Raw genomic sequence first — 72,089 nt, forward strand, 5'->3', positions numbered from 1 at the left:
CCAAATAATTATGCAAAACACTTCTTTAACTAAAAGGAAGTAAGGTGATGAGCACATACTTATAACTCCTATGGAGTGTGCTCTTCTTACTATGGGTTTCACTTTTGAAGTCCCCTTGAATTTCCAAAAGAATATCACTCAAATTTTTTCTTGGTTCATTTATCATTTCTACTCAAACATATTATCACCCTTTTCTGTGATACAATTAAATGAACAATCATATTATGGCCTATTTTAGTATTATAATTTAATGACAATTATATTGTGACCCATTTTCAAAATACAATTTAATGATCAATCTTATCATCATTTATTTTTTTAAAATAATATAATGACATGCTACTTTTGTATATTTATTATACTCTTAAGTAAATCAATATTCCACATCATTTCTTCTTAATCCATGATTGAAGGTTTAGTAGCTAAAGATTGACAAGCTTCTATTTAATAAATTTATTTTCCTCCACATGATTCATCTAAAATCTAGTACGTATTTAAATTAAATCAACCCTTACATAAAAATATACGTACACAATTTCCCTAAAACATAACAACCATGTTTTAACTTATCATAAATCAATTTACAAATATTATTTCCATAATTTATCAAACACACAGTGTGCATTACATGAAGAAAATACATATACAACCTTCCATAACACATCAATCATGGTTTAACGCTTCACAAATGAATTTGAAAGTCTACATACAATTCATCATCATGCTATAAAATTAACATCAAATCATGCCCTAATTAGAAACCATGGTGGCATGAGTTTTGGGCTCACTAACCAACACCATGGTCAGCCATCCATGGATTTGAGATTCATGGTTACCCTCCACAACACCAAATTGCCTCATAATTATATAATTCCTAGAAAAAAGTCCCTAAGAACTCAATCAAACTAATGTTTTCATCATCGATTAAGACTAACACATAACACTTCCAAAAATTACATCTAAGAGGTATCCATTTCCACTTCGATTTCAATTAATAACAATAATCTCAAATGAAGATAGAGCCTTTTACCATATCTAGACAGTTGGATGGGTCTTTGTGATGAAATTAAGACCAAACCTTTAACAATCTTTTTCTACCAAATAGATAAAACGCTCTTTAACGATCCTAATCTCCCAATTTCTCTCTAATTTCTACTGATTTCATGTCATGTGTGTGATATCATTCAGAGCTAAAACTAGCATTGTGATTATATTTATGAGTCCTGAGAGGAAATCAAAGTTGTAGAGAGTTGAGGAATTAAAACTTCTTCATGGGGCTAAGAGATATTTGATTATTGGTAAGGTTCAAGGACATGGTGAGTGCGACATTACAATGATGATGTCCCATTCAATCACAACCTGACAATGCTTTTTCTCATTACTTAGGTTTCTTTCAAGCTCTTAAATGGACGTTGCATGATCACTTGGAATTTTTTTTTTTTTTGGTACCTTTCGGGGTTTGGCTCCCCTCTATTTCAATAATTTTTTATTTATTTTCTCAAGCTATTGAGTGGATGTGTGATATCTTATTAAAATAAATCCGCTCGTTAATAAAAATCCAATCGTATTAAATATCTTTTGTAATGTTATCTCCAAAAATAAGGAAATTATGCATATGGCATTATTGGAAATTAACTTTTTCAAATCTAGGTTCATTGCTTTTATGGTGGAAATTATATACAAGTGATTGCTAATTTATTAAATAAAAACAAAAAATTCTTTTTTTTATAGATTTTGCATCCATTGGGTTTCTTCTGTGTACACCTTTTAATCGTCTAAAGCTGATTAAAGCTTGAACGTCCAGAGCTAATTAACGCTACGGAGGAGCTAGTCTTTTTTTACTAGTCTTTTAATTTGTAATTCATATGTTCTTGGATGGCCACGCCTCCAACCTTTTTATTCATGAAGTTGTTTTATGAGTGCAGGTGGATAAATAGTACAAACATGTGCCATGGCGAGATTTGTTATTTGGTTAGTTAATGTTGATGTTTGATAAATTTATCTGAGTTATATAAGGATATACGATAAAAATCGCTCCAAATGTTTTAAGAAATTTTAAACTTAAACTTACTCAATTATTAAAAAATTTAATCAATATATTTTTAATTATTGGATGACACTTTTTTATTAAAAAAGAGAAGGCAACATTTGGTATCTACTTCAAACCAACCCCTCGCTAACATGCAATATCTTAAACCTATGTCATGAGACCATAATAATTTTATATAAAGTAAAGTAAAATAAATTAGTAAATTCAATTCTCAATGCAAAAAAACTTTGAAGGAATAAAAATTATAAAATCAATTTAGAAAGAAAACAAAAAAAATACTTAAGTCAACTCAAGAAAACTTATAAACACATGAATCGAATCATAAGAATAGAATTACCTCATAGAAAGGGGGGGATTGAAACAAAGCTCTCAACTAGCTCATTTTTTTTGGCAGAATCATAAAAGAAAAAAAATTAAAAAAATATGAGTCAACCTAAGTTAACTGGCAAACCTGCAACCTTGGTCATAAGACCGAACTAACTTAATAAAAAACAAATTGAAAAAATTACAAAACTCAATTCCTAACCAACTAAACTTATAACCAAAGTTAGGATAATGAAATTACCCTATAGAAAGAAAATTAAAAATAATAATTATGAAGGTAAGCTTTAAACTAACTGTTGTGAGGGGCATCCGAGCAAGCTAAGGGTAAAAATGAAAAATAAATAGGTGTCTTCTAGTTTTATGATAATTAAAAACTCTAACTGGTCTTTGAGTTTTCGAGCAAGTTATGTTAGAGACAAAATTAAAATCATTATAAAATATCTTAACTAAAATAAACTATTTTATATTTTTTTTTTAATGATATAAAGTATCCATCGTGTGTACATTTTATATTAAAAAAAAATAGGTATGAGTATTTTGGTCATTAAAGATGTAAAACTTATAAATCTTAAAGCAATAATTTGGATCAATAACCTAACAACAAAACTCAATTCTTACCTTTTAAGTATTGGTGTTAAATCGAAGATGATGGTTATGGCTTATTAAGCTTTGGCTCAATTTCTTGCATGATGTCCTAAATAAACTTCAAAACCTTGACATACACATAATGGCCTATGTTGAAACATGAGATCTAGGCTAAATTTGTCAACAATACAAACTCATTCACCTACACCACTAGTCTATCCTTTATGCGATATTAGAGGATAATCTTATTATAATTTATAATTTATTACATGCTGATTTTTAAGTTGCAAGGGGAATTCAAACTATACAAATGTTAGAGAATAATATAAATCATATCTTGAGATCCCACCTAACAGCTTAAGCTATTGGGTTGAGATGATTCTTTGACATGGTATCAGAGCCTTAATGACCAAGCAGTCACGAGTTCGAATCTCACCATCTCCATTTATTTAATAAAAAATTACACACAAGGTAATGTGGGTCTGTGCAAGTTTCAAGCCCAAAGGACTTTCACTTGAAGGGGTGTGTTAAAGAATAATATAAATCATATCTTACACTACCAGAAAATCAATAAATACAAACGGAAATACCGAGGGAATATTTCCGTTGGTAAATTTCCGAGGGGTTTTACCGACGGAAATATTCCCTCGATATATACCGAGGGAATTACCGTGGGAAAAAAAATTAAAAAAAAATAAAATGATGACGTGTCATTTTTTACCAACGGAATTACCGACGAAATTTTTCATCGGTATTTTCCAGAGAGCTCCAGAACTGTCCATTTTCCAATTGCACTGTTAATTGTTTTACTTTACGGACAAAATCACCAACGGATTTAAAATTTGTTAGTGTGTTTTGGCAGTTTTCTTAAAAAATTCAATTGATTTAAAATTTTCATTTAAATATTACAGACGGAATCATCGACGGATTGAAAAATCATCGGTAATTTTTTACGGTTTCTGAAAACTTTTTACGAAATTGAAAATTTAAATTAAATATTACCGACGAAATTATTAAACAATATTAATATTCAATTATCCGTCGGTAACGCGTCCCAATAAAAAACCTGAATCCGTGTATTTCACAAGAGACAAACTCATTATTTCTTTTTCTTCTTCTACTACTTCTACTTCTTCTTCTTCTTCTTCTTCTTCTTTACTATATGTAAAAAACATCAATATCTATTTCTTTCTCTTTTTTTCTCTCCTCATCTTCTTCTCTTTTCCTCCATGCTCGGGTATGTCTTCTTCTTCTTTCTTCTTTTATCCTCTTAGTTTTTTTTAATTAATATGCTTTACGAATTTTTTTTTCCTTAGCTTCACTTGCAAGTATATTAAGGTAAGATTTTTCTTTTTTCTTATTTTTTCATGATTTGTTTCACTATATTTTTTTTATTTAATTTTAATTGATTTTGTTCTTAATAATTGTATAAATGTTGTTGTGAGATTTGTTTTTCATATGAGATCAATTTTTAGTTGATTTATTTATAGGATTTTTAAATTTTTAGCAATTGCAACTTCATTTTTTTCATATGAATTTTTTAGTTGAATTAATTTTTTTGCTTTATTTATTTGTTGCAAATTTGTTTGAGTTGATTTTCTTATTCTTTTTTTCCAAACATTTTGAGTATATATTATATAATGTTGATTTATGTTAATTTAATTATTTTATAATTTTATAAAATAATTTTTTTTTTTAATGTTTTTAAATAATTACCGACGGAAATTTCCGTCGGTAAATCCGTTGGTAAATCCTTCAGTAAAAAAATTTATGGCTTCTTATCAATAAGTATTAAATTATATCTATCTCTTAAATATATTTAATTAAAAAATAACATTATAATACTATTGACATTTATTGACTCATATAAGCCTCGCTGAATTTTATTAAATATACAATTCAAGTTTAGAATTCACAATCATGATTTTCGTTGCTCTAAAAAAACACTTTGACACCATTTGTGTATTTTTTTTATGCATAAAAAAGAGAGTTGACCCGATCTAAGTGCTTTTTCTAGTCATTTAATTTGTCGAAGCTTCGTGCTTGCTAGTCAGATTGGAAAAGTACGAGAGAGCATGCTGAAGCAAGAGGTGTTTGGAACTTTCTCTCGATGGTATGCTAAATCAAGATGGTCCATGGTGACATTTCTTTGAAGAACATGTCAACGAATCTTGGAGATCGAATTAATTATTAATTATTAAGTATATATGGCCACCTAATAGAAGACCTTGTGCTCTCGAAGACCCACCACTCACCTATCTTTAAAGTCGATTAGCCATTCAAAATCCTCCATTCGAGCAGGATTTCTATTCTCTGTCCCGATCTCCTTAAATTTCAATATAGCTCAAAATTTGATACTAGCCAGCTCGGTCAAGCTTGAAAGGTTATGTTGCTAGGTTTGACCTCCGTCTGGGGAAGAAAGTCTGGAAATTTAGTAGCCGCGTCAAGCTTAAAAGGTTATGTTGCTAGGTTTGACCTCCGTTTGGGGAAGAAAGTCGGGAAATTTAGTAGCCACGTCAAGCTTGACCTACTCTAGTCATGCTCTTAACTCAACTAGAATTCGTGTCCTATCTTCCTAGTTAAAGACATGAAACTAACTGCTTCTTCTTCTTCTTCTTCTTCTTCTTTTTATTGCTAATTTCTTTCTACTATTATACGATCGGCGTGTTTGTGTGCGCGTATCCACATGTGCGCGTATGCACGTGTACATGTATGAGCATATCTATATATAAATAAACCTACATCACTAAAAAATTTAATTTTTTTATGATCTTTTACTATTCATATGAACAACAAATATATTTTTTAATTATTTTATAATAAATTAAAGTTATTGCTTAGTTGATTAATGTGTGTGGCAACACAGAGGACACGGGATTGAGTTACGAGAGAGGCAAAAAAAAAGGTTTTTGCCTTTTTTTTCTTTGGTTTTTGCCTCTTTTTTTCCTTGGTTTTTTTTCTTATACTTTGAAAAACTTTTACCAGATTTACTTCCTCTTTAGTTTTGACATGGTTCTTAAATATCATTATAAATTTTTATTTGAATTTTTTAATAATAATTTTTTAATTATTATGCATTTGATTTGAAAACAATAATACTAATAATAAATTATTTATGAAAACTCAATTGAAATTGGTTGCTTATTATTAAAATGTTTAAATAGATTTGGAATTGATTTTATAATATTTATGATTATTTAGCTTACAATCACACAAAATATGAAGATACTATTTTGACAATTTTTGTTAACGTACTTTAAAAATCATAATTTAAAAAGAAAACTTAAATAATGCTTTTAGTTAAAAACATAGTGTTGGTTAAAATAAATAAGAAATATGTTGATAGAAAAATTATTTATATTTATGAAAACAATTTTATACGACTATATTTTCAACTTTAATGACAATGCCAAAAAATTTCGTGAGACGTAGAAAAACTTTTTATGTTTAAGAAAATTTTGATCCCCCACAACATAGCATGAAGATACAAACTAGTAACTCTCCACAAAGAGAGGGGGAAAGGGTGGATGATGCGAACCTCGTGGATATAAAAATCCAAAAATCCATACTCAAATTAACCATTCCCAAGAAATCTGAATTTAGGCTTGTAATTAAACTTGACACAATAATAACTTGTAATAAGATACAAAGATTATAGAGACCAAACCCTCACCCACCACCGATGAAGAGATATAAATGAAAAGTATGAAAGACACCACAAAACTTAGTTAATTCTTCAATAAGTTAGAGTAGTTCAATGAAGAACCAAAACAAGAGAATCCTCTCATAAAAACACACACATTATACTATAGTAATGTATTTAACTTCTTAAAAAAAATAATATCTTACAAAATAATATTTATACTTGGAAAGAAAATAGTAGGCTAACTTTAACTCAAATTAAAATAAGGCTCAAACATGGAAAATAATATAAATAATAATTCTAAGAATAATTACTATGTTGTCGCACTCTAGTAATTAATATAAAAAAATATTGAGTAAAATCTTTGCTTTAAAAGGACCCCTGGCCGAATAGACCAAGATGCCTCCCTTTAAGATCTAAAATAAACAAGAAAATAATTATTGGTCTCCTATGTTTCCACACATAATAAGGAATCCTCCAATAACTTGGAATCCATAAAACATATGCAAACAAATAAGCCTATAGATGCCAAAAAATAGATGGATCAGGTCTTTCTTGTACATAAGTTAAATTGACTAAGGTCTAAACATCACTTGTTGAATATGTAGCCTCCTTGAAATATAACTTGACACAAATACTCTGAATATGCAGATTGAATGAATCTTTAAGCTTATTTTCCCTTAACCCTATAATTGTCTCATTTGGAACTTTTAATGGGTCTTTTGATGTAGTTTAGATCACATCATCTATTTTCTCCTTAAAAGGATTTGACCTAGAATCATGACCTACAATAAAAAAAAAATAGAAATTAGAAATTAGAAATATTAAAAGTAGCACTAACACCATACTCAAGTAATAGATTCAATTTATAAGCATTGACATTAATTCTTTCAATGATTTAGAATAGACCATTTTTTTCTCGGCATCAACTTAGATCTTCTACATTTAGGAAACCTCTTCTTACATATATGCACCCAAACTCAATCACCTAGTTCAAAGGTAATCCTTTTTCGACCCTTACTATCTTCAAATGCAAATTACTTTTTTTTCTTGTATTTACCATCTTACACTCTTATGGAGAGCCTTCACTATAACTGTTTTTCTATTGCTATCAAGACTAATCCTTATATCAATAGCAAAATGAATCAAATCCAAATGAGTTAAAGAATTAAAGTAATAAATAATTTTAAAAGGTGAATAATCAGTAGTAGAATGCACACTTTTATTATATATAAATTCAACAAATGACATGCAATCTTCCTAATTCTTCAAATTCTTTTGAATTATAGTTATTAACAAAGTATTTAAAGTCATATTCACCACTTCATTTTTATCATTTGTTTATGGATGACAAGTAGTCAAAAATAACAACTTTATGTCTAACTTACCCCACAAAACCTTCCAAAAATGACTAAGAAATTTAACATCAAGATCAAACACAAAATTTCTATAAAAAAAAATATATAGATATATCAATCAAAGGTTCCTTGGGTACCAGTAAAGGAGTATACAAACCATGAGGTAAAATTTTAGACTTAGATTATCTACACGTTACACACATATCATAAATTCTTTACACAACCCTTTAAACAATTAGGCAAGACATCGAAAGTTCTAGCAACCCCAAAATATCTCATTAAACAAGCAATTCATGCATAGAATAATTAGGCACACACAATCTTTTTTCTTTAAGCAAATAACCATCAAACCTATAAAATTTGTCAAATGCCAAATTATCAAATGCTTTCTAGACTTGGCCAAAATCATCATTATTTTATAAATATTTAACATACTTAAATTCTGATAATTTAACGTTAAAGTTGAAAGAAGAACATACCTTTACAATGGTGCATCAACCACTATATTTTCCTTACATTACTTTTATTTTATCATATATGAGAATATTTCTATGAACTCAACATATTTGGCAATTGATGGTTCAATTTCTCTTAACTCTTTAGATGTTTCAATGATTCATGATATGAATGGATCACGAATTCTTTAGGTTATAAGTAATGTTGTTAAGTCTTTAATGCTCTCACCAAAGCATAAAGCTCCTTATCATAAGTAAGATAATTCAATGTTTAACCATTAAGCTATTTCTACTAAAATAAATTATGGGCTATTTTTTCATCATATTATTTATTGCACAACAATCAACATATATTTTTCAAGTCCTATATATTTTTTTATACCAACAACACTAGAATTTCATATAAACTTACGCTTTTTCTTATGTACCCCTTTAACATCAGCTCCTCCACTTGCCTTTGAAGTTCCTTTGTCTCTTAGTATTACTTTTATAAGCTGGTTGGTTAAATATTGTTGTTATGGGTACAAGATCAATTTGATGTTTAATTCTTTTAATAGGTGGCAATTCACGAAGTATCTTATACGATAAAATATCTTTATAATCTTGCAATAAAGAAACACAAACACTAGTAATACAATGATCAAGTTCATTAATGTTAAAACATGTCTCTTTATATACAAGTAAAATCATAGGCATGTCAGAAAAAAAAAAAAAAAAAAAAGCAATCTTAATTTCACTCCTTTTTGTATAAGAACCAACATGTTTTTTTTTTCACGCTCTATTCTTTTCTCACCCTCTTTTCTTCTCTCCTCCTCTTTTCTTCTCTTATTATCATGCTTCCTCACATCCTCACATGCTTGTCCTGAACTTTTAGCTTCACCTTTTTTTTTAGCTTTAATTGGTCTTCTTAAACATGTTTGGGTGATAATGGTACAAGTATAAATGTTTTTCCATCATTTTCAAGAGAACATATATTGTTAAACCCATCATGCTTGGCCTTCCTATTAAATTTCCAAGGATGCCCAAATAATAAATGAGTAGAAAGCATAGGAACCACATCACACAAAACTTCATCCTAATACTTTTTAATAAAAAAAATATTTAAAACCTATTTAGTAACTATTACTTCTCCACATCCATTTAACCATTGAAATTTATAACGTATCTCACACTTAATAGTGTTTAAATTCAATTTTCTAATAAGTGTAGCCCTAGTAATAATAGCATAACACTCTATATCAATTATTATACTATATACCTTGTTCTTTATGTTGTATCTAGTATGAAAGATCTTCTCTATTTGTCACTCTACATCAATATCCTTAATTTGAACATTAAATGATATCCTAATTACCAAAGCATTTTCATCAACTGGATACTCAATGTCACGATAATCCTCAAGTGGTGGCTTCTCACCATTCTTGGATTTATCATTTTCGAATTCAATCTCCCTATGTTCTCTTATAATCATAACCTTTTTTTGAATATTGTGAAGCTATATATTCATTTCCTGAGCACCAAAAAAACTTAATGTTATGGTTATGATTAGTTATAGTTTTGGTTTTACCTTTTTGTTTAGTGGATAAATCCTTTATGAATGTTTTAAGTTCTTTGACTTTTCTTCTTATTGTATTAGACTTTGATGGGACAACCTCCTCTCTCCTATAATTTAGTCTCTAAGCTAAAAAAGAACTTGAATTATGTCAATGGTGCATAATGCCCATTCTTTTTAATTATTTCTCTATCTTGGTAACCATGTGAACCATATCCTCTAACATAACATAATGTTGTGATTCGACCATATTAGTTATCTATATATTCCAGCCATTCAAAAATCTTATTATTATAGCCTTTGTATCCTATAATATTAGCTCTAATAATGAAAATTTGTATCTTATTTTATAATCCTCCATACTCTTGGACCCTAGAGTCAAACTCTATAATCTCTAAAATAATTCTCTATAATAATATCAAAAAACAAACCTCTTTCTCATGATTACTTTCATCTTATACCAAGTCTTTAAGGATTTATCTTCATTTCTTCTTCGACCTAAAATAATTTTATCCCACCAAATAATAACATAGTTGGTAAACTCAATAATATTAAGTTTTACCTTCTTTTCCTTGAAGTAATGTTGACAATCAAAGATCAACTCTACTTTGTCTTTTCATGCCAAATATGTTTTAGAATCGTTTCTACCCTAAAAAGCCAAAATTTGTTCTCTTATGGACAAAATAATCATGTAGTCAAACCCTCTATGTCTATAGGTCTTATGGTGTCAAAACCTAGAACAATGTTCATGATCAAAATCCCCGGCCTCTTCATTTATATTTTTAGCTATAAACTCCTCTAAAGGTGAAATAGCTCATCTCACAAGTTTTCTACCCTCAAGACCTTTATGAACTACTCATCTCAATCCAACCATCTCATCCATAATCTCTCTCATTAATAGGAATCTTATTGACCACACAATCACGAATTCCAACATCACCATGCTTATTTTCTCTAATTAAAAATTATAATTTCAACACAAAATAAAATGTGTTTATTCAAGATTCAAGCTCAAAAAACTTTTACTTGAAGTGATGTATTAGAGAATTAATATAAAACCATTAATAAGGTTTGATCCAATTGCTTAAAGTTTTTAGTTAAGATAATAATTTGATATGGTATCAGATTTTAAATGATCAAATAGTCATAGGATTAAATTCCATCACTTTTTTTAATTAAAAAAGTATATAATTAAACTTAAGATGGTGATTAACTTGTACAAGTTTCAAATTTAAATGACTTTTACTTGATAGGATATGTTAAAAAATAATTTAAAATTATTATTTGACCTCATCTAATAATTTAAATTTTTAAGCTGAAATAATTTTTAAAATTATGTTTTTTAAAATACATCTATATATTTTTATATAATATTTATTTTTATTTGAATTCTTTGGTATACTTTAATATGTTTTTCTATTAAATTTTCATTCAAATTGATTAAATCATATTTTTTATTTTAAAAATATATTTTGAGTTATATAAAGATAGGATTGCAAAAGTTTATTAAATAGAATAGAAGCACATATACATTATTCATATACGAGTTAGAAGAAGAAGAGAAGCATGACTTTTTCTATAAAAATAAAAAACCAAAAACTTGAAAAGAAAACAATTTTTTATTTATTTATCGCATTTTTTAATACAAGCTTCATAGTGATAGGGACATCTTGAAAATTACTGGGGAAGCGAAATGGACTATAAGGTGGAAAGGGATCGAATGAAAAAGAATAGCTTATCTAGGCTCGAAGACCAATAAGCAATGTCTACAATGAACTCGTGTCGCATTTGTAATTGACATTATTTGTAACTAGTCTACCTTCAAACATCTAAAAAAGGATATTGTGGAAATTAGTTTTATTATTTGTTGTTGTTAACAATTAAGATTACATATGACTAGACTTTGGAGGAAAGCTTTGGATAATTCTAGCCTTGTTTAATCTCATGATTGTCGTTTTTGTGGGTTTTTTTTTTTTTTTAATTTGGTTTGCATTACATAATGATGCTATCATTCTTTATAAACATAATATTTTTGTTTTGGTTTATTTTTTTTTATTAAAGAAACATATTCATTCATAAAAAAAGTTTCATCCTTCTTTCTCATAGCTTAATTTTAAAGGTGTGATTAAAATATGATCGAATCGTGTTTTTAAAAAATGATGCCCACCAAGAGCCCACCTTATCGAAAAACCTAGAGATGAAACAACTTTAATGCAAAGCTCATACCATTGGTGAGTCATGCATACTAATCCTAGGAAATTAGATTATTATTTTTTTCATTTTAAGGTTAAAAGGCACTTATAGTTGTTTGAACTTTGGACTTTTGAATCCCCACAACCATACATTGTTAAAAAAAATTGACATGGCATGAAAAATATAAACTCGGATCATAACATTATAAAATCATAAATAAATTTTTTTAACTAATTATATAAATAATTCCAGCTAATTAGTAAATAACAATATAATATAATTAAAACAAAACTGAAATGAACAATACAAAAGTTTAAACACCTTAAAATACATAGTTCAAATAAAAATTCATACATAGTTGAACTTTAAAATCCCTTACAATACAATTATATCCATAAAATTTCATTAGCTAACACTCAACAAGCTTAAAACAAATAATTTGCAAGTGTGTTATGTAAACTAAAACCTACATTATTACCTTTTTTTTTCCTCGTTATTCCTAAGACATTCATACATTCATTAAGATCATTACCATTTAAAGTATTATTAGTGCTACTACTAGTATGAACATCAATATTCTGAACATTAGTAATATTACCAGTACCAGTACCAATATTATCAACAATACTTAACTCAAAACTCCTTGAATTCTCTAGATTGGCATGAATTTGGATATCTAAATCATGTCCAGTACCATGATTTTCTATTTCAGTATCATTAGAAATTTATTCTTCATCACTTTTATCTTCTTTACCATTTTCTCTTTGTATTGCACTATCAACAACACCAAGCACATTAAATTTTGATGAATTTCTCCCTTAATTATCCAATCATCATCAGAAAAGAGATCATTTACATCTTCATTAAAATTATCAGCATGATTTTTTACTTGGTTTTCATTCAATTTCAAATTGCACATTACAAATTCTAAGTTAGTCATTTTTTTCTACTGCAAACGATTTTTTTATTTTGTTTAAACCTAAACAAGAAATTTAAATTTATAATTTATAAGATTCTTATCAATATAAAAACATCAAAAATAAAAAATAAAAAACTCACCATAACAAATATTGCACTTCTCTTACACTCACATCCATATGAACTACAAGTCAAGCTTAAAACTCGGATTACAAATTAACTTTTGTAATTTCGGACATTCATCCCTAGAAAAATCCCACCATCTAGCTGTAGATTTTTTTTATTCCTTATTGTCTTTATAGCCTTAATGCCAAACAATCTTTTTATATCCTTAAATGAGTCAAGTTGTAAGTCAATTTTGCTTTTTTTTTTTTTCCGTACTCCTCAAGTAAGTTTGTTGTTTAATCAACTTCTTGCTTCAAATACTTATCTCTAATATCATGGTAATATGGAGGCTTGAAACTTGGCCATTATTTTGCAACAAATTCAAATGCCTTGAAAAACTTAGGTTTTTTTTTATAATTTTGATTGATTTTATCAATTTTGCAAGTTTTTGAATTTTTAGTTTGATATCACATAATACATTAATTCATAGAATCATATGATAGTACAAAGAAACCAGCAATTTTGGCAGCATTGTCCACAACCATTTCTTTACTTCTAGATTTGCTTACATTGACATGCCCATACTACAATCATCATGCTCCAATCATCGAGGCTCGGTCTCATAAGGCAAATGACCCTTTCCACGTCTGACATCACTCTCAAGAAAAACTTGACATGTTCAAACATTCGTAACACCACGAAACAAGCCATCTCTCACTTGAAAAAGGCTAGACAAGTTGCCAATCTTTGCTTTTGTCATCTTCCAATGGTATTTAATTAATCCCTTTATTTCCATTGACCTGCTCCCTTTAAATATTTTCCCCCCTGCATTTCCCCTTATAATTTAGAACACAACGATAATGCTTTTATCATCCTCCCCCTCTTCATCGCCGTCATCCCCATCTACTTTTGCTCCTTCTTCTTCAGTACCATTCAAGATTCAGTATGGATTCATCAGACTTCCCTATCAGCAGATCACCAAGAAAAGAATTGCAAGGTCCTAGACCACCAGCTTTGAAAATCCGCAAAGATTCACACAAGATCAAAAAACCCCCAGTAGCCCCAAAACCATCACACCAGAAACCACAGAATCAACAACAAACACAGCCACGCCCTCCTGTGATAATCTACACACTGTCACCAAAGGTGATTCATACAAACCCTAATGACTTCATGAACCTAGTCCAACGTCTTACAGGTTCCTCATCAACTTCCACTTGTCCATCAACATCAACTTCCTCCAATCCCTTTAATGATCATGATTGTGGTGCAATATCGCCAGCGGCAAGGTATGCTACAATAGAGAAGGCCAAGTCACCAAAAGATCAGCAAAAGCAGCAGCTAGGCGGAGATGTGGGTTTTGTTGAAGGGATCATGGAGATCGATCAAGTAATGGAGAGAACAAATTTGGGTCCTGGTATTCTGTCTCCTGGGCCCGCTTCACTTCCTCCAATACCACCAAACTTCTTCTCTCCAGCATCAGCTGATCCAAACTCGGGTAGCTTCTTCCATGATTTGAGTCCTGTTCTTCATGGCAACAGGAATTTTATTGACGGTGGTTTCCTGCCTAGTCCTTCAACCTTCTTTTCACCAAGCACTCCATCTGTTGACCTTTTCAATAATTTCAATACTTACAATAGTTTATTTGACTTTTGATAGTTTCAAGGTAGGGAGAGATACAGAAAAATGGGAAAGGTTTTGGTATTTTTTTCTTAAGCTTAATTCACTTCGCTTCTGATTATAGAAAAATGGGGTTAAAGTGGAAGTCTGATCTTTCATGAGGGATTGTCTTAATGGCTTTATCTATTCACATTTTTAATTCGGTGGGACATTTGATTAGGGCACCTTAGCTAGCCCAGGTATCTTGTTGATCAGATTCATCCCTTTTTGTCATGTACTTTGTGGCATATAATTTAAAACAATAAACACCATTTTATGCGTTCTTTATTCTATATTATACTCTTTCCAATCATGATGTTTGAATATTTGAATGTCACAGTTCGTTGATTTCGCTTCTGTTTGAAGCATTTTGTGGGATATATGGCAATGATTTATTTGTATGTAGCTTGTCAGTGAGACTCAGTGTAGAAGACATTCATGAATCGAGAGATAATATTCTTGTAAGCGACCTCGGCTGGCATGAGGTTGGATCTGGCATGTCAGATACAATAACTTGTAACAAAATCACTGAACCATACAAATCCATTGCAGCATTGGGACCCTTCATATTAAAGAGGCATTAAAACCAGACCTCCACTGGTTATAAATCAAGAGGGTGTCATGACCTCTATATATATCTGAAACGGATCCTCATTAGCTATCATCAAATTACTCTATTTATGAACTTCAAAAAAGAGAAAAGAAAAAAGACTACTCTATTTATGGCCATAACTATTTACTTTCTTCGAGCAGCTGACGCACAGGCAGAGGTAAATATTTCTTATATATTTTTTCCATATATATATAATCACTTTACTTATTCTATCCCCTTTTTTTCTTTTCTTTTTTTCATGACAAGAACACGGGGTTACCGCGAAATGAGAGCGGCAACAATTTTTATTAAAAACAAAACAAGGAAAATGGGGTCGCTTGACCAGATGTTACACTGAAGCAGCTTGAAATAGGGTTGATTCTTAGTTTTTATTACATGAATCAAAGTCAAGTCAAGCTCCTCTACCAAATCCAATTTCATCCTTTTTGACAAATATCATTTTGAACCTAAACTCTTCTCGTAAAGGAAACCCTTCGCCTTGAATGTTTGCCATACTAATTTTTTGTTTAACTTGGCATCACAGTTAAATGAATTGACACTGCCATGACAACGAGACAAAGCGGTGGCGAGTTGCTCACGAGTAAGAGTACATTGCAGTAAAAATATAAGAAAAATATTTTAGTTCCGGTTTTAAAAAATATATTTTAAAATATGTTTTTTTTTTGTTGAAATCGAGAATAGATATAATATAAAAAAGAAAGAATAAACAGTGCGAGCAGGGCAATAGCTTTAGCTACATAGATTGTAGCCTAGGCATCCACCTACATACAATAAATGAATACAAGAAAACCTATAACCCTACTATTAGTCCAAGCAAAAACAAACCCACACTAAATCAGAAATTAAGCAGACCATGCCGAAATGCATTCATGATTCCTGTATAGATCGGCACCAGTATACCAAAAGGAAGAGTTGAGATTCCTGATCCATCCTGTAGCAAAGTAAAACAAAAGCCATAGGATATCTTCCCATATTGGCTTTTGATCCTCAAATATCAAGTTGTTCCTAGCATTCCATATAGTCCAGACAATGTTAAACATAAAGCCCCCCCAAACAGTTCTTTCAAACTTACAGTGATTGCCCTGCAAAAGACCCAGCCATTGACATTGAAGGTCGTCAAGGCCATAAGGCATTACCCAACTCAAACCTCTCCAATCTACAATTTTGTTCCATAGATTCCAAACCACTTGGCAATGCAAGAGGATGTGGGATACAGATTCTGAATGTTGCTCACAAAAAGGACACTTGTCCTCCTGAGGGCTTAGAACATGCCTCTTCACCAGGAACGCTCTTGTGCAAAGGCCTTCATTTAAGGCTAGCCATAAAGTCATTTCTGTTTTTGGAGGGCAAATGGATTTCCATACATTTGTGACATAAGTAGGAGAACCAGCATACCTGATTCTTTCAAGGGCAAGCATACAAGAATTAACAGTATAATCTTCGTCTTTCCCCCATTCCCAAATCAACCTGTCTTCTTTCAATCGATGAATAGCTGCAAGATTAAGATCAGACATTAAGTTTTGAACCATCAGGGTCTCACTAGCTTTGAGGGGCCTTCTCCATTTCAGATTCCAATACCAAGTATCCTCTAACCAGTATCCCATCTGACTAACAAACCCTGATTTGGAGGAGGATAGGTGGAAGAGGGTCGGGTAAGAATTAGCTAAGCAAAAGCCAGTCAACCAAGTATCTAACCAAAATTTAACATGATTACCATTACCCATTTTAAGAGTACAAGCAGCTCGAATAAAAGAGCTATCAAGATCCAAGCTAGTAATAGTAGAGCTGATTCCTCGCCAAATCCCTGAAAGTTTTTTCTTGAACGTGGGCATCCCATTTATAAACTGAGGTCTGTATTTTGCTTTAATAAAATCTGCCCAACTAGCTTTATCATTGCTTCCTAATTTCCAAATCCACTTGAAGAGGAGAGCTTTGTTCTTTGCTGAAATATTCCCAACGCCTAGACCACCCATTTTCTTTTCTTTTGTCACTGTATCCCAAGCAAGCCGATGGATTTTCCTGTTATCAACACTCCCACCCCACAAAAACCGAGCCTGCATGGATGTGATCTTGCGTGCCACTGTCTTTGGAATGCAGAAAATAGACATGTAATAGAGAGGAATGGCAGAGATTACACTTTTAATCAAAATTGTTCTCCCCGCCAGGGATAATAACCGCCCCTTCCAAGAGTTGAGTCGTCCTCTAATTTGAGAGAGAACAGGTTTCCATGTGGAAATCCTTTTGCGATTAGCACCTAGAGGAAGCCCCAAGTATTTGATAGGGAGAGTATCACATCTACACTTGAGAACACCAGAAATCCCTTCAGCATATATCTCATCCACCCCCACCCCCACCAAACTACTCTTATGGAAGTTAACAGTAAGCCCTGAGCATAAGCTAAACCAACGTAACATTCTCTTGGTATTTAGCAAACATTGAAGATCATTTGGAAGGAAGAGAAGAGTGTCATCTGCAAATTGCAGATGATGAATATATGTTGTTCCTGCAGATTCCACACCATACAAAGCACCTATTTTCAGGCTCCTGCTGATGAGAACTGATATGCCTTCAGCTGCCAAACAAAAGAGAAAAGGGGAGAGGGGATCCCCCTGCCGCAGACCACAAGATGCTGAAAACTCAGAAGAAGGGGAACCATTGATTAAAACAGATAGTCTTGCAGACGAGACACAAGCCATAATCCATTTCCTCCAACGAGCACCAAAATTCATGTAACCCATAACATCATTAAGATAGGACCAAGACACAGTATCAAAAGCTTTTCTGAAATCAAGTTTGAGAAGGAACCCTTGACAGCTTCGAGATTTCATGGAATCCAGCATTTCATTAGCAATAAGGACTGAGTCCAGAATATTTCTGCCAGCAATGAAAGCTGACTGAGAGGGACTAACCACACTCTGCATAACTGCTTTTAGTCTAGTGGCGAGAATCTTAGCAATAATTTTATATAGCCCATTTAATAAACTAATAGGTCTATAGTCATTAAAAGAGGAGCTGCTGGTAACTTTTGGAATTAAAGCAATATAAGTAGTGTTAATACCTTTAGGAAGGTAGCCTCTCCTGAAGAATTCAAGAACCATTGTAAACAAGTCATGTTGCATTAGCTCCCAGAATTTCTTATAAAAATTGAAGTTGAACCCATCAGGACCTGGGGCTTTAGAGCCTTCACTACTGAATATGGCCAGCTGCACCTCTTCTATAGTAACCTCACTTTCAAGCCAGGCGGCTTGGTTTTCAGTGAGCTTCATAAAGTCTGCACTGCCCACCGTGGGTCTTGTAATCAAAGATTCAGAGTAGATGTTTGAGAAATATGCTTTGGCTCCTTCTTTGATTTCATTTGGACTGGAGAGAATCTTCCCGTTGTATGTGAGCTGACGAATATAGTTTTTGCAACCCCTAACTTTTGCTGAAATGTGAAAGAACCGAGTGTTTCTGTCCCCCAGCTTGAACCAAGACTGTCTTGCCTTTTGTCTCCATATGGATTCAACATATCTACAGAGTTTCCATTGCATTCCTTTTAGCTCATATAGCCTGTGTCGATCTGAGTCAGAAATCTTGCCACTTTCAGCCTGATCCTCAAGGAGCCGAATAGAAGACTGGATATTTTGTAGAGCCCAGTCTTGATTCCCAAACACAGTTTTATTCCACTGGCCTAGCTTCAGTCGTAGAGCACTAATTCGTTTGATCACCTGAAAGTCACCAGGGATATCATGCACAATTTCCTGCCAGAAGGCCTTTAGAGTGTTTTGGAAAGATGGGGCCATGAGCCAACAATCTAACCATTTGAATGGCTTCCATCCCCAGTTAACTTGTTCCTTACCAACAATCAGGGGGCAATGATCCGAGAGACCATGATCCAGTCTAATCAGCTTCAATGAACTAAAGTGAGATAGGCATTGTGTGTGAGCAAAGGCTCTATCAAGCCTACTCATAGAACCACCTCTAAACCAGGTAAAACGATGATTCACCATCGGGTATTCTACCAATTCACAGCCATCAATAAAAGTTTGGAATTCTGAAGCCCCTCTCTTGTCTAGCAGACCACTGCTTCTATCTGCCTTGGATAAGGTCTCATTAAAGTCACCTATTAAAAACCAAGGGTAATCTGAAAATGCATGTTTAAGTTCAGTAAGTTCTGACCAGGAGGCTGCTCTTTCAGCTCTAGAGCCAGCTCCATAATACCCAGTAATCACGCACTCAAAAGCATCATCAACAAATGAGCCAAATAAGCTAATCCAGCTCCCAGCATATTCTATTGAATCCACCCTGAAAAGTTCCTCATCCCACATGGCTAACAACCCACCAGATCTACCCTGAGCCTCTATGCTGAACCATTTAATATTATGGCCATGCCACAGACTATAGACCAAAGAGTCCGAGCATGAAAGTTTAGTTTCAATAATAAAACATACAATAACATTAAAATCTTTAATGTATTTGTTGATGGCCTTTCTTTTAGAGCTAGATCCCAACCCGCACACATTCCAGCTAAGAATCATAAAAGGCATATAAAACCATGCACAAATGCGTAATACCCTACTGGACATACCTGTCCCAATTGTCTTGCTCTGCGTCAATGGCCTCTTTTATCATGACTTCAATACTCTCTCCAGTTGTTCCTATTCCAATACCCAATTTCTGGCCAATTTCTTTCATAGCCCCAACCTCATCACAAGCTGTAGGAAGGTCTGGTGGTGGCTGAGATAGTTGGAGTCTTTGGTTGACAGCTCTGATGCAAGAGTCGATTGAGTCTTCATTTCCAGCACTACTACTTGAATCAGTTGAAATGACTGCCTTCCTGTGACCCTCGTAACATTGATGGTACCAATCTGTTTACCATTTCTAAGAGTCATGCTGCGGCCTAAGTTTGATGTAGGCCAGCTCTGCTGATCTTCTTCCATGGCAGACATGTTATATGTTCCTTTTCCCCTATCTGCAAGAGGAATATTAGAAATCGTAGGGGTAAATGTCTGCCATTTCCCTCCTGCAGTCATATCTTGAATCATGTAATCATCCAGGATTTCTGGGAAATAAACCTGAGCTTCAAAACCGTGAGCATCCCTTTCTTTCTCTACCTCACATCTGCTAAAACACTGCATCATAATCACTTCTGTGACATATGCTAGGTCCGTAGAGGAGTAGGACTTGTTTGCAGACATATATGGTTGCTCCTTTGTAGCCACAATCTCTAAATCACTTGGTGATGAAGTGCCTTCCAGCTCAGAGTCAAACTCTTGATTAACCCCAATGGAGTAAATGAGCGAGGCCAAATCCATGCAGGCCTCATATTTAATCTCCGAGATGTTAATTTCCACTTTTTCCTTATCTATCGTGAGATTAACTGTTCCATTAATAGAAACCATGGGTGGCTTGCCTACAAGGATTGTTAACCCCGATATAGTTCCTCTACTAACAGAAGTCAAGTCATACCCCAGAACCTTACAGTCTCCCCCCACTAGTCGTTTAATGCATTCCATATTCCAAGCTACAATGGGGAGACCAGAGATAAGTATCCAGGAGAAAATATCAGAGGCCTTGTCCGTGATGCACCAGGGTCTTAAGTCTTCAAAATATTGTCCCCAAAATTCTTTCTCTTCATCTGCCACAAGTTGCATATCTTGTTGTGTTTTGAAGGTGAGGATTGCTTTTGATGCCCCTAGGAACCGAAAGCCTTCCATGTTGTGCAAGGTCATCAACATCTTATTTTTAATCTTAGCATAATCCGTGCCATTTGAAATAAGCCCAACCAGACTACGACGCAGCCATTCACGATCTTCCTCACTTGTTTGGTATGTGACATTCCTTACTGGTTTCTCGTTTACCACCTCTTTGTAAGAACGCCCATCCCGTTGCTTTATTGGAACTTTGATGGATGAAAACGTTGGCACATGGGTTGTCCTTTGTTTTACAACCTGGCGTTGATACTTGGCAATGTTAACACGAAGTTTGTAAGAAGAGAACAATATCTTGTTAAGCTTCTCTGTGATATCTGCTTCAGGGTCGCTGAGAGATAAGAAGCCAAACCTTTTCCCAGATTTGTTGAGCCTTTTTGAGACAAAGAGCTCTGTGATTATGCCATATCTTTGAAATTCCTTCCTAAGCTCTGTGAAGGTGAGCCATGAGGGGAAACATTCAAAATAAAAGGTTTGCGCTATTGGATGATCAATATTTTTGTGTAAAAACCCCTGGGTGGGTAAAACAAGACTCTGATGAGAGGGATCTCTGGTTTGAAGCAGGGGAAAGGTCTCGGTGGATGATGGAGGGGCTTTTTTGTATTGGGTAAGTGGATTTGATGTTTGGGTATGTTGTTCCCAGAAGGGTCCTTTGAGGGTGGGACTCGGTGTTAGTGTGTCTATTGGTGTTATTGTGGGTTCATCAAGGCAAAACAGAGGTGGCGGCGTAGATTTTGCAGGGAAGTGAGCTTTGGTTGGGTTAGGGTTGGTGAGGGACAGGGGAGAGGGGGAGGGAGAGAGGGAGAGCATATTGGGCCCATATTTTTTTTAAAATATGTGTATAGTTAAAATTGTAATGAGATAGATTTTTATATATAAAATAAATAAAAAAGCAGTTTTTCATTAATTAAAAGTTGGTTATTTTAGTTTTTATAAAATTAGGATTTAAAATGTAATTATGTGTGAGGCACAGTGTAAAAGACTGAAACTTTTAACTAATCAAATGTATTTTTCTTTATGATTGAGTAAAAAGTAGAAGATATTATAATATCAAATAGTCCCAATATATAACACAAAAGGTGAAGGTACGTACTTAGAAGACAACTAGATAGTTTGGTTTGCATTATACCGTGTACTGGACAAATTTTTTTTCAAATGTAAGAGAAATGTCGATGCATGTTTTTAAATAAGCAATAAGAATTCAAGAATGATGTCATTGACTCGACTTGGTTCAATAAGTACAATTAATTTAATAATATAATTAAAAAAAACATAGGCAACAATAGCTAATATGTCAAACTAAAAAAAATATATGCAATGATGAACTAAAAAATTGAATGTTTTTCAATATTATGGAAAGATTTTCTTTCAATATTTAATAACAAAGCAAAAATTAAATAAGACGTTATAATTCATAGAAAGAAAAAATTAAAAAAAAATGAAGCTTAATTTCTAACAAATCGAGTCTTAAAGGACATAATTGAAAGAAAAAAAATTTTAAAAACAATATAAAAAAACAACCCAAATCCACCCGAGTCAGCCTAGCAACACATTACCTAGTCATAAAACAAAGATAATTTTATAGAAATCAAATTAAATATAACAATGAAGCTTCAATATCAAACAACACAATGTTGAATGGCAAAACTAGAAAAAATCCAATCTAAAAAAAAAAAGCAACAAAAAAAGACTTAAGTCAACTCACTAAAACCATGACCCAAAACATGAAATCTAGAAAACCCCATAGAAAAGAAAATAAAATAAATCATGAAACTCAGTTCCTAACTAACTCAATGTTGAAGGATGAAAATAAAAAAAAAAAATCAATTTTCAAAATAATAACATAAGTAAAATGTTACAGTCAACTCAAGTTAATCTTCTAAATTTATGACTCATTTTATGACACTGGGACCAACCTTACAAAAGGCAAACCCTAAAACCCATGAAACCAAAGCCAAATCAATAAAATACCGATTGATAAAATTTAAAAAAAAATTAATACAAAAATCATGAAAGATGACCAAATTTAACATGGAAATAAAATTAAAAAATAATTAAATTAAGAAAATGATAAAAAAAAGAGACTAAATAACAATCAAAATAATGAGGAATAAATCCTAATATAAAAATAAATGAAACTAAATGCTAAGGGACAAAATTGAATAAAAAAATCAATTGAAGAAATGATTCAAAACAAAAAAAAAAATAACAGTTAAAAAAAGGATCAAATTTGATATAAAAACAAGTAGCATGATAACTTTTTAATTTTGGCATGGCAATGTGATTCATGAAGAGAGGGGAGAGAAAAAGGGAGAAAAAGAAAAAAGATAGTTGTAACCTAATTGAGACGCTCCCATTGACACGCATAATACAACAGGAAATAGCTTGGTGGGAGGTTTCGAACACTATCATGGAAGCTAGCTTTTAGCCCTCAGGAGGCGCCACACACATCATTCAAATATCTTGGGCGCCTCTCACATGCTAGTGTCTACATTGCATTCGCTAGCTAACTTTCTATGTCCATTTACCCCAATCCTTATACATGCTCTAGTTTCAATTTGATCCTTTAAAACTTAATTATTTTTAAATTAGCTTATTTGTGGATTGTTTTGCAAAATCAAGCATCAATCAAGCACCAAAAATTCCTCCTATATTGCAATATCCCTGTATGAAGGCAAACAAAACAAAACACGAAGTAAAATCTTAATTAAAGTCCAATATGTTAGGACCAAATTGTATAAGACCTAGAACTTTTTCTTTGACCGTCCAAAAAAAGTCCTTAACTTGGGGGAAAAAGGGTAGAATATTTTTTTATTATTAAAATTCAGTCCTTGAAACTCTAATTATTTTAAATCAATTAAATAATATATATTTTGTTATGCAAAACCAAGAATTAATTAACTAAGCCATATAACTTTATATAGATCATCATATACATGCATGGAAATCAATCATCGAAACTAATCGCAAATAAAAGTAATATTTTGTATCTGCTTACATGTCACAGTATATATTACTGAAACCTCTTATTTTTCCATGTGCCGTATCCGCCCATGGAGGCAGAACTTTTGGTCATGGTTAAATTACGTTAAGTAAAATCACTTTAAAATTAATATTTTTTTTTTTTTACGTGGATGTCCGGGACAGCTTGCGTGCACCACGACTAATCCTACGGCTCACTGAACATCCTGCAAATCTAGTGAACATGTAAGGCACCGCGGGGGTGACAGGTGTGCACAGTGAGGTTTGAACCCAGGATATAGAAAAAAGTAACAAGTCTCTTCAACCGCTGGGCCAAGATTTTAAGTGCAAAATTAATATCTTTCAATTTACACAAAGGCATTGTCGAATTTTCCATAAAACAAAACATTACCAATGGGTTCCCCTGGAAAAGCAAGATACTCTTTCGCTGTATTGTGCTGTTTTCTCTCCCGTTTACACACCCGATGACCTCTGTCTTCCATCTATTTATTAGTTTATTGGAATGTTGAATGGATCTTGAGCTACACAGCACAGCTAGTTTTCCATAATTTTGAAGGTAAACTTCAGGTGAAATCTCAAATTTTAACACTGTCGGTCTGCCCTAGTAACCTTTTGATACAGCTAAACCCAACTTGGACAGCGGCTAGGCACCCTTCTTCTTCATATGTGGCCCTGAGGCTGGAATATTGCCGGAGAGTAGGTGAATGTCAAGAGCACCTGGATACAGCGTGCTTCAGTGGGCGGCCGCCGACGCAAGAACTCTTGTCAAATTGTCAACAGAAGTATAGCACATGTTATCCTCTCCCCGGTAAATGTGAAGGCATTGAACATTTGTCTGGATCCAATGTTTTTTTGACACGTACCTTTCTGGATTTGGATTCTTTTATGTTTTCAAAACAGCATGTTTTATCATTGACTTTAGATTTAGTAATTAATTTGGATTAGACAAGATAAATAAAATATTGTTTATTATTTTTAAAAATTTATATCATATATTAAAAACATTAGAACATGATTATTCAACTTAAATTAAATTATCTAAGTTTTAAGAAATATTACCGTCCCGTTCTCCATTCAAGTTTGTTCACACTATCTATCAATGTGAACAAACACTTCCAAGTTGACAGCGGAAAAGACACTTCCAAGTTGACAGCGGAAAAGGTTGGAGTGTTCTTGGATTAGACGTGCATAAGTTTTTAAAGTATTTTTTATTTAAAAATATATTAAAAAGATATTTTTAAAAATTTATTTTTAATATAATATGTAAAAAATATAAAAAAATACTAATTTAAATTAAAAAATAAATTTTAAAACAAAAAAAAATATCTACTCCTAAGTTTTATCTTCCATCTTTCGGGGCCACAAAGTAAAAAGAAATCAAATACGATACTTCACCACTTGCTAATTATTTTATATTAATTGGCCAACTTACGTGGGAGTGGTTATACAAGAACAGTTGTCAAGGAAGAAAGACCAGTCAATGAAATTCGTATTAGCATTATTATACTAATCAATTTGGGAAAGTTGAAATTATTGAAATAAAAGGTAGTTGCCTTGACATTATCAGGCTGGCCTAATATTAAATCCATAACCGTGAAGACCTTTTGAACGGTAAAATGCATAGTTTTGGGATTAAAAAAAAAAAAAAAGTAGGGAAAAGAAAATTTTGATCTGACCCGGCTAACCTGGTTAAAAATACAGTTGCAATCTATTAATTTTTTTTTACTAAAACAACATCATTTTGATTTAAAAAAAAAATAAACTCGGTTAAAATCCAAAACCAAACCTTGAACCAGAATAGGTCTAAAAACTATAATAATATGTCTTTCACATGCTTATACCATCGTGTATATACGGCTTATAGACATACTCAATACAATTCATAGAATTGTCTAATAAAATAATGATAATATTTGAAATTATACTAGAAGAAACAAATTTTATTTTTTCTTCTAGTGGCAATGATTATTACTATATTTATTCATTTCTTACTTCTCCAAGTGCAAAATATTTAATATTTTAAAATATTTTTTATTTAAAAAATAAATTAAAATTATATTTTTAATATTAACAAATCAAAACAACTGAAAAAACAACCGCACTCTGAATCCCCAGACTCTTCGTTTAGACACATGCTCCTCCGACACGACTGTTTCCTAGGTTTAAGTGGAAAATTCCATCTATGATGATAAGCAGAAGCTCTTTTTTCAAATAATTAACTCAAAGAGCTTCGATTTTTCCCTTCATAAAGGAGGAGTACACGAGAAGGAATCAAGTTTCGATGTTTTATAAATTAAAAACAAAATGACATGATGGACATCTTCTTCCATTGTTACTATAAAAGAAACCATAAATTCTTCGCAATGAATGTTTAATTGAATGGCAAGAACTGATCCAAAAATATTATCACCACCAACTTATCAAAAAACAAAAATAATAATATAAGATTAGATTATCGTACACTGACATTGACACGATGATAAATATTTTTTTATAACTTATGAGCAATTCATTCAATCCTCAACTACAATGAGAACTCATTCTTAAATGCAATCATTACTCGTAGTAATATATATATATATATATATATATATATATATATATATATATATATATATATAATTGAAACGCAACTTGAAAAGTGCAGCATCCTCCAAGGAGCATATTGATATTTCCATCGTTCTGTTCATCAACAAAAACATGTCACAGTTCTAAAGCAAAAACATTTGAGGTGGTGCTATAGATTTCCATTGATCAAGGGTCATGTTCATGTTAGATGTGTCCCATCCATTTTTCCTACGTCCTTCTGCAGTTAAGCTAAATATCTACTTTCTTTCAGTCAATAAGAGAGGAACCGTAAAGGAATCAATGTACAAATTCTGATCAAGAATCTTGCGATGGACACATCATGCCAGAACCATAACTGCCATTGCTTAAAGGACTAACAGGACTCCGTCTTTCCCGGGTTATGGCCTTTGTGAGGCCTTGTTGCTCTCCAGGCACAACATCAGATGCCAAAGCCGAAGGCTTCTTTGGCCTGAACACTCCCCACAGATAAAACTTTGACTGGAATCCTGCAAGCCGGATTAGAAAAGGAAAGATTAAACCGATGGTTAGGGGGGGGGGGGGGAGAGAGAAGAAAAAATAGAGCATTTCCACAGATAAAAGATTTGAGAGCCTCACTCCAGCAATCCATGGGCAGTATCCTAGAAGTGTAAATTAAGAGCTCTGCATTTTCAATAACAACTCTCATGGCAAGGTCCTGGCTGATCATGTCGTTTACTAGGCTATCAAAAACAATTTCATTCCTGGAAGAGAAGAAAAGAAATCCTTATAAGTAGCCAAAACAAGAAAACAAAAAAAGAAATCTAGTGCAAAATTGTTTAAACTGACACCTTTCATTGTCCGGGAAAAAATAGAGACCTATATGATCAGCTGCTGGCCCCAACTTCCGGAAACTTTTTGGCCATACCCCAGATCTAGGAAGCAATTCTGGTGAAAGCAATCGAGATAATCCTTTTGCCTCCTCACTCGCTCTGGAGCATGCAATGCTAGACAAATGAGCAACAATTCCGCCAGGAGCACCATAATTATTTTGGAAAATGCTCATGCTTCCCCTGTTAACCAAAAAATCGAATTGAACTTTTTTACTTCTTTTATATCACATAATAATTCATCAAAAACTTGTGAGAGAATATGGAATAAAATAATTAAAAACTGACCTCCAAATAGGATCTCTTATTGGTAGCACACGAATAGAACTCTGCTCAGCAAAATAAGAAGCATCAAAGTGGCAGTTTTTAGTTTTATCCAATTCATCTTCTTCAACAAACTTGCCTTCATTCAAGTCATTCTGTCTCTCAACCTTCTGACCTTCCCCCCCATCCTCACAGCAATGTATCTGAAGGGGCTGAACATCACATACAACCAATTGAGAGTTTTTGTTTCTAAGAGGTTCTGTCTCTTGGAATCTAGACTCCTCCAAAATGTTTTTCCTCCAAGCTTCTGATCTTTCTCCTCCAAAATGTTTTTTCCTCCAAGCTTCTGGTCTTTCTCATCATTCTGAGAGGAATCAGCATCAACAAGTTGAAGGTCAGGTAGAGGAGATATAGGATTTTTACTTTCAAGATATTCAGCAACTTCAGGAACACTGTCCTCATGCAATCCATTTTGACTTCCAAGTTTCTGATCTTTTCCATCATCCTCACAGCAGTCCACCTCAACAAGTTGGAAGTCAGAGCTGATTTGAGGTCTCAGCAAGTCAGAGTTAATCAATGAGCAATCAAAAACCATTTCCTTAGACTTCCCTTCCAGTCTTTTTGAAGGATTTTTCTTCTTCAGTTGGATAATTTTTATACTGTCAGAGTCGCTTTCTGTGCTTATAGGAGAGTTAGGTCTGTCAAGAGAAGATAATTTTACAGCCTTTGATTCACAGTGATAACATAACCAGACGACATATTCATCAAAAGTTGCTGGCAATGCATCTAAGCAATAACTGAAAAACAAAAGGAACGTACAAACATCAGAATCTGAAACTTCTCTTTTCATCAATGAAAGGTAAACTACTGACTAGCCAATTCAATCTAGTAAATCAAAGCAAGAAAATTCAACAACCACAAAACAATGTTTTATCCCATTACAAAAATTACAAACTTAAAGTTTGACGTAGCATTTATAGCAAGTCCACCCAGCATATGCATAGAATTATACTCCAAGAGGGATGGCAGTCCACCACTAAAGTGCCGACTGAGCTGGCATGTTATTGTATATAATGGTGATATCCCAAAAAAATTACACATTTTCTTCATGTTGATGTGAAACCAAATAAGCTAGCATTAGTAGTATAACAGATTGCAATCAAATGGACAACAGCTATACTCACCAATGCACAGCATAAGCCTGACACTCATCACAATAAATCAAAGCCGCATCAAATCCTCTATCACCGCACTTCTGACAAATAGTTACCTGCAACACCAAATGCATGGTGTTAATGCATATGGAATATTTATACACAAAAAAGTTTAAGGGCACAAGGCCTGAAAAACTAACAATAGTGCTACTAAACATCAGAAAGACAAAAAGAATTAATCAAAAGCATGTTAGAAACTACATGAAGCAAGTCATTTGATGTGCATGGGAATCATAAACCCATTCCTAGTTTCATGACTGCAGAAAGCAAGACTACCAGTATCTTCTCTCCTAGGGATCAGTCCTAGCCTACTGCTAAGCAGTTAAAAAGAGAGATTCACATAAGTTTGAGATTTAATTATGATGAACCAGAAGAACAGCTAGGAAGCAACACACGATGTGCATGCAAAACATCCTCCTATTCAGCATTTCATTGTTTGATTGCCACATCTGAGGCGAGACATACTATCAACCCTTATCATAATTGGGCTGCCACATATATTTTGGAAAACAGGTTTCATAGAAGTTCAAGAAACAAACAAAAAAAAAATCGTCCATACACGTTTCAGCGTGTGAACCTACAGATCGTTTTGCTTGCTGCTGGCAGCCTGCTGCCCTGCTATATCAAGCATCAATGAATGATGCAGTCAATCATTTTTTTTTCTTTTTTTAGGTTAGCAGACAGTCAGACACATAATTAGCAAAACAAAGTAAACTCCTTTTTCCTTCAATAGAAGGGATATTTCATAGATATCATTGAAACAAGAAGGGCTAGTAGCAATTGCAGTAATTTCACTGAGTTCCAAAGTTTTAAATTTCCATTAAAGTTCCCAATTCCTCAACGAAAAAATAAAAAAATAAAATTTTCATTGCAATATGTGTATATGCAAGGAAGAATTCGTCAAAAACATATTATACTACACAAAAAAAGGGTTTTGCAGGCAGCAAACACAGAAGCATAACTTCACTTCAATAATGTCATAGAAAGAGGCCAGAAAAGCAATTTCTACGGTAGTCTCCACATTAAAAAAGAAAAAAAAAGTTGAAAGCATTCTACCCAATGCTATTAAAAAAAAAGATGAGAAAATTAGGGTCAGTTTAGAAAGTTTAAAACTTCTTCACAATTGCAAAGAAAACCCTGACATTGCATCATTCAAGATTCCACATTAACTAGGCAATAACCCAATAATTAAAAGGGAAAAGGGAAATTAACTAACCATGGTGAAGTTGAGGTCTAAATCAAAAGAGTATCATAAATCCAGCGGATTTTTCAGCAGTGAAAGCAGAACGCAAGAAGCAATATGAATTCATTCAGGGTTTCGATTTCGAATGAAAAGAAAAGCCCCACCTCTCTCTCGACAACGCTGTACTTATGTATACGTTTGTACTTTGTTGCGCAGTTTTTCTACTATTTTTGTGTTTATTTACAATGCTGTGCGGCGTTCAACACTGAAGACTGGACTGGAGGAATGTTCAAAATGTATAATTATTTAACTAATAGTTCGAAATTCCATAACTAAAATGTATAATTATTTAACTAATTTTACTAATATGGGTATACTAGAATACCATTTGGAGCCGAGGGAAGTTGCCTTGATTGAAAAGATTTGTTTTCTTAAATATCCAAGAGAATTAATTAATTTTCTTTGAATAATTAAAGTAAATGTCAGAGTTTGTGATTTTAATATTGTCTAAAAAATAATTTAACCTCAATTACTACATAAAATAATTTAAAAATACTTTCATTCATAATTTTATTTAAAATAAAAAATAAAAAAACAATGCCATTAAGGAACTTGTTTGGATGGACTAATAGCCCATTTAATATTATAATAATTATTACTTTTTAGTTTCATTTAGCACAAGATTATTCAAGTATATTTTCGTAGGGGGGGGAAAAAAAGCATTAACGCAAGGATCGGCGCTTTTATGGCACATAGGACACGCGTCATTTACTTTAAAAAGTAATCATTAATCACGAAGTTTCAGAAGTATTTTGAAAAAATCATAATAATTTCATGATAAAGTAGAGATAAGAAATGAATTGCGTGAACTGTGAACACGAAAGAAAAAAAAAAAAAAACTTGAAGGTAAAATTATTTATGACTTTGCGTTTAAATATTTTAAAAATTTGTGAAATAAAGTGAAAAGAAAATAAGAAATGTCAAATTATGTACTTCAAATTAGTTACATGGGATCAACGAATGGTTAAAATTAGAAAAAAAAAATCTAAAAATATCTTTCAAAATAGCTATAATACAGAGATATTTTTAGCAGGTTATTTGAGATTTTTAGAATTGAATTTGATTTCAAAAGTTAAATCAATTAATTTTTGGAATTCTTTTGATGATATTGATTTGATTTTCATTTGAAATTCAAATAATAAAAATAAGCAAAAGCAAATCAGATAATAGACCCTTAAATTTGCTATGAACTAATAAATTATTAGTAAGAATTTGTAGGCATTATTTAGTTTACTTGTTTGTTCAATTTCATCATAATTATATCAATTTCTATATTAATGGAGATTAATTTTTTAAAGGTAAAATAGTCAAGGTTGTTAATTCAATTCTACATGTATTTCAAATAGGATAATTAAATTTAATTTTGTAGTTTAGTATTTTATTTCAAATATAAAAATGTATATATTAATAAGTTATCAAATGAATTCGAAATTACACGTGAAATTGAATTCCATATACATATGATTTAGTTCCAAAAAGATTATAAGATTTAACCTTTGTTTTGTTTTTTATACAAATTAATATTCCCGATAACAAAAGCTAATTAGGAAGGAAAAACCAATGTTCAATGTGATAGGGTTTACTATTCAAATTAATGTTCCCGATAACTTTGATCTTTGTTTTTTTATTTTTAATAGTTGTTTTAAGCCTTTTTTTGTCAAAATCTATAATTGTGATTTGTTTTTGTTTTTTTCAAATCCAATCCTCATTCTTTTAATTTTTATTTTGTATTTCAAATCATGTTGTGAATTTGGATTTCGTTGTCAATTCAAAATTCTATGTTGTCCATTCATTATTTATTTTTTTAAAATTTAGTCCTTAATCTCATATTTTTCATTTTTTAATTTTGGATCCTTTATATAATTGATTTTTTTTGTTAATTTCATCGTTCAACATTTGATTTGTTGGAAATTAAACATCATAATTTTTTTAAATAAGATCTTCATACTTTCTGAACTTTTCAATAAAACTAGTAGTGTTTCTCTATGTCTCCAACGAAAATACTCATGTCTCCAATCAATTCTTCATTGTGAAATCCCCATGTCTTCAATAAAAATTTCTATATAAAAATATTCATGTCTCCAATAAAAATATCTATGGCGAGATCTTTATATCTTTAAATGAATCTCCATGTCTCTGATAAAAATATCCATGGCAAGATCTCTATGTCTCCAAAAATAAATTCATTAAAGTTTGCAATCTCCTTACACAATGCTTTAATATTGCTTTCATGATCACAAAGCATTCTCCAAATTTTTAATAATAATGTCCATGTTTTAAAAGGAACAAACAAATTGATCAAACCTTCATCTCTCTTGTAAGAAAACATTTATCTCTATTGTAAGCTTTAAAAATGCCACAAAAAGATAACATCATTATAAAATAATAAATATTTGTCCCTTATTTCTTATGGTCAAGTCTTTCAAACACCATTATTTAAAAGACTTCATAGGTAAATGAGAGTGCACCAAAAAAAATTCTAACCATTTGGGTTTTATTATAATCAGTTGGGCTAAGCCCAAAGGCTAGACATTATAGGCCCAAACAATTAGAATCCTAGTCATTTTGGGATGGCCTAAACAATCTCTCATTCACTCACTCCCATCTTACCTCGAGTTGTCCAATATCACCTTCAGAATACATCTTAATGCATTTTTTTTTAGCTTTAAGGAGTCGTGCACCATCTACTAGTGCATACATACCTCGCACACACTAATTCTTTATAGAAGCACACAAGTTCTCTAAATAGGCATAGCACACCTCACACATACAAATTCTTTGTATAGAGCAGAAGTATCAACTTCTCCATCCAATGGCATAACAACACCATAAATCAACATCAATCTCTTCACTAATGATATCTACTTTTCTCGACTCACCATAAGATCACTCTCCATCATTGCTCCACTCACCGAGATACCTACAACTCCATACATTGTGAGATACCTACAACATCACTCTTTATAAAGTATTTTGGCTTAACTAAAGGTTTATAAATACCTTTGGTCATCTGGTAAAACATTTAAACCAAGCCAAGACAAGCAAGTTGAGCTTCACGCATCAGTTTATTCAATCAACACACTTTTCTCTTGCTCCTTGTATTATTATTATTTTTCTAGTACATTATTATTTTTTCTTCTACATTTATTAACTTAAACATTAAAGGGTTTCAAGTATAAAAAAGAAAGAGAAGTGTGTTGCAAGAAACACCAAGCCTAAATAGAAAAGCCAACATTTAAGCTCAATCACCACAACCCAAGACACAACCATTAAAAACCCATTTTTGTTAGAGGTTTTCAGGACTTCATCAGCAACATAATTGATTTCAATAATAGTCAAGCATTTGTTGTATTTCTATACAAGAAGGGAAATGTTCCTTCTACAAAATTACAAAGGGAAATTCAGAAACCTGTTTATTGATGACTGGCCTGGAATGTTCCTGACACAAAAGGAGGTGATTTCAACAGACTCTCCATGGCTGGGCTGAAGCCTGAAGGTGAGTGTTAGGATATTTTGCAGATAATTATCAAGCCTGCGGTTGAGATCGCCACTGTGTACCTTTGTGGTTTATTACAGTTAAGCAAAATCTCAAGGGAAATTCAGGAATTTATTGAAGTGACCAGCAATTACATTGATGATGCTCATACAAAAATCCATGCAAGGAAGAAATGACAAAACATGTTATTATGGGAAAGTGGATTTAGCATGTTATTATGCCTGTCACAGCCGCAATATGCTCAAGGACGTTTGATAGTGCGTTCAGAAAGCACTTCCAAAAAAATTTAATTTTTTGTTTTATTTTGAATTAATATGTTTTTGATATTTTCAAAGCATTTTAATGTGCTGATTTTAAAAATAAATTTTAAAAAATAAAAAAATATTATTGTCATACTTTTCTGAATGAAAAACATTTTGAAAAACAACCACAATCACACTCATATTGACGCTGTCTCAGAGTTTAGAATGACTTTCCTGTTCAACTACATGATCAGGTTGCAACCACACAAGTCATGGCCGACTAAAGACTTTTTCAATATGCAGACTGATAACATAAATGTACATCTCAATTCCTACCAAGTGGGATACGTATTATTGAGTGCTTCATGGCATTGAAAATGCAGATTTATCTTGTCCAGAAAGGCACGTCATCGTTACTATGATGCCTTGAGAAAACAACTTGAGAATTGATTAGCATGGTTTCGAATAACTTGCGAAGTCATGATATACAAAAAACTAGGCACTCAATTATCCTTCACCTCTCAGGAATAGATAAGAAGTCATCCATATTTGCCTCAATAAAGAAGTCCGAAAAAATAATTGTTTCTCATTTATACACTTCATGAGGCATACAATTTTTTGACCATCTTGACATGCATGATGACATATAGAGGTCTAAAAGATCCACAAACTTAGCAAAAGATCACATCAGTTTTTAAGAAATAGGAAGATTATCAAAAGAATTTAAAACTCAAAACTGCAGATGGTTTTTCATACGCATACATTTAAATGCACGATGTTTTCTGAGCTTGTTCTAGCCAAAATGGGTCCTAGGTGTCATCCATGTTACATCATCAGTAGATGGACTGTTATCTCCTGCTAAATTCAGTGTTTCATCGGAATCCTCTGACAAAACAGACTGAAATCCCACTGCTGGTTTCCTCTGTGGCAAAACAGGAAGTGGCGCTTCGCCTCTAAGAATCATAGCTGCCTCCTTAACTGTTGGCCTGTTCTCATGATTTGGGTGCACACAAGAAAGTCCCACCATGAGCATCCTCTCAACTTCCAGTGTATTAAACGCACCTACCAACTTTGAATCAGCAGCCTCTATCAGTTTCCCTATCTCCCAAAAGCTCCATACCTGATCGACCAGCACTGCACCAACATCATCTACAGGTCTTTTTCCCGTGGCTACTTCTAGCATCACCACACCAAAGCTGTAAACATCAGATTTCACCGATGGAACACCATAGTAAACATACTCAGGAGCGAGATATCCTGTTGTCCCAGCTGGTATAGTAGCTGCTCTCATCACAGAACTATGTTCATAGACTACCGCTAAACCGAAATCTCCAAGCTTGGCATTGAATTCTGCATCAAGCAATATATTGCAAGCTTTCACATCTCTATGAATTATCTGTCTCTCACATTCTTCATGTAGATATGAAAGAGCAGAAGCAACTCCAAGGACTATATTTAATCTTTGCTTCCACAAGAGAAAAATTGCAGAGCTGGAGTTCTTGTGAAGCACTTCGTTAAGGCTACCATTGGGCAAGTATTCATAGACTAGAGCTAATACCGTTCCCTCACAACACCATCCTTGAAGCTGAACCAAGTTCTCATGTCTTAAGCAACCTACCATTGTTGCAAACTCAGTGATGAAAGGATTGCGAGCACATTCAATCCCTGCCTGATCAAACCTCTTAACTGCCACTAATCCACAAGAGGACAGATACCCTTTAAAAACTGTAGCAGAAGCGCCTTGACCAATAATTCTGCTTCGGTGAAATCCCATTGTTGCTGTCCTAATCTCATTAATTGACAGCCTTCTTGGTACTCTATTAATTCGGCCTTCTTTAGTTCTTCCGCCAACACCCTTTCCTTTCTTCATCGCAAAGAAAATGATTATTACAAAAAGAACTACAGTTATGGAGACGGTAAATGCAGCCAAACCTCCCAATCCCAAAGCCATTTCTAGTAGCTGTTTTTTCCATCCATTTTGAGTACCGGGCCCGTAATTGTACATCGGATTCTCTGGATAACACATTAAACAATCCCCCTTTTCACTTGTATCTCTAGGTGTCACGGACGAGAGAGTCGTATAAGTTTTGAACCACCAATGATCAACAATGTGAACTGCTGAACCCTGACCATTCGAAGCAGAGAAACCGACATGCATGTACTCTTTGAAACTCTCAGAGAGATCAACCTGAGCCACAAGAATAGGACTTGGTGGCCGGACGTGAAAGTAACTGACCCACACCTGAATCAACTTGGATGAATCTGAGTACTCAATCCAAGCCGTGATCTGCCTCCCACTTTGTATATCAATCCCTACTGACACAGCATCAATTGCAGCAAAAGAGACAATTGTGTTAACATCAATTCCAATGTGATTGCTACTTATATCACCAAGCGAAGGATCAGAACTTGTATCAAATTCCACAGCAATGAATGAATCTTGAGGGTTTAAGGCTGGTCCTGGAAGACCCATGTACCCTTTTGAGAGACTAAAAGAATCAGCATTAGAGGTAATCAAGAATGCCATACCATCACCAGAAGAACAAAGTGGTGATCGAATAATGGAAAATGAGAATCGACAAAAGAAAGACGCGGTTGTGTTAGTTAAAGGATCAAGAAACCTAATTGGGTACAGGTAGAGAGCTTTCCCAACCCCATTAGAAGATGATGATGATGATGATGAAGCAGGGCAGGTGTGTGGTTGAGTGAGAATAATGGCATTGTTTCTGAGATGTGCATCACCATAGAGAGTAATATTTCTATCTGGCAAGAAAGAGACGGAAAGAGAGGGAAAGCTGAAGTCAAATAAGAGAAAGAAGGAGAGCAAGAAACAAAGAAAAGAAAACGAACGCATTGAAATCATAGATATGATTATCTGATAGTTGGATATAGAGAAGTTGCTCTTGCAAGAAACAGAAGATTTGAGAACCCAAAACTGAATCTTTCTTGCTTTTCTGGAAACAGAAGATTTGAGAACCCAAAACTGAATCTTTCTTGCTTATCTGATTCTATGATCTGTTTCTCTTGGCCTGGGAGAATTTGGAGGGAAAGACCTGCAGTTCGCAGCGGATCAAAATGTATATAAAGAATGGGAATGGGCTTTCCTTTGGGATTATCAGTCATTGGCCTTGTAGTCTCTTTTTGTTATCTTGAGCTTGTTTTCTGACTTGCAATGCTGTGGGCTTTAAATAAGTGGCACAAGAAAAGGGCCGCCTTTTGGTAGTAGCTGGTGCGTTGGTGCCTTCTTCTAACGGCACCGTTTGTGGTCTCTCATGTAAATGTTGGCTTCCATAAAACCCTTGGAAAGAAGATGAGAGGCTGGTAGCTAAAGAAGTGTTTTTTCCCCGACAGAAATGGAGGCAAATCTGTGTGCATCTCTAGGCCTCCCATCTCCAAACTCTCAAAATCACCACAACCCAGCAATCCAAACTGACTTCACTAACCTCTTCACTCAATTCTCCTCTCTTATATTGATTAAAAACCCAGAAAAACCGACCAAAACCCGCAATAAAACCACCCTCCCATTTGCCTCAAACTCCTTAAATTCCCAGATTTTCACACCAAAAAGCCCAAAATGGCTCCAATCCACCTCAAGAAACAGCCCCAAAGTCCAATCTTTAATGAAAAACCTCTCTGTTTTTGAGAGAGCACTTATAGGAGCAGGTGGCGGCGGCATAGCTGGTGCATTTACTTATGTGTGCCTGCACCCGCTTGATACAATTAAAACGAAGTTGCAAACGAAGGGTGCATCTCAGATTTATAAAAATACACTTGATGCTGTGGTTAAGACCTTTCAAGATAAAGGGATTTTGGGGTTTTATAGTGGTGTATCTGCTGTTATTGTGGGTTCTACTGCATCTTCAGCCGTGTATTTTGGTACTTGTGAGTTTGGTAAATCAATTTTGTCAAAATTTGAGAAGTACCCGTCTGTGCTCATCCCTCCAACTGCTGGTGCAATGGGCAATATTGTGTCATCAGCAATAATGGTGCCTAAAGAATTGATTACGCAGCAAATGCAAGCTGGTGCAAAGGGGAGATCTTGGGAAGTTTTGCTGAGAATTTTGGAAAAAGATGGTATCTTGGGTCTTTATGCAGGGTATTCTGCTACTTTGTTAAGGAATTTGCCTGCTGGTGTGTTGAGTTATTCTTCATTCGAGTATTTAAAAGCTGCTGTTTTGACTAAGACTAAAAAGAACAGTTTGCTGCCAATTGAAAGTGTGAGCTGTGGGGCACTGGCTGGGGCTATTTCAGCGTCTTTAACCACGCCACTTGATGTGGTTAAGACCAGGTTGATGACCCAAATGAACAAGGACGTTGTGGATAAGGCTGCAGCTGTAATGTATAGTGGTGTTTCGGCGACAGTGAAGCAGATTTTGACGGAGGAAGGTTGGGTGGGTTTTACTAGGGGAATGGGTCCTAGAGTGGTTCATAGTGCTTGCTTTTCGGCTTTGGGATACTTTGCTTTTGAGACGGCAAGGCTTGCTATCCTGCATCGGTACTTGAGGCACAAGGAGTTGCGCGAGTTGGATGCTGCTCCTACTTGATTGGTGGCTGTGAATTGGGGATTGATTGCCATTGCTGCTGGTAATTCTTGCCCCTTGTTTTTCTCGTTGGTTGCTTTTTCTCTAGGTGAAATGTTTGTAAACTATTTTTTATTTCTGCATCTGTACACACTTGGGATAAGAAAATTCAACATTGTTGATCTTTTAATATTAGCACGAAAGATATTGTGCTTGCAATACTGATTTAAAGTTCTTACGCGAGCTCCAGTGAATCCACTTTCATTGCTTGTTGACTTATTTTCTTAATTGATTGCCACACATGCTCACGGTGTGATAATAAAGTGATTAAGTTTTATTGCTGGTGATTCATCAATTGACCACTGGAATGCATGTAAAATTTGAAGATACAATGGAAGATACTGTTTTGTTACCATCAGCAACTTACTGTACAGGACCCCTACCTAACTATTTTTTGTTATTATTCTCTTTTTGTTAGTTTTTCACTCAAATACCTGTGATTTAGTTGAGCACGCTGTTCCTTTTTAAACTTCATTTTATTCCAATGATATTTTTTAGTGGAACCCGAGCTACTGGATGAATCTAATTGCAATAGCAAGATGTTCCGTATGGAAACACACTGTGGAATGTAGTTGCTAGAAACTAGAAAGGAATAGCCTTAGGCAAGTTTACTTATGCTTTTTTCATACTATTAGTTGCTAGAAACTAGAAAGGAATGCTTTAGGCAACTTTACTTAGACATTGTTTGATTAATTTGTTTCTCTTTGTTTTATTGTGGATAACCTGAATAGAGATTGTATGGTTATGTGCATTTATTGATTTATTTTTTTAATGAAAAGATTTGAGCAAATGTGAGAATAGAGAATGAAGTCTTTCTTTAAGCATACCAAATGACGATTGCTTTATTTATAAAATGTCTTATAACTAACATTTGCGAAAATTAAGCTGTAAGGTGAGATTCTAAGAATGGTATTATTTTACTCTCTAATTATAACTCTCAGAATTGGAAGCTTGTCAAATCACATAGAAGCAGCAGTAACTAGAAGAAAGCCATTACTTTTATTAGATGCACATCTTTATCTTCATACGGCTAAATTGATCTTTTTCTGTATGAGAAATTCAGCAACTCATTCAGACTCTACCATTCAGAGTTGCACTGATTCTTTTGTTAAAGCAAATCAACCATAGAAAAACATCCAATGTTGTTGCTGCTTCTTTTTTGAGATGTTACTATCAGTAATAAGGATCGTTTTTCTACTTTGTGCTAACTAGGTTTTAAGATTAGAGAATGGTGTTGTTCTTTACAGTTGGTCATTATCTTGTATGAAAATGGAGTTAAAACTTCTTTTTTGTATTTTGCACAAGAAAACATTTGAATCCGACTACATATTTCACATACAAACATGGAGACTAGGACAAGGAAACCAATGCCTTGTCTGGCTTGCCTAATAATATTTCCCTTTATTATTATCATCATCATCGTAATTGTCGTCTCTTTTTGGCTTTCTGCATTACCTTTTTATTATATGCACATCAATTATTCTCCTAGATCCGCTGTTATTTTACCCTTGCATGGCAATTTCTGCTGCTTGAAATTTTGTGGTTCGGAGTTGCATATTCTAGGAATTCAGGATCGTCCTCCAATATAGTCTCTATTTTTCATCTTAAATGATCCATGCCTCAAATCCTCTACTCCTTTTTGTTTCAATCAAAATAGTGAAATTCATAAGCGCAGCACCAACTTTCCCAAAAGCCCCAATCCAAACAGGCTTCAAGGCTCCAAGACTAACATTATCAACAACAATATTAGTCCAAATTGTGATGGAGTGCCTATCTAATTTTCCCGCAATAAGCCTATCTTCTAGTTTTGGAATCTACAGCATACTATGAACATGCTAACAGCAAAGCCATCAACGCCACGTCCACAGCTCCTTGGTGCCAAGCCTGCAGAAGATTAGCCATTCTGTTTTCATAGATAGTTATAACAGTTACAGAGTCAGTTGTAACCGTTAAGTTAGTTAAGAAAGTTAGTTAGGAGATAGAAAATGTGTATCTATATGTATTCGTATCCTGTGGTAAAAGAGAGGAGATATAGAGAAATAAAAGAAGTGAACAAAAGGTTTCTGCATGCAAATTCTTTAAAAGTGCATAACTCATTTTCTTTCTTTCAAGAATTCGTTCTTTCTTTCCTTCTCTTCTTCTGCATTTCTCATTTCTCTCGCAGCAATTTACATCTAGCATGCGTATGCTTTTTGAAACATCTTGAATTCCGTAGTCTCCTTCTGACTTTTCAAGTAACCATTGATCAAGTTTCGCAATAGCTTCACTTAATATGTCGGTCAATTCACGCAACCCTATGTCCATCTCCGTATTAGCAAACGAACCTTGTCAGCTGCTCTTCATGTTCATTGCTTGTCATAAAACGGATGGCCTTGAGGAGCCTGTTGTAGCTCCAAATGAAGCCAAGAAATGTTTCCAGATGAAATAAGACGGAGCTACAACATGAAATGAATTTGTTCGACAACTCGATTTCTGGATGTTCAAAAAATTCAGACATGGCAAGAAGGACTCGGGCTTCCACAAACGGCACGCCTTCATCAAAGCAGTCAATATAGATGTTATCTCTCACCGTACCTGAAAATGGATAGAGGAGATTAAGCGTTTCTGAGAGGGAAAGTCCGTAAATGATCCGAGGTTTGGATGACGTCAAAATTATTGGCTTCAGTAGTAGGGATGAGCCGGTCCAACAGGCTGAGCTTATAGGGTTGTAGGTGATGATTTGTTGGACGGTTTGAAGGTTTCTCCTGAATTGATATCGACTTCCATCTTCACCATTTTAGAGACAAATGCTTTCATCACAATAATAAGTTATTGGACGTTTGGGTTATGTGCTTGCTGAAGTTTTCATATGGTAATTTACAACCATACGTCAGATTAGTTTTTTTAACATAAAAAAATTTAGGCGTTTCTAATTTTATTTACACAAATTTAAAACTATATGAGAATTCATTCGATTGATTTAATTAATTTAATATATCTAAAAATAATTCTAATAACCGATAAAATAATTATTTAATTTAAAATAAATATTTAATATGATTTTTTATATAAAAAAATATTAAAAAAATAATAATATATTTAATTAATTTAAGTTAATCTGTCAATTTATATGTCGGGATATAAAAATCATAATAGCCATATGTCAATCTGTATGTTTGCTGGCTCATCGGCTTCCTTCTCGGATAGAAAATGGTAACTTGCAGTGCAAGGTGTGGCAATGAGCTATTCAAAGCAGCTTGTGGCTTTGTGAATGACGAACTGAAGATGGCTCGATAGTTTTCTCTTGAAATGATATTCACTTGAACAAGTTTGAGACAAGTAATTCTTCGGTATATTTTTTTGTTTTTTAAAAGTATTTTTAAAAAAAATTAATTTTTTTTTATTTTTTATTAACTTCAAATTAATATGTCTTTAGTATTTTCAAATTATTTTGATGTGTTGATGTTAAAAATTATTTTTAAAAAATAAAAAAACATAATTAATATAATATTTTAATATAAAAAATTATTTAAAATGCAATCACAGCCACACTGAAAACAATAAATTTAAAAAGCTGAGATTGAAAATAAAGGGATTCATTTGTAGAACTGGCCAGGAAGTTGCTGACTTGCTGTGGGGACAAAATTTAAAAATTATGATTAGGGTTTTCGTGGCGTGGTTGCTCGCGAAATTTTTAAATCAAACCCAAATTTCCCCATAACAAATTAAACATAGAAAAATGAATAAAAAAAAAGTTGGTAAAACAATATTTTTTAAAATTTTATTCAATTTTTCTTGTTTCTAAAATTAGAACCTTTAAGAAGCACGCATATATCTTTTTTTTTTTTAAATCAAAATTAACTTAAAATTAAGTTGAATATAAATAAAAAGAACATTTACTACCATATTTAAGAAATTCAATTTGGCTGATAGTTTAATGCGATACCCATGTAATCTATGAATATGGCCGAGTCTTAAACAATGAAAACCAAAATGAGTAATTGGCATTGTCAAATCCAAGTAACTTAGTGTAACCTAAATAAGACTCAACTTATTTTTTTTATATTTTTTTTTAATAAATCTAAAAAAATTGTAAAATTAATTTATGAATATGTAACCTCATATTTTTATTTTAATAGTCTACATCACATGAATTATTTTTTAACTTTTTAAAGTGGGATAACTATACTACACTTCATGCCTTACATAATGTTTTGATTTGAGATAACTATATATAGTCTGTATCTAAATGAATTGTTTCTTAATTTTTTGATGTGAGATAGCTATACTAAACTTCATTTTTTTTATAACCTGCATTTATATAAATTGCTTCTTAACTTTTCGATATAAAATAATTGTATTTTATTACGTGCCTCAAATTTTTTTATAGCTTACATTCACATGTATTGTTGTAAAAATTTACAATGTGAGATATTAAAATCTCAAACATAATTTTTATTTTATTTTTTAGGTCAACTAATATAACACGAGACCTAACTCCTTGGCCAAGTCAATCTTAGGTTGGCCTAGGTCGAATTTAATAATTGTATTTACTACCCAACAAACCAAATCATAAAAATTTAATAGTTTAAAATTGGAAGAGAAAGTTTTTTTTTTAAAAAAAAAAATAATTGATACTAGATGGACTTTTAATGTCATTAAACCATTATTATTGTAACCCCACTCATTCATTAAGAAATATTCTAGTTTCTTATGTCATTGTTTACTAAAAAACAATTCATTATAGATTGCCATAATGATTTATCTTTATTTTTTTACCCCCTTTACTCTCTTTTTTATTACATCTTTATAGGCACAAATAATGGTCAATTAAAGCACATTTATTAATGAAAGGCAAGATTCAAAGATAGGTTATTAAAATGAAAAGGGCATAAAAAAGATATGTATTTTTCTAATCTTGAGGCTAAATGTACATTTTAGTCCTTCAACTTTTAAAATTATAAACTTTCAATCCTTAACAATTTATGAGATTTAATTTTGGTCACAAACATCCTTTTTCTTATTTGTTGGTTTCTTATTTAAGATATGAGAAAAAAAAGTTTCAGTTGATACAAATTTCAGTCAAGAAAACATGTGGTTTTGGTCTCAATAGGTTTCTTTTGATGGAGAAAGTTTATACAAGATGTTTTTTTTTTGTTTTAGGTTGATTGTGGATTTTGGAGTTAATTTCTAAGTTGTTAGAGGCTATAGATATGTTTAACAAGATGTTTAAGGTGTTTTTTTAGTTTTTTTTTTTAGTCAAAATATGGTTGAAAATAAGCTTCTCTTAATCTAAAATAGACCAGTCCGATTTTTCAGTAACTAAAGGTTGCTAAAATCTAAGCAGTGTAGACAACGCGTCACCTATTATTTTTTTCAAAGCATTAAGGAGTGGATGACCAGTTGTCCGTTCCTTAAGAGAAAAAAAAAAAAAAAAGACCCAGGCATTTGGGCTACTCCAAGCCCGCGATCTAGGTCTTTTTCTAAAGGTCTAGGAACTCTAGATCTTTTTCTAGAGGCCCGAGAACTCTAGGTCTTCTTAGCCCGAGAGATTGGACTGTTTTTATTTTTTCTTTCTTTCTTTCTTTTTTTCAATTTTATCAGTTGATTATTAAGTGAGCAACATAATTTATTTTGATTTGATTTTTTTTCCAATCATTTTGATATTTTATTGGTTCTTGATTGTATAGTTGTTTATTTTAGATCAAAAATTATATATATGAAATTATTGAATCTAATTTAATTCATTACCCGAGTCACATGTTTGGTTGATTATCTTTGCTTAGGTAGGGATCAGGCTTGATAATTTTTTGTTGCATAAATAGTTCTCGGTTTATTTAATTAAATGAATGTATGAACTTTTTGAGTTCTATTTGGGATTCTTTTATATACAAAAACACGTCGTAAAAAATCTAAATGTATATTTAAAAAAATAATTTAAATACTTCAACTAAAAAAGAATAAGATGGTATCTTTTCAATGTGAGATAAAAAAAGTTTTTGAAATAATCTTTTAAATTTTATTATTTACAACATGTATAGTTTATATCCATATGGATTGTTTTTTAATTTTTTCATATGAAATATTAAAATTTCAAATATTTTTTTATATTTTTCGGATTGATCAAGGTTGATAAGGTTCAACCTGTGTAATCCAGAATCCGGTTTCTTAACTAGATCAATTCTCAAACTAGATTTGATAACTATAAAGAAGGGCAAAACACTTATAGTAATAGTAGTAGTAGGAGGAGGAGAAGGAGAAGGAGGGGAGCTCCGGGGATGTATGCCTGTCTTTTTAGGCTTGGGTTTCATACTTGGGCTCAGGAGTCATGCCATGTCTCAGGATTTCTATTTGTGGGCCTTCGAGTATTCATATTGGAATAGAAATGTCCGTTAGTTCATGGATGACACCTTACATTTCCCTTTCCAAGGAGGCGTTAAAGGCTTCTGATTTTCTTCTATAAATAATCACCTCACAAAGTAATTATATAACTAATCCCCGTCAACCGCACTGAGCTAATTTAAATAAGCATATGAAAAGAGAGATACCTAGAATACACGGTTCACCCCTTCAAAAGATTTTCCTCCACCTCCATTAATGCCAACTTACATCAGAAGTCCCTTGATCCTCCTACAAGTGGACTTTTTTTGTAAGGATCCAAGAAGTCGAAGGGCAACAACCACATTCAATTACTCAGCCTCCATGCCTCACAACCCCTCAAAGAGGAGACCCATTTACTTTTTTAAGAGTCTAAAAAATAATGCAGCCTCGTGTGTGGAAATCCAAACAAAAGCCGTCATGTTTCCCGAATAATGAAGGAGATAAGATGATTTGTTTATTTATGTCTCCATTTTATCCCTTACATGCCCACATCTTCGACATGATACTTACCTAATATAACATGTATGTGTGCGCGCGCGCGCGCAACATAAATGTAAGAATATGAAATGCTTGATGAGATTTTATTGCTACCATTTTCTTTTCATCTTTCACCAAGACATATGTATTACTTGATCCATGCATGTGATCATTTTGACATTCAAACATAATTGTTTTTAGCATGTACACATGTACCCAACACCCTTTTGGAAAAAGTATGAATGAATCATCTTGCCAATACTTTACAACTTTGGCAAATAAATAAATAAATAAGAAGAAGAAGAAGAAGCATGGCATCATTCATACCTCTACTATAAAAGGTTTCGCTTACTGTTTTTCCATCTAAGGTTTCACTGATAATCATTGAGCAAGTCCAAGTCATAAAAAAAAACAAACTAGATTTCACGCTACAATGTGGGGTTGGATCAATATATATATATATATATATATATATATATATATATATATATATATATATTCTTGAACATAACCAAAAAATATCTAAGTTATATATAATTATTATGTATTTTTTATTGAGTCCAGCCTAATAGATTGACCTTGAAATCATCTTACTTGACCCCTTGTTTAATTTAGGTTTAATAATAAATAATGTGAGAGTTATTTTAATAAGATCTAATTGACTTTGTTGATCTCATGACATTTTGAAGGACTATAAAAAAATATAAAGATGAAATTGAGAAAAAATAATGAAATTGGCATAAAAAGAACTTCCAATTCAACTCTTGCCTAGCCTAAATTTAAAATTAAATCATGTGGGAGTTGTCCTAACATGACCTGATCGACTTGGTCGACCGGTAAGAAAATTAGGAGAGTGAAATTGACAAAAAAAAGAAATTGATGAAATTAAAAAAAAAAAAAAAAACATCTCGATCCTACTCCTAGCTTAGATCAGGTTTAAAATTAAATCATATAAGAGTTTTTTCAATATAATCCAGTTGACTTGGTCAGTGCAAAATCGTCACAAAATAAAGAGTTAATATTCTAGGTATAACAATCCTTTTTTCTTAAATAAAAATTTGAAAGATTTTTCATTGGTGATTAGTGTGAATTACTATTAGAGGCCGGATAATTAAACAACTTATTGTTTGTGACAATCCAATTTTTAAAATATTATATTTTATATTTTTCTACCAGTATTTTAAAAAATTACAAATAAATTTATTTTATTATTTTAACTACGTGTATGATATTCAAAACCAACATTTCCCATCAATTACTTGATACTCCTGGGGGATCTATAATTCATTGATTATCACTTACAAGATCAGTTTTCACAGACAAAAAGAATGATTTATTTATTTGGAAATCATTTTCCTTCTACGAATCCTCCTTCCCAAACACTAAGACAGAGTGCATCATTGGAAACCCGCAATACTTTGGTAGACAAGAAAGATAAACGCAAATCAATCTTCATCCAAATAATTGTAAAAACAGTTTCAACAAGTTCTTGATTATTAGTTTTCTTCGCCCTGTAAACCATCACAAAGATGCCTAGCAACAACTTCAAAATTGAAAAAAAAAAAACACCAGTGAAAGAAAGGAAGCCGCAAATGCTTTCTCAAAATAATTACTGGAAAACAAAGGATAAGTTGTTAGTCAAAAAAAAAAAAAAAAAACATAAAGTGCTTTCTTTCTCCAGGCATCTTAAGCCAAGTAGTTGCAAAATATGGGATGGAACTACTCGATATGGTGTTATCCCTTCTTTCTTTTGTTCTGTTTCCACACTGTATCAATTAGATGGTATATATATTATCTGATTTGAAAAAGGAAAAATATACCATAAAATCATGTAACTGAGTAAATTTTCATTAGACACGAAGCTAAAGCTACAAGTTCAAATTCTATTAAAAAGGGGGATCGAGTCTTTCATCTTTTCATGTGTTTGTTCATGTCAAGAAAAAAACTCCCAATTACACATAATCCACAAAACCCCTAGAGATCAACAAGGCATATCAAGATTTAACAAGGCATGATATGTGTAGTTTTGGTCTCATAGCTCACCGCCCCACTAAATCCACCAACATTCTTACACCCACGTCTCAAAACCTTGATCAAGTCACCACACATCCTCCTTACACAATTCCCTTCCCCTACTTCACTTTGCATAACCAGCAATACTTTTGTCACTCCGTTGCTCCTCGCCACTTTCTCCACCACCTTCTCATCCCTGAACAAACAACACATGCTCCACAGCACCACCACGGCATCCTCCGTTGCCGTTTTTGAGACCTTCATTAGTCTCTCCACTATTGCCCCCGCACACTTCTGGTCACCGCTTAGCGCTGACTGTCCATCCGCACATGTGCAAACTATTGACAATATCTTCAGTGACTTCTCCACAACAGAAATGGCAGCGTTTTTGCTCGACATCATGTTAGATAAAACTTCGACGATTCCGAGTTGAACCAGCTGAGACTTGATGGAGCGAGTCACAGAAACCGCAATCAAGAACGATAAAACCACGTCGTGTAACTCTTGGTTGTCGTTATCTATTTTGATGAGATGAATTATAACAGGCAAGAAGTTGTTCTCCACTCCTGCAATGAATCGCTTTGATTCGTTGTTTGTAGTGACTGATTCTAAAACAGTGAAGCATGCAATCTTGGACTCTAAACTCCCATTTTGCAGAATAGAAATAAATGAAGGTATACAACTCGAGTTCGAAGATGATTTGAGGATTAGTTTGTGCAATTTTTCTTTGACTCCGTTTTCAAGCAAAATTAAACTTAAGATCCTGACAACCGACTCCAAAACACGAATTTGCATGCCATTTATGCTCAAAACACCAACGATAGTCTCCAAAAAACCATCAAAACTTGCCAAAAGACTTCGGTTCACCTCTCCACGACTAGCAAATTCCACAATCGAATCCAAACACCTCTCGGGTTTTGCGTTGTTAATTTCTTCAATCCAAGCCATAACCTTCTCTTCAAATTCTGCAGTAGAGGGAGAGGAGTTCGAGGAGGTCCAGAGGTTGATAAGGCGGCGGAGAGTGAGGTTAGGAACAAAGTCCTTGGAGGAGAGGACTTGCATGGTGGCAGGACAGGTGTCGTGACCGGAGTCGAGCCAGTGTTGGATACTGGAGCGATCGTATGAGACGCCGGTGCAGAGACTCACGGGAGAGTTCATTACGTCGAGAGAAATCGGACAGTGAAAAAGACTTGGTACGGTTATGCAGAGTTCGTCTCTCCCCATTTTTTTTTCTTTAGAGAAAAAGAAAGAGAGAGGCAAAGATTGGAGGAGAGGGAAGAGGGGATTTGTAGGGGAAGAAGGAGTCAAAGGGTAACGTCGTTGTTTTCTTGGCATGGCCAATTCTTTTAATAAAAAGGATGGAAGTGGGGAATTGAACAGACGTGGAAGACGGATGAGCAGGTTGTGGATAAGTGGTGGAGCTCTTCTCCTTTCGGTGGTCCCTTACCACCTTCAAGTCTCCAAGTCCAAGCTATTTTTCTCCCTTCAATGTTTTTTTTTTTTTTTTTGTATATGATAATTTTATTAGAAGGTATTTTCAATGTTTCAAGGATTTTAACCATTTTTTTTTTATTTTGACACGGTTGGATAGAATTAGTCAAGCTTTACTAGTATTTCGATTAAGAAATGATCTCAAGTATTTCACCGGTTCCTCCATTTGTTATAAAATAATACAAAGATAAATGTCTCCTTTCAAGAGAAATAACCCCACCAAGAAATAAGGCTAAGATAGAAATACATAAAAAAGAAAAAAGAAAAAAGAAATATGCTTATGAGTTTTCATTAGTCGAAGTGTGAACTGCATCATTACTTTATTCGGAGGTGTTTTTCAACTTTGTGGTTGGAAATATAATAATGATTATTTTTAAAATGTTTAATTTTTATTTAGAAATATATTAAAATAATATATATATATATATATATATATTAATATCAGTATATTAAAAGAATATAAATTTTAAAAAAAATTAAATTTTTATTAATCTATGTTTGGTCAGCACCGGCAAAGAAGGCTTTATCACAGATTATATCATGTTAAATATGTACGCCTACTCAAAATTGTTTATTTCATGATGAGGACACGGGTACGTAGACTTTTTTGCCTTCATTTGCCACGTAAAAATCTGCACTTTATAATTATAAGGTAAATCACTTTTGAATTTGTTTATTTTTAAATAATTATAAATTTAAGTTTTTTTAGAGTTATTAAACTTATATAATTATTAATTTTAAAATTCATAAAATTAGTTGATAATCAAATATATATAGACACACACTTTATAAACTATTACTACGAGTCTAGAATGATATTGTTCTCATTATCATATGCGTTTGTTTATTTATTAATTTTTGTACAAATAAACACTAACTAATAGAGTTACTGTATTATTTACCCGAGCTATGCTGGGATAGGGTATTTTTTTTTTAAATATAAAAAAATATTTAAATGTTGCTAAAAAGCTTTTCTAGCAAAAAAAAAAAACATTTTTAATTATATAAGGGTTAATTCGATATAACTTGATTGAATTTATAGGTCTAAAAACAATTTATACAACCCATAAAAATATAGTTTAACTAAAAATTAAAATTCAAGATTACATCTATTTTTAATATTAAGATAACAATATATTGGATTGATTTGGATCAACTCAGGTTGATATGTCAAATCTGCACCTTAGATTATAAACTATGATGACCCTATAAAAAACAAATCAAAATAAATTATGAAGTTTAATTCTTAATCAAACAAATTGTCGCACGTGGCGACGTCGCGGCGAAAATAACATAGTTTTTCCATTTTCTTAATCTATAATGTAAATCTATCTATATCTATGGGGATACAACAAAAATATTGTCTTTTATTGGTAGAAAATGGAATGGGAGTCGCCACCTAGTATTTTGGTCACTAGGAACCCTAACTGGTCTCAGAGATCGGGTACGGGGACTGGTTGCGTAAAGGGAAGGTATTAGCACCCCAAATACGCCCTACCTAAGGTAAGCTGCATTGTTTTATTGTCTGATAAAAACTAAGGTATTTTCGTGTTTTCCTAGTTGTTGGTCTGTCTATGGTTCAAGAAAAATCCTCCTCGGTAAGAAAGGCTTTATCTTATCGGGTAAAATCCTAACCGTTCTAACGTCCATACCAAAATTTCATTAATAATATTTAGGAATACGTTTTACGTATAAATTCGTAATCCCAAATACTAAAAGAAAACAAAAAAAAAAATTTTGAATTTTTGAAATATTGGCCTAGTTCTCATGGCTTAAATAAACTGGTTATTAAAGCCAAAATGCATGCTAATACATATATTGTTTTGAAAATTTTCTTTGTTGTGTGAAAATATGATGTTATAATATTTATATATATATATATATTGGAGAGACTAGGCCGTATGCATGAAAACAAAACCCTTTTTTGGAAAATATTTATTTTTTGATGCTTTAACGAAAATCGGGTATTTTAATACTGGGTTTGTATTCTTACGGTATAAAAATACAACCCAATATTAATCCACTTTGATAAAAATATGCAGAAAAATCAACAACATTTTTAGGGACTTTTTAGAATTTTTTTGAAAGCAAAAACATTTTTTATTCTGAAAATCATTGATATTTTGACGAAAACCGGGTATTTTTAACACTGGTTTTGTATCTTTACGGTATAAAAATACAAACCAACATTAAACCACTTTGACAAAAACATGCAGAAAAATCAACAATATGTTTTAAGATTTTTCAAAATATATTTTTTAAAGAAAAAATATACATATATAATATAATATATTATAATATATAATATAATAATACACACACACATATATATATAATTCACGTCCTGCGTGAACAGTAGGACGTGAATTATATTTCACGCCTACTGTTCATGCAGTGAACAGTAGACAGGGAGGAAGAAGAAGAAAAGGAGGAAGAAGAAGAAGAAAAAGGAGGAAAGGAAAAGGAAGGAGGAGGAAAGGAAAAGGAAGGAGGAGGAAAGGAAGAGGGGCTCACTTGGCCGAAGAGGTTGTGGATGCTGCGATGAGGTGGTTCTGCCGGTGGTTGCAGCGGTGGAGTTGGAGGAAGACGGCGTCGGTTTCCTGTTGCAGAGGAAGAAAGAAGAAGAAGAAAAATCTGCAGAAATTGGGCGAAAATGCTGGTTTTTGGCTGACTTTGGACCTGAATTTTTCAACCCTCAGATCATCAAATCCGACTCTATTTATAGGCTGTGGAAGAGGGCAATCTTGTCTACGTTGGGGAAAAATTTCAGCCCTTGATTCAGTTGGGAAGCATCTCAACCGTTGGCTTAAAGTGTGCACCTCGAGCTGCCAAATTTGGCAGCTCAAGGCTGTGAACTGCCCGAGGTGGCCACTTTGAGCCACTCAACGGAGCTATTTTGGTGTTTATAGGCTCGAGCGGACAATTCTAGGGGATAGAGGGGTTTTAGGTGGACATGTTGGTGCACGGTTTGTCGGATTTGGGGGCCACACGAGCCGGAAAATGCGCCTGGAAAGCAGCCACTCCGGCAGTTTTTTCGGGGAAGAAGATGAACAGTAACCAGCCGATTTTTATTTTTTTTTAATTTTTTTTTAAATTGATTTATTATTTTTGTGGGGACCCAAAAATGGGTTACAACAGATGCCCCCTCTTTATAATGCTTACGGAGCAGGGGTTCTGCGCAGTAAGTTTTATAAAGATAAACCAAAACTGAACTCCCGAAACTGATATGGTCGAAGCTTGATCGAAGCTGGATCAACCTGAAACTTTGTCTTTACAGCAATCCTCTTCGGCCCAAAAACAACTATGATCAAAATTTAGTCATCTTGAGATCCCTCCTAGTGATCTCTTTAACCCAAAAACTTGGAATCCCATCTGGCGATTCTTCTTAACCAAGGCTAAAATATGAAGTCCCTTCTGGCGACCTCCTTTGACCAATATCGAAATGCGAGATCCCTTCTGGAGATCTCAATCAACTTGGAATCTCATCTGGCGAATCCTTTACCCATAACCAAATACAAAAACGCGTGTGTGGTCTCATTATGATGGGTGACCTGCCCGAGTGGAAAAGGGAAAGAGTGGTCTCATTATTATGGGTGACCTACCCAGGGGGAAGAATGGCCTCATTGTTATGGGTGACTTACCCAGGTAAAAAAAGAAAAATAATGGTCTCATTGTATGGGTGACCTACCCAGAAAAATGATGGTCTCATTGTATGGGTGACCTACCCAAGAAAAATGATGGTCTCATTGTATGGGTGACCTACCCAAAAAAAAAATGATGATGGTCTCATTGTATGGGTGACCTACCCGAGAAAAATGATGGTCTCATTGTATGGGTGACCTACCCAAGAAAAATGATGGTCTCATTGTATGGGTGACCTACCCAGGAAAAAATAATGGTCTCATTGTATGGGTGACCTACCCAAGAAAAATGATGGTCTTATTGTATGGGTGACCTACCCAGAAAAATGATGGTCTCATTGTATGGGTGACCTACCCAAGAAAAATGATGGTCTCATTGTATGGGTGACCTACCCAAGAAAAATGATGGTCTCATTGTATGGGTGACCTACCCGAGAAAAAATGATGGTCTCATTGTATGGGTGACCTACCCGAGAAAAATAATGGTCTCATTGTATGGGTGACCTACCCAGGGGGAATAATGGTCTCATTGTATGGGTGACCTACCCAGGAAAAATGATGGTCTCCTTGTATGGGTGACCGACCCGAGAAGAATTCTTAGTAAACTCCATGCTTCTCTAAGAAATGGTTTCAATATGAGGTCTCTTCTGGCGACCTTCCTTGATGAATGTCGAAGTACGAGATCCCTTCCGGCGATCTCAAATAACTTGGAATCCCATCTGGCGATTCCTTTTATTCAAAGCTGAAATATTAGGTCCCAGACCTTCATCGAAATATGAGATCCCTTCTGGCGATCTCCTTTAGCCAAACAACTTGGAATCCCATCTGGCGATTCCTTTTATACCAAAGCTAAAATTTGAGGTCCCTTCTGGCGACCTCCATTGATGAATATCGAAAACGAGACCCCTTCTAGCGATCTCAAACAACTTGGAATCCCATCTGGTGATTCCTTTTATTCAAAGCTGAAATATGAGGTCCCTTCTGGCGACCTCCATCGAAATACAAGATCCCTTCTAGCGATCTCAACAACTTGGAATCACATCTGGCGATTCCTTTTTACCGAATGCTATCGATGTCGTTCTTCTTGCTGGCAGGGTTTGAAAACCATTATCTTCTCTTCTTGTTGTTCTAGAATCAACTCAATGATTCTTTCTTCGTCCATAATCTTGTTGGAATGCGCTAAGATCTCCTCCTGTAACGATCCAAAAAACATACATGCAATGATTTATGATTAGATGCAATGCATGCATTCGTACCTGGTTTTGAAACATAGGCCCCATCCTCTTCTTCTAGTTCATGAGACTCCTTCTTAACATGAACTTTCTTTTGAAGTCGTATGCTGGATTCATCTCTTGTGTTGCCTATCATATTCTTGGAGAAGAAGTCTTTGACTTTCTTCAAGTAGTCCTTTTCTCAAAATGTATGACTTGTATTTGCCTCTTTGTCATGCTTTTGTCAAATGCTTTAGCTTGGTTTTCAAATCTATAAGCTTCCATCTAATTTTAAACACGTAAAACTTTTCATAAAACATTTTATCTTGCCCCCCAGTGTAGGGGTGTGATCCTAGTCTGGGTTTTTATATAGAGAAGAAATTCATTCAGCCAGTGATAAACCTTTTTTAATGAGTGAATAGATAATGAATTTTTTTTTTTTCATTCATTTCAAAATGCACATTGTTATGGTTGATAAACTCTATTTTTATCTTGAAAGAAAATTTACAGGTGATGTATCAATTCATTATGTTATCCAGAGGTGAGGTTGTATTTCAAGGGTAGCTTTTCTTAAATTTCATATTAAACCCTTTTATGATACATTATTTGTAACCACTCAAACTTGTTCAAAAAGTGCATAATCTCATCATTTATTTAAAGAAAAGGTAGGCTCAAAGACAAACACAAAATCTGGTTGACATCATGAGCCCTGATTGCCCATTAGATAAAATAAAAGCAATGACAAAAGCAAATGACAAAAACATGTTAAGGCAAATAAAGTTGTTTTACATTTTGAAAACTACGAGAAGTTCTTGGGTCAACCCGTTCTGAAACTTCTTCTAGTGTGTGGAAAGCCAACCGAGGCAATGCTTCATCTTCCTTCCCCACTTGCGTTTCCTTATCTTCTCCTTCGATCTCGCCTTCTTTATTATTGATGATTCTTGACCAAGGTTTTCCAACCCTTTATCCCCTATCACTTTTGTCATGACCAGGCAATGGATTTGAACTGATATTGGGTGTGTCTTCAAATGACACCCATCCTATCTTGATGAGCTTCAACAACTTGTTCTTGAAACCATAGCACGTTTCAAGACAATGCCCGGGAATACCAGCATGGTACTCGCAAGTCAACTCGGGCTTATACCAGATGGGGAATGGTGGCTGTAGTGGTAATGTAGGGATAGGAGCTATTTGTCCAATGCTCAGTAGTTTGGCATATATGTCCTTCAGAGGCATGGGTAATGGCGGTAGTTGTTCTGAAATGTATCTTGTGTTTGGTCTTTGGTGGGTGTTTTGGGTGTTTGACTGGTCATTTGCTCGATTAAGGGAAAAAGGTTTGTTAAAGTTTATGTGGGCCACATAAGAGGTAGGTATTTGTGGGTTATATGAATCTGTTATCTTGTCATTGGACCCACCTTCGAAGTTGTTAACGGGATCTTTCATTTTTCTTCCCTTTGTCTCCAATGGCTCAATTATGCGTCCAGCTTTAATCCCTTGCTCTATTCTTTCCGCTATGCGTACAACATCATAGAAATGTTGAGATGAGCTACCCATTAAATGCTCATAGTAGGGTGCCTTGAATGTATTGGCGAACAAAGTCACCATCTCCGTTTCTATCAAAGGGGGTTGCACATGCGTGGCCTCGTCCCTCCATCTTTGCACATAAGCCCTTACTGATTCTTGGCTTCTCTTTTCCATTGACATAAGGCTCGTTCGATCTGGAGCAATTTCCAAATTGAACTTGTATTGCTTAAGGAAAGCCTCAACTAAATCCTTCCATTTCTTGATCTTGGCATTATCCAGCCTCATGTACCAACTTAGCGCCGACCCCGATAGACTGTCTTGGAAAAAGTAGATCAGTAACTTATCGTCATGAATCACCTCAACCATCTTATTGCAATAAGATCGAAGGTGAGTGTTTGGGCATTCCAACCTAGTGTACCTTATAAACTCTAGTATCCTAAAGTCTTTTGGTACCGTGATGTTTGGTACCAAGCATATTTCAGACGCTCGCATGGGGTCAAACCAGTCATTTCCCTTGACTGCTCTTAACCTTTCTTCCAAGGTTGATATCCTATTATCGGAAGGCCCATCTGCTGTTAAATCTACAGTGATGTGAGCTTGAGGGGGCTGAATGGGAATGGCAGGTGCAAAGTGCTGCTCCGTCACTGAATCTGCCCCCAAGTTCTGAGATACCCCCGGGGCATGAGCGGGCGGTGCTCCTATAGGTGGTTGGGTAGACGTTCCCTCCCCGTTCTTGGCTCTTAAAAGTTGCTCAAGCAGATTGGTCATTTGGGAAACTTCATTCCTTACAGATTCCAATTCACTTTGGTAGCGGGATTCTAGGATGACCCTCTCTTCATTCTCCATTCTTGATCTTAGCCTAGTGTAGTGGACTCTGGAAGGGGGACCTATGTTTCACGATCTGGAATGCATATGATAATTTAAAAAACAAAATGCGTGATGAAATGTGATGCACAAGTGATGCGCGATGAGTATAATATTGCAAATAAGATACATAACCTAAGGACAAGCTCTATTTATTAAGTGAGAGTGGGTAGTTTTTCTATCTGGTCTTGAAGGGTCTCATATCTGCCCAGTGACGTTCTTCGTAAAGACAGTATGGGGGCGTTGCAAGGAATAGCTAAGACACGTATGTCCGCCATTACCAAGCAGGCACTCAGATATGAGTTGGGTGTTTCACGCATTTAAACCCTGACCGATAGTCTTAGGGTAAATCGCTAATTCCCCACTTAACTTAAGGCTTGTGTGTGCTTCTCAAAATAAAAGCAAGTGATGCATGAGACAATTTTATACAATGCATAAATAATACGCGTAAAATAAAAAACCAATATGTAAATAAACAGAAAGGCATATTAACAATAAACACACGAAAACACAAACCAATCAGACAAAAACAAAGCTTAGTCTACAAGGTCCCCAGTGGAGTCGCCATTCTGTCGCACGTGGCGACGTCGCGGCGAAAATAACATAGTTTTTCCATTTTCTTAATCTATAATGTAAATCTATCTATATCTATGGGGATACAACAAAAATATTGTCTTTTATTGGTAGAAAATGGAATGGGAGTCGCCGCCTAGTATTTTGGTCACTAGGAACCCTAACTGGTCTCAGAGATCGGGTACGGGGACTGGTTGCGTAAAGGGAAGGTATTAGCACCCCAAATACGCCCTACCTAAGGTAAGCTGCATTGTTTTATTGTCTGATAAAAACTAAGGTATTTTCGTGTTTTCCTAGTTGTTGGTCTGTCTATGGTTCAAGAAAAATCCTCCTCGGTAAGAAAGGCTTTATCTTATCGGGTAAAATCCTAACCGTTCTAACGTCCATACCAAAATTTCATTAATAATATTTAGGAATACGTTTTACGTATAAATTCGTAATCCCAAATACTAAAAGAAAACAAAAAAAAAAAAATTTTGAATTTTTGAAATATTGGCCTAGTTCTCATGGCTTAAATAAACTGGTTATTAAAGCCAAAATGCATGCTAATACATATATTGTTTTGAAAATTTTCTTTGTTGTGTGAAAATATGATGTTATAATATTTATATATATATATATATTGGAGAGACTAGGCCGTATGCATGAAAACAAAACCCTTTTTTGGAAAATATTTATTTTTTGATGCTTTAACGAAAATCGGGTATTTTAATACTGGGTTTGTATTCTTACGGTATAAAAATACAACCCAATATTAATCCACTTTGATAAAAATATGCAGAAAAATCAACAACATTTTTAGGGACTTTTTAGAATTTTTTTGAAAGCAAAAAACATTTTTTATTCTGAAAATCATTGATATTTTGACGAAAACCGGGTATTTTTAACACTGGTTTTGTATCTTTACGGTATAAAAATACAAACCAACATTAAACCACTTTGACAAAAACATGCAGAAAAATCAACAATATGTTTTAAGATTTTTCAAAATATATTTTTTTAAAGAAAAAATATACATATATAATATAATATATTATAATATATAATATAATAATACACACACATATATATATATAATTCACGTCCTGCGTGAACAGTAGGACGTGAATTATATTTCACGCCTACTGTTCATGCAGTGAACAGTAGACAGGGAGGAAGAAGAAGAAAAGGAGGAAGAAGAAGAAGAAAAAGGAGGAAAGGAAAAGGAAGGAGGAGGAAAGGAAAAGGAAGGAGGAGGAAAGGAAGAGGGGCTCACTTGGCCGAAGAGGTTGTGGATGCTGCGATGAGGTGGTTCTGCCGGTGGTTGCAGCGGTGGAGTTGGAGGAAGACGGCGTCGGTTTCCTGTTGCAGAGGAAGAAAGAAGAAGAAGAAAAATCTGCAGAAATTGGGCGAAAATGCTGGTTTTTGGCTGACTTTGGACCTGAATTTTTCAACCCTCAGATCATCAAATCCGACTCTATTTATAGGCTGTGGAAGAGGGCAATCTTGTCTACGTTGGGGAAAAATTTCAGCCCTTGATTCAGTTGGGAAGCATCTCAACCGTTGGCTTAAAGTGTGCACCTCGAGCTGCCAAATTTGGCAGCTCAAGGCTGTGAACTGCCCGAGGTGGCCACTTTGAGCCACTCAACGGAGCTATTTTGGTGTTTATAGGCTCGAGTGGACAATTCTAGGGGATAGAGGGGTTTTAGGTGGACATGTTGGTGCACGGTTTGTCGGATTTGGGGGCCACACGAGCCGGAAAATGCGCCTGGAAAGCAGCCACTCCGGCAGTTTTTTCGGGGAAGAAGATGAACAGTAACCAGCCGATTTTTATTTTTTTTTAATTTTTTTTTAAATTGATTTATTATTTTTGTGGGAACCCAAAAATGGGTTACAACACAAATGTTGAAAAATAAAATTAAAAAAACAAATCAATTAAAAAAATAACTGGGGTTAACATAACCCAAGATACCTTATGGAAAAAAATCGAATAAAATAAATAAATTAAAAAAATATATAAAAAAAACAACTCGAGTTAAGAACTCATGACCTGGGTCATCAGATCGAAATAACCTTATAGAAAAAACTTTTAAAAATGACTTAATTTAACCTTGGTTAACCTACTAAATCTGCGACTTTGGTCATGAGATAAAGATAATCTGATAAAGAGTAAATCAAAAATAAATTATCAAACTCAATTCTCAATCACCCATGCCGGGTTCAATGTCGAATGATAAAATTTGTAAAAAAATTTAATTAAAAAAATAACACAAAAAATTAGCCAAGTAAACCTGGGTTAACCTATTAAGCATTGTTCTAGGGTTATGAGACCGAGATAATCTAATAAAAAGCAAACCAAAATAAATTATGAAATCTAATTCTCAATCAAACACAACATTAAATGATGAAATTAGGTAAAAAGTCAATTAAAAAAAGAAAAAATGAGTCAGTTGAGTTAATATGTCAAACCCGCAATCAGGTCATGAGACGCACGAGGGCAACCCAATAAAAATAAAATTCAATGTTAAAGGATTCATAACCTTGATCATGAGATCAATATAACCTCTTAGAAACAAAAAATAACTTGCTTTAATAGGGATTAAAATGTCATAATCAATGACCTTGATCATAAGACAAATATATCCATGTATATCGCAAATTAAAACAGATTATAAAATTTAATTCTCAATCAACCTAGTGTTGTAAAATAAAATTGAAAAAAAATCTATTAAAAATGAGACATAAAAAACAATCCGAGTCTACTTGGATTAACCCATTAAACACTATTATCAGGTTATGAGATCAAAATAACATAATAAAAAATAAACAAAACAAATCATGAAATCTAATTTCCAAGCAGTCCAAATATTAAAGAATAAAATTAAAAAAAATTAAGAAAAAGACCTAAGTCAACTTGGTTAACCTACTAAACTTATAATTTTAGTTATGAAAGTGTGATAACTTAATAAAAAAAATAAACATAACATTAAAGATTAAATTTAAAAAAATATATATTGATAAAAAAAACAAATCAAAATACTATTTTAATGAATAATGATGGAGGGGTAAAGTAAAACCCCCTACATTAATTTATAGTTAACAAGTGAATACAATATTGGATGTTTGAAGAATATGGGCACTACAAAAGTTTCAACTCAAAAGAAAGTTCTAACTCAGGAAACGGGTGGTATGCGTTTGAGACTTTGAATACAACTAAACAAGAAAACGCATCTGCAATAATACAGGGATGGACTAGCATGCCTTGTTGACTCTTGACTTATCACCTAAACCTGTGATTTTCTTCAATCCCTGCAATCGCCACCACGACTCTTTTGATCAAGCTGTTGGTGCTCTTAATTTTCTCTGCTATGTCCCCATCTCTATTTATTTGACTTCATGAAAAGGTGACCCCATGTCAATGAGCTAATATTACAGCAGCACTTATTTAGAGACTTTCTCTCTTTTACCAAGTCGTTTTTCTTTACGTTTTCACCCAATTAATTAATGGAGATTTCAGCTGGTTAGTCATCAGAGCCGGCCACCGTGACCCCACTCTTGCGCTCTGATAGTACGAGTCAAAATAAATGATCTAATCAGTTGTGAAAATCGCCTCTCTAGCTAGTCTCTTGGACCATCATGTTGCTCAAGGTTAATATGGAATAGCGCCAGGTAGAAGCTACAAAAAAATGGCGGATTTCCAGCTGTGGACGCTAATGAAACAGCTGGGAAGCCCTTCGACTTCAGATCTAAGCTATCAAACAACACTGGATGCTTTCATACGTAGTTATATATGTTCGTGTTCTTTACGAGGAAAGGGTTAAGAACTACCTTGTGGGGTGTGGCTGATTTGCACTTCGATGACCGAGTTTCACATCCGCTAGCTCTTGCCCTTCTCTGTTTTTTTTTTTTTTTTTTTTCCTTGACTTGTTAATATCAGTCCTCTAACGTTTTAATATTTTGTAAGTTTATTCATATGGACAATCCTAAAAATGCATTTTTGAGATTGTTCTTGTTGTGTATTCATAAGAATTTATAAATATTTCTAATTAATTATCTCAAGGTTTGAACAGAAAAGTTAAAAAGAGAGTAAACTTTCATAATTACTTTTTTTAAATATTTCTAATTAATATTTATAAAAATGCTTTTTTTTTGTATATATATATATAATTGATGGAAATCAAATCTTATGTTGGAATCCGTATACTTTTATCGTTCTACTTAGTGTGAAATTGCAAACAAAACATAAACGAAACATGATTTTGGATGCATTTACATTTTTTCTTTTACGAGAAATAATTTAATATAGTTTTTTTTTTACCAATTTTGGAAGAAAAGAAAAACGAAGAAACGGGACTTTCAGTTATTAAATTCTAAAGTAAGACCTTATTAAATTAATAAATAGTTTTTTAGAATGAAAAATATTATTTTATTAATCAATACTAAAAGAGGTATAAATAGGTCGCTATTTTCACATTACAGCTATATATAAAATATATATATTAATCATGAGTGATGTAAATTAATTGGTAAGTTTTTAAGTTTGTTTTTTAAAAATTACTAGTTTAAGTTTTATAAATTTATAATTTATTAAAAATTTATATGATTGTTAATTTTAAGACTCATAAAATTAATTAAAATAAATATAAATTGATACAAATATTCACATTAATTATAAAAAAAATATATATTACTCCTGAAAATTGAATATTGCTGTTTGAAAAGTATCTTAACGTAAGCAACGTGAGAGACATTCCAAGTAGGAATGGGTCCTGTCATTAATTCCAAGTAGCTAGCTTATTTTGATTTTCAATATATGCTTAGCTAGGTCACTGTTATGTGAGCTACCATAGCAACAAGCACCATATATTCTCTAGAGCCTCAACCTCCTTTGAATCTTAACTCCCTAACCTCACGCCCGATATGCTAGAAATTCATCCATCTCCCTCGTGGATGCCACCGGTCCTTCGTTCCCGGCAACAAATGTTGAGCTTATATAAGCATGGGTAGGTACTGATATATATATATATATCACGGTATGACGACGGCCTAGGCATTGCCTGAGCTCAAAATTGCCGATGATGCAAAGTAGTGCTATTTTGTATCAAAATTACCAGTCAATGAAGAAAAAGTCTTGCAGAAATTAGCAAGTTGAACAGTCCATATGCCTTATAGAGACTGTACCTAAAAAAACCCAACCTTCACATGGCGTAGTCCCAACCACAAAAGACGAAGGTGTATTTTTAGTCTTTCAGAGGCAGGTGTTGCCAAACATATTGAAAGGCAATGCAAAAGGTCAAAAATACACACAAAAAAAAAAGGTCTTTTGGAGGTCTTGAAAGGCACCAAAAGAAAGGAATATGTTCTTGATTCAATTCTGAAGAATTCTAGAGAGCACGTTATGTTTTAAGTGACATGCATATTGTAGTCTAGGGGTTGCATGCATAATGACACTAGTTTGAATAATCGACAAATTTGACAAGGGTTTAACGCTGAAGTGCTATAATGACATTGACAAAAACACCCGTCAGTTGAGAAAAAGCCTCAATTAGAGAATCACTTGCCTCCACAACGTTAGCTAGTGTTCAGAAGATGTTACACATGCATAGACTAGTCGATCAATCCTAAGAAAACTTACCCCCTAATCTCCCCTCCAACGTGGTGGGTGTTTGCTCCTGTGGTTTAACTGTATTTTTTTATAAAAAAATTATTTAAATTATTTTTTATATATTTTTTAATCATTTTAATATGCTAAAGTTAAAAATAATTTTTAAAAAATATTATTATTTTAATGATCTTTCAAGCGAAAAACATTTTAAAAACTAATTTCTAACACATTACTAATTTTGAAAAAAAAAAAAAAAAAAACTCACAACCTTAGCCTCAAGCTTTAACAAGAATATTGCGCATCAATCTTGTCTTTAAAATCAGTTTTATCTGTTAGTTTGATATTATAATAATGGTTACTTTTCAAAATACTTTTTGTTTGTAAAAACATTGAAATATTTATTTTTATTTTTTTTAAATTTAATTTTAACATCGGTATATTAAAATAATTTATTAACAAAAAAAATTAAATAAAAAAAATCATTTTTTAACAAAAGCATATTGCCACCATTGAAATAAACAGGGCCAAAGCCATCTTTTTGTACAACATGTGGAGCCATCTTAGTGCACCCATTTATTATCCCTATTAAAAAAAAAAAAAAAAAAACCTAAAAGAGGTGGAATCTTTGGGACCAAATATTTGAGAACTGTGGATAAAAATAGTGTAATTGTTATTTTTTTTCCTTTAGTAGCTTCTGGGGTATAATTATCATTTCATGAATTAGAAATTATCATTTTAATTGGGGTGTAGGATGTCTTTTTTTTTAATTGTAGAGTGTAATGACTGAGATACCCTTGAAATACAAAAAAAAAAATTTTATGCAAGGAGATCTTGTCTTTTTGTTTATAAAACCGATTAAATTTATGTTGTTGCCCCTTAAAACAAATGTATTTTAACTATGGTCAGAGGGCTTATTCATCCTTTTTTATTGGTCTTTTTGGTAATTATCAAGTTAAGATAAGGACGGGTTTGTCTTTTGATTTGAAAACGAATAGTAAATTTACTTGGTTACCTCTTAATTAAATGTCTAATTATCTTTATTTTAATTTTGGGTTTTTGTTTTGATTTTGTTTCAAATGTCTGATTTTTTTTTTAATTTTACTCTTAAATCAATTAATGTTATTTCCCTCATTTTTTTGTTTAGCATTTGGTCTTTTTATTTTATATTTTTTTTTTGGAGCCTTTTATCAAATTCAATTGTTATCAATTTCATCCCCAGGTATTATAAATGTTAATTTTCTTCTTATTAATTTTCTTCTTATTATATTTTGATTTTAGATTCGCTTCTTTTTTTTTTTGGTTTTAGGTTTTTGTTTTGAGTTTTTTCGTGAAATATTGTTTGTTTTGTTTTTTTTTTCAATTTGATAATTAATGATATTTTTTTAGCCTTTTTTTATTTTAGATTTGCTCCTCTTATTTTAGCCTTTTTTTTCATATGATAATTATAGAAATTAACAATACTAGATTATATGATAATAAATCCTAAATCTGAAAAAAATCTAAAAACCTTTTTAGGAAAAAGAATCACAAGAGAATATAATTTTAAAAATGTTACATGATAAACTTGCTGTGGAGCATTTTACAATAGCAAAAAGACACATAAAAAAGTTAAAATGCATTTTAAGGATTTTTTGTGAAAATAAAATTAAGAAGACATGAACTTATTGATCTAACAAGAATACGTACCATAGAGTTTATTGGTAATTATTCATCTCTAAGAGATAAATCTTCATGCACCTTTTCCTAAATTTCACAACAAGAAAAAAAGAAAAAGAAAAAGAAAGAAAGAACGGTAGGAGAACCCATTATTCGAATCCTTTTTTTTTTTCTATTCAACAGCAATGAATATCCTCAAGACAATTTGCTGACTGCGCTGTGTATATTGAGAATCCTTCCCCTCCCTGTTTCACAAATTGAGATAAAAGAACACTCCAATAATGTCACCGAAGAAAAGTGGAATATCATATCAATTTAATTAAGAAAACAAAAGATTTGGTGTTACTCACAGTACACTACGTGCGGAGATGGGGAGGACACTCCTTCAAATTTTGTCGTGAAGACCCTCTACTGGAAAGGTTTATGAAGGGTTAGCAAAGGGACAGATTTCCATGTTGTTTTTGTTGGGGAACCTAACACAACAGTTCATGTCTGTAGTCGGCCATTAAGCATGGCAGGGCCCCACGCAGACACCTAGCTGTGCTAGACAAATCCCTCTTTTTCTCCAAATCTTTTTTCTCCCTTTTTCTTCCATTTTGGCCTTGATGTTTCATGATGAAACTTTCATCAAATGCATTTTCTTTCGAGACACACTTCCTAAGGACCCGTTCAACCCGAGGCCCTCTCGGAACAAATTTAAAATGCAGAGTATTATTAGCACAATTTATTTATTTATTTCACTTGGTCGTGTACGTTTGTCGTCAATCTCCGAAGACACTAAAACAGAGCACAGCATTTACTTCCTCATGTTTCCACATTTCCTCTTTGTTTGTTTCAACATTTCATCCATTTCCTTCGAAAACAAGCCACCACCCCCCCCCTCTCAATATCACCAACATACCACACTCAATTATTTATTACTAGTATATCCTATGCATGAGTTTTTGTAGTTATCAGTCATCTCCACTTTAAACCTTTTAGCTTACCAAATCCCCTCTCTCTCTCTCTCTCTCTCTCTCTCGCTCTCGCTCTCTCTCTCTATCTCTTATACACTTTTTTTCTTTTTTGCCTCTTGGATTGGTGAAATGGGCAGGAGGAGTCATCTAGTTCTAGCTCTATGGTTGCTCTTGATTACATCTTCAGCTAATCATACTTGTGGCGCGCGGCAGAGTCAAATTTTCAAGATGATGAAGCCCAATTCTCAGAATTCATCACCAAGTACTTTTATGGGTTTCTTGCCAAAAGGAATTCCGATCCCACCATCTGGTCCTTCAAAAAGGCACAATGACATCGGGTTACAAAGTTCAAAGTCGTTTCCATGAATGAGACTCCATGGCTAATCAGGTGATCACTACTCATAGAAGCAAGGTATGTATATCAGTATACGGGGACTGGTGGGGTTATTTGTTCAACTTGTCGGCATTTCTCTTTTGTTTGGCCCCGTCTCGTGGGAGAAGTTATAGTGTTGTTAAGATCATGAGAAAGCAAAGATTAATTGCTCAAGCTTGTATATCTACAGGGGAATCATGTAGTGTGAACTCTCCTTCTCTCGGAGGATATATTTTAAGATAGCTCTCGCAATTACATATATTGTTCCTGGGTGGAATAGAATGATAACTCAAAACTGACTGGAAATATTTTTTGTAAACACTTACTATAAATATTTGTAACAAACTTGCAGTGTGTTTTTTCTTTTCTTTTCTTCATGCTTGCCTTGCTTCTTCTTGTTCTGCTAACTAGAATTCTCAAACATTAAACCTTGTCGAGCTTGATTATTTATTTACTCTTGGTTCATCATGGATAGGATGTAGTTGTTCTTCCGTCATGTATCCACCCCATTTTACAAAGTTGGCACTGCTATTTTTATATTTATTATTACAGCAGTGATCGTGCTGTGTAATTGATGAGCTCGCTGATTCTCATAATCAATTAATTTTAATATTGCATTGCTGATATGAACAGTTGATCAAATTGACCTTCCTTACACGCTCAAGGGTTATGTAAAGGTGACGTAATTTTATGTTCGTTTTGAGTGATCTGATATAACAATCAATTGATGGAAAAGATTTCTTTTATGAGGTGCTGCTGCATACCTAGCCATCCTCCTACACTGGTCTACAAAAGAGTACTCCTGCTGTTCCTCAATTTTCAAAGTAGGTTAATATATGGATTTATATGCACGTATCTCCATTACACTTCTATACCTACTACAACCCGCAAAGATGTACTCCACCTTCTAGACCATGTATAATACTCAAACAATTTCTTTTGCATAGTTATCAGGATATGCTCTCATTTAAACATCTTTCTAAATTTTCGTTGGTCAAATTTTATAATCTATTTGGCATCATATTAACCAATCACAACGTCAAAGAACGAGATAGTGCTTGTAGAAGCAGATCAAAGATTTAAACGGTAAATATAGCACCAGACATTCTTGACGATCCAGCTTGAAGATGACATTATAGACATGGATCTCTATCAAAGGTGACATTTGTAGAAGAAAAGGTCAAAATGGATTTGTTTATGCTAGTTGAAAAAGAAATTAAAAACAGCGATCATGTTATTATGACCTAATTGAGGGAGAATTGGAGGGGCCATGTGAAAATTGTCATCGTCGAAGAAAGCCTGTAGTCAATGGTCGTTACAAAAAAAATGAAATTTGGATACTGAAGGAGGGAAATTTCAAGTGGGTTTGGTTAAACATGGAGGAGGACCCTTGCTGAATCTTTAAACTTTCCTTGATAGAGGGATATCAACGTGTGCTATTTGGTTGGCTGATTAATGACATAAAGCTTGCCACTTTTTTCCCCTTCACAAAACTCCTCTTGAGACTTGAGAGAGTTCATACAAGATATCATACCAGTGTTTGTATAAAATATATGATCTGACTTCAGTCTCGTGTTAAATGTCGTAGATGTATTTCTAGCCAGTGAATAAATCAAACCTCATTGGAACACGCGCACCCTTCTAGAATTGTTTGTTTTATCTTCCATGGCGGTTCTAGGTCAATCGCATTACAAAATAGTGGCGTGACGATGTGTGTGCGTGCCCTTGTTTAACCTTCTTTCATCTTGTGTCATGAACTTGTTCTAGTGTATGTGTGTAAATTCAACCAGCCCCCCTTTTGGAAATTGTTGCCTGCTTTCATACTATATTATGTAAAATATGGTTACGAGGAGTAAACATGTGCCTACAAGGAGAGACTCTAGAGCTTTTACCAGGAGGGATTGGAGAAAGGACGGTTTTGCAAAACTTTCAACTTCGTCTCTGCTCATCCTCTCATTTTATCCATTCCATCCTCCCTCCTGTTCATCCATCATGGCTAGCATGACCTTAGGATTAAACTTTTTCACGTGGACGACAGAAGCACAAGCAACGTACTAAGGTACTGCTCTGTCCATTTATGATATTCGTTCGCCGTTGAAACCCACACGAAACTGTTGAAAACAGCTTTCAGCAGTACCGATCGGCCATACAAGCTTTGATTCGAAAGCATACTGTTACAACCATGTGAGATCTGGCTAGGATGCGTGAAGTGGCTCGCCCGACAAGAGTTCCAAGGGTTAAAAAGGATAGCAATAGAGCCACATCCAGGGTGATACAAGAGATGATGTTCTGTGAAAACCTGTTAGCACAAGGGATGAACATTACTCAATAGATTTTACTTTAACTACCTAATGCTCGGCATTCCATGACCAAAACCACAGTTCGAAGCTCTTATAACTCGGATAACTACAGCTGATTGACATTTTCTGTGTTGCCTATGATCTGGTTTGAACAATCTAAAACAATGAAATGCAGGGCAAGGCATCGAGGAAAACTCCTGCAAACAGATCAACGCATAACAAGAACGCATGATAAAGAGAACATGGGACCCGAGAGCTCAGTGAGGATGGCTGGAAAGCCAGGGACAAAAACTTTCTTGCCTAGAGTGTCATAATTGATGCTTTTATATACACTACAATACAACAGATATGTAAAGGGTTGATACCCCCCGAAGAAATTAAATGGATGAAGGAAATAATTAGGGGGAGAGGTGGGGAGGATCACATCAAAAAGAGAAGAGGATAGAAAGAGGCTATTGACTTTCTTCATCTTTGATTAACCTTAAAACCTTCTTTGTTGAAGGTAGAAAATGTGTTACGAGACTCCCTCCCTCCCACATTTAGTTGCTAAGGTATAGAAGACGAGGACATGCCTCCCTCTGATCTACGTGCTGCCTGGCCAGCAACCGATGATTTGTCTGAACCTTTAACATTGTACTTCTCATACACTTTTTCACGATTCTCCAACCACCAAGTTTCTGCTTGGTGCTCCCCAAATCTTCTCCGACTGCAGATAAATTAATAGTAACCAATGTAAATGAAATGATTTCAACCCCATATAACAATCTGTGCTCATGTTCAAAATGGTCTGTGATTGTTTATAAAAAATCCAGACAGGGATTTATAAAAAATGCCCATCCTCAACATCATGTTAACCAGTTTAGATTTTATTCTGCTTCTAAGCCACAAAATGAGTGAGCCATTAGTATCTAAAATAAAATGAAATAAGGAAAGTACCTGAAGCGCACTCGTTTGAGATCTCTAGTTCCATCACGCAGGGCAACAAGAGTAATATACACTCCCGGCTCATACTGTTCAATCCACTCAGCCTCAACTTGATTCCCATTAGCAACCAATGATGAATCCCTAGATTTCATACCATTATCACCATCTTGAGGGGACCAAGGTTCCTTCCCATCAATTGCCTCTGACATACTATTACCACTTGGCTGAACCCCTCCACCACCATTGGACAGTCTAGCAGCCAGATGGTCATCCCTCCCATTGGTTCCAGGTGAATCCCGGAATGATTGAGCGATACTTAGAGTTCCATTTATTGAAGTGGAGTCGCTTCTTGTCGGGGAAGCCAAAGAAGTTCCTCTTATAGAATCGGATCTTGAATGCCGCCCTCCATTTGTATCAGGATAATGAATGCCATTTGCCTCCAAACCATTTGGTAGGTAAGACAGTTTCATGCTCTCAGTATCATAGACCCCAGGCGGCAGCCTCTCAGCCATATCCTTGAGCTGGAATTAATAGTGTAGAATCATAAATACAACACAAAAATTAAGAAAATATATGAAAAATTCTAATGGCACTAATAACAAAAACAAGTATATTATCTGATCACTACAAATTGGGAAGCTAACTAAATTAATGGCAATCAGTGTTTTCAATTTTTCCAGATTCTGTTCCATCAAATTCTTAGAGATTTGCCGAGGCAGATACATATTGTGACACGTGCCATCATCAAGGTGCTGAGACTATCATAGAGAAGTTTGAAAATCCATTAACAGAGAAGCAATGAACAGTTAGTAAAGCAGAAGTACCTGTGCAGTAAGTGATTTTATAACTTCTTTTGCAGCTTTAGACTTAGCTGACTCTTCAGCAGCTACTGCCATAGCTTCTTGTATCTTCTTTGCAGATTTCTGAAGTTCTAATTCTTGGAATTCACATCTCTGTCTCAGGCTCTCAACCTAAACAAGATCCATACCATCAAAATTAAATTCCATCCAAACCAAACAATGATTGAGCCAACCCAAAAGAAAACCTAACTTAATTCATTCAGAAATGTGTGATTAATTAATGTGGGAATTTCAGCCAGCATACCTGTGTACGCAACTTAAGTGCTTCTTGATTCAAAAGTTCATTTGTTTTCTTCAGACTATCAGCTATACTTTTGGTGAAGGAAAGTCCTGACATCGTTGGAACAGGTGTTGCAGAACGTGGAGGGCTAGGTCTCCTTGAAAAAGGTGACACAGACCTGGAACTTACTCCGGATGGCATAAGAACAGGTTTGGAAATCTTCGGTCGCAGATCAATAGCACTGGACAAAACAACATCTTTCAGCTGTAACAAAGAAGGTGCTTGAGATGACCGAACAAGAGAAAATGTATCAGCTTTCTTTCCTTGTTTGGCTGCTTTGCTATCTAGTTGCTTAATCAAATCCAGGTTTGAAGGCGGTGTAGACTTCGACAACCTTAAATCAGCCTTGTCCAACCTGTCTTTGTTTTCACCGGAAAGGCGAGGTCCAGCATTTCTCCTGTTAGTGTTACTAGGTTCTGACATCTTATTTAGTTTGACAAAACAGGAATCACACACACGATATGGTTTGCTGGGGTTAGGAGCTAAGGCTGCTCTTGTTGCTTTTCTGGAACTGCATGAATGGCAGTGAACAAGTCCACAATTGTAGCAGTTATGTCTTTTCCGAGTAAATCCAAAAGCCTGTCTGCAGGACGAACACTGGGACTGCTCAGAACCGGATACCCATTTATGGAAGCATATAGCTGCAGAATAGTTCGCACCGCATGCAATATATTTCACATGTCTATCCTTCAAAGCTTCAACTATAGTAGGTGTTTTTCGATCTTCACCATCTCCATGGCCCAACCTGCCATTGGCACCCTTTCCCCAGGTATAAACCTCGTTCCTGGATGTCAAAGCTGCTACATGATATGCACCACAGGCAATTTCTTCAACAGATTCTCCATAAAGTTTATCTTCTACCAAGCAAGGCACCTTCCCATCAGCATAAGGATTCCCAAGCTGACCATAAACAGTACTGCCCATTGTGAAAACACGTCCTGACGTGGTCAAGCCAACAGTTAAACTATGTCCACAAGCAATTTTGTGAAAATTGTAATCAATCAATGCTGGCACGCATGTGGGTTCAAGTCGAGGTTCTTTGTCACCATGTCCAAGACGATTTTTGTCTCCGTCACCCCAGGTAAACAATTTTCCAGACGAAGCACTGGAACTTGATTGAGTGACAATAACCTCCACTACAGCAGCAGTATGCCACACTCCACAAGCAACAGCGATTGTCCTCAACCCAGCGAGTGATTCTACTTCTCTAGGATATGCAACATTTTCTCTATTGCCATGGCCTAAGACACCAAATGTTCCATCACCAAATGTAAAAAGCTGCCCCATTGATGTCACCAAGGCTGTATGCCATGGACCACATGTTACAGAAGCAACTTGAAGACCCTCAAGAGGACCAGAGATTCTCTTGGGTATCCAGTGACTGACATCAGTGCCATGACCAAGAAGCCCAGCATTGTGCGTCCCATCTCCCCATGTATAGAGTTCCCCAGCCATTGTAACAGCACAAGAATGGAATTCTCCACATGCTACAAAGTCAACAGTAGTCGCTGCCAAAGATTCAACCAAGCAAGGTTGAATAACATCTTTCCCAACACCATGGCCAAGCCTTCCACCAGATTCTTCACCCCATGTAAAAACTTCACCCTGCCTTGTGACCATGGCAGCATGTCTGACTCCACAGGCTATATGATGTACATCTAAAACTACATTAGATTCTAAAGGCCTGGGAAGAAGCACATCAGCTCTAGTGCTTAAATAACTGGTGTTCTTATCAGCCCCAACCTTAACAGAACATAAGACCTCACCCCATATGTATACATCGCCTAAAGCATCACAATCATCAGGTGCAGAACCATGACTGGAAGTGCTGGGAGCACTGGAAACACTAACTCTAAAAGCATCTGAACCAGATCCTTTGACTTGCATATTTGTGTTTTCTGATGCTACATGTGACCGATCAGAATGCAGAGAACTCTCAGGCCAAAAATTCTTCGGAGAAGTATTTGGGTTCAAACTGACAGAAATCTCTGGAGAGCTAATATCACGTGAAATACTAACAGAACTGTCACTAGCACTATTTGATGTTAAATCTCTGCCATCCTGAAATCAGATATTTTCACATCAGGCAATACACAGCAGCATTATCAGGAACAATATTCATAGTTATTGTATTTTACACTGAAACAAGAACATAACATCACTAATGTAATAAAAAAAAAAAAAAAAAAAAAACAAACAGAACAACTCCAAATTCCAGATAGGGTTTGGGGAAGCGAAAGAGGAAGAGGAGAAGTATGAGGTGAAAATTGACTAAAGTTTAAGTAGGTAGAATTACATCAAGGTAGAGGCCTCCATCACTCCATCCATCAATTTTGGAGCGCCCACCTTGACTAGAGGATATTAATGCCTTTAAGCCTGCAATCCACACCTCCGCCTCAACT

The 72,089-nt window shown here is 34.1% G+C and overlaps 6 protein-coding genes across 6 annotated transcripts in view; 2 read left to right on the forward strand and 4 right to left on the reverse strand.

Moving 5' to 3' along the window:
* Positions 1-14,015: 14,015 nt before the first annotated feature.
* Positions 14,016-15,135, forward strand: LOC118029290 (nuclear speckle RNA-binding protein B). Its single transcript, XM_035033146.2, has one exon. It carries the CDS (start codon positions 14,129-14,131, stop codon positions 14,837-14,839), a length of 711 nt encoding a protein of 236 aa, XP_034889037.1. The 5' UTR covers positions 14,016-14,128; the 3' UTR covers positions 14,840-15,135.
* Positions 15,136-26,761: 11,626 nt separating this feature from the next.
* LOC118029236 (PHD finger-containing protein 1) lies at positions 26,762-29,421 on the reverse strand. The gene is made up of 6 exons (XM_035033069.2): positions 29,010-29,421; positions 28,154-28,622; positions 27,850-28,115; positions 27,523-27,744; positions 27,311-27,435; positions 26,762-27,201 (listed from the first exon to the last, which is right to left on the reverse strand). The coding sequence occupies exons 1-6, from the start codon at positions 29,195-29,197 to the stop codon at positions 27,011-27,013; spliced, it is 1,461 nt and encodes a 486-aa protein (XP_034888960.2). The 5' UTR covers positions 29,198-29,421; the 3' UTR covers positions 26,762-27,010.
* Positions 29,422-34,665: 5,244 nt separating this feature from the next.
* LOC118029190 (L-type lectin-domain containing receptor kinase S.6) lies at positions 34,666-37,008 on the reverse strand. The gene has a single exon (XM_035033004.2). It carries the CDS (start codon positions 36,881-36,883, stop codon positions 34,814-34,816), a length of 2,070 nt encoding a protein of 689 aa, XP_034888895.1. The 5' UTR covers positions 36,884-37,008; the 3' UTR covers positions 34,666-34,813.
* A 284-nt stretch (positions 37,009-37,292) lies between these two features.
* LOC118029191 (protein MITOFERRINLIKE 1, chloroplastic) lies at positions 37,293-38,783 on the forward strand. Its single transcript, XM_035033005.2, has one exon. The coding sequence runs from the start codon at positions 37,374-37,376 to the stop codon at positions 38,562-38,564; it is 1,191 nt and encodes a 396-aa protein (XP_034888896.1). The 5' UTR covers positions 37,293-37,373; the 3' UTR covers positions 38,565-38,783.
* Positions 38,784-47,254: 8,471 nt separating this feature from the next.
* Positions 47,255-48,909, reverse strand: LOC118029266 (U-box domain-containing protein 28). The gene has a single exon (XM_035033109.2). The coding sequence runs from the start codon at positions 48,783-48,785 to the stop codon at positions 47,439-47,441; it is 1,347 nt and encodes a 448-aa protein (XP_034889000.1). The 5' UTR covers positions 48,786-48,909; the 3' UTR covers positions 47,255-47,438.
* An 18,975-nt stretch (positions 48,910-67,884) lies between these two features.
* LOC118029270 (PH, RCC1 and FYVE domains-containing protein 1) overlaps positions 67,885-72,089 on the reverse strand; it is a 6,369-nt gene continuing 2,164 nt past the window's right edge. Inside the window, exons 5-9 of the mRNA XM_035033115.2 lie at positions 71,984-72,089; positions 69,652-71,748; positions 69,372-69,518; positions 68,560-69,068; positions 67,885-68,329 (exon numbers count right to left, since the gene is read on the reverse strand). The exon at positions 71,984-72,089 is cut by the window's right edge and continues 14 nt beyond it. Coding sequence (XP_034889006.1) covers positions 68,170-68,329; positions 68,560-69,068; positions 69,372-69,518; positions 69,652-71,748; positions 71,984-72,089 — 3,019 coding nt within the window. The 3' untranslated portion in view covers positions 67,885-68,169. The remainder of the gene's footprint in view (positions 68,330-68,559; positions 69,069-69,371; positions 69,519-69,651; positions 71,749-71,983) is intronic.

This window comes from Populus alba, chromosome 5 (assembly GCF_005239225.2).
Source record: "Populus alba chromosome 5, ASM523922v2, whole genome shotgun sequence".
Lineage (NCBI taxonomy): Eukaryota > Viridiplantae > Streptophyta > Magnoliopsida > Malpighiales > Salicaceae > Populus > Populus alba.

Coding starts and splice junctions, on each gene's coding strand:
- LOC118029190 (XM_035033004.2), bottom strand. CDS start 36,883: ATGATTTCAATGCGTTCGTTTTCTTTTCTTTGTTTCTTGCTCTCCTTC.
- LOC118029236 (XM_035033069.2), bottom strand. CDS start 29,197: ATGTTTAGTAGCACTATTGTTAGTTTTTCAGGCCTTGTGCCCTTAAAC. Junction 28,116..28,153: donor AGAAGCTTGGAGGAAAAAAC/ATTTTGGAGGAG, acceptor TGGAGGAAAAAC/ATTTTGGAGGAGTCTAGATT. Junction 27,202..27,310: donor ACTGCCCATGGATTGCTGGA/GTGAGGCTCTCA, acceptor TCCGGCTTGCAG/GATTCCAGTCAAAGTTTTAT.
- LOC118029266 (XM_035033109.2), bottom strand. CDS start 48,785: ATGCCAAGAAAACAACGACGTTACCCTTTGACTCCTTCTTCCCCTACA.
- LOC118029290 (XM_035033146.2), top strand. CDS start 14,129: ATGGATTCATCAGACTTCCCTATCAGCAGATCACCAAGAAAAGAATTG.
- LOC118029191 (XM_035033005.2), top strand. CDS start 37,374: ATGGAGGCAAATCTGTGTGCATCTCTAGGCCTCCCATCTCCAAACTCT.